The sequence below is a fragment of the Budorcas taxicolor genome, chromosome 19, assembly GCF_023091745.1.
Source record: "Budorcas taxicolor isolate Tak-1 chromosome 19, Takin1.1, whole genome shotgun sequence".
NCBI lineage: Eukaryota > Metazoa > Chordata > Mammalia > Artiodactyla > Bovidae > Budorcas > Budorcas taxicolor.
Genome location: NC_068928.1, coordinates 41049582 through 41121425, shown reverse-complemented (window position 1 = coordinate 41121425; position 71844 = coordinate 41049582). Strand labels below are relative to the sequence as shown.

The following is a 71844-nucleotide window of genomic DNA, read 5'->3' as shown; positions in this document are numbered from 1 at the left end:
GCAGGATATAAAACCAACACACAGAAATCCCTTGCATTCCTATACACTAATAATGAGAAAGTAGAAAAAGAAATTAAGGAAACAATTCCACTCACCATTGCAACGAAAAGAATAAAATACTTAGGAATATATCTACCTAAAGAAACTAAAGACCTATATATAGAAAACTATAAAACACTGATGAAAGAAATCAAAGAGGACACTAATAGATGGAGAAATATACCGTGTTCATGGATCGGAAGAATCAATATAGTGAAAATGAGTATACTACCCAAAGCAATTTACAAATTCAATGCAATCCCTATCAAGCTACCAGCCATATTTTTCACAGAACTAGAACAAATAATTTCAAGATTTGTATGGAAATAAAAAAACCTCGAATTGCCAAAGCAATCTTGAGAAAGAAGAATGGAACTGGAGGAATCAACTTGCCTGACTTCAGGCTCTACTACAAAGCCACAGTCATCAAAACAATATGGTACTGGCACAAAGACAGACATATAGATCAATGGAACAAAATAGAAAGCCCAGAGATAAATCCACACACATATGGTCACCTTATCTTTGACAAAGGAGGCAAGAATATACAATGGAGTAAAGACAATCTCTTTAACAAGTGGTGCTGGGAAAACTGGTCAACCACTTGTAAAAGAATGAAACTAGATCACTTTCTAACACCGCACACAAAAATAAGCTCAAAATGGATTAAAGATCTAAATGTAAGACCAGAAACTATAAAACTCCTAGAGGAGAACATAGGCAAAACACTCTCCGACATAAATCACAGCAGGATCCTCTATGATCCACCTCCCAGAATTCTGGAAATAAAAGCAAAAATAAACAAATGGGGTCTAATTAAAATTAAAAGCTTCTGCACAACAAAGGAAAATATAACCAAGGTGAAAAGACAGCCTTCTGAATGGGAGAAAATAATAGTAAATGAAGCAACTGACAAACAACTAATCTCAAAAATATACAAGCAACTTATGCAGCTCAATTCCAGAAAAATAAATGACCCAATCAAAAAATGGGCCAAAGAACTAAATAGACATTTCTCCAAAGAAGACATACGGATGGCTAACAAACACATGAAAAGATGCTCAACATCACTCATTATCAGAGAAATGCAAATCAAAACCACGATGAGGTACCACTTCACACCAGTCAGAATGGCTGCGATCCAAAAATCTGCAAGCAATAAATGCTGGAGAGGGTTTGGAGAAAAGGGAAGCCTCCTACACTGTTGGTGGGAATGCAAACTAGTACAGCCACTTTGGAGAACAGTGTGGAGATTCCTTAAAAAATTGCAAATAGAACTACCTTATGACCCAGCAATCCCACTGCTGGGCATACACACCGAGGAAACCAGAATTGAAAGAGACACATGTACCCCAATGTTCATCGCAGCACTGTTTATAATAGCCAGGACATGGAAGCAACCTAGATGTCCATCAGCAGATGAATGGATAAGAAAGCTGTGGTACATATACACAATGGAGTATTACTCAGCCGTTAAAAAGAATTCATTTGAATCAGTTCTGATGAGATGGACGAAACTGGAGCCGATTATACACAGTGAAGTAAGCCAGAAAGAAAAACACCAATACAGTATACTAACACATATATATGGAATTTAGAAAGATGGCAATGACGACCCTGTATGCAAGACAGGAAAAAAGACACAGATGTGTATAACGGACTTTTGGACTCAGAGGGAGAGGGAGAGGGTGGGATGATTTGGGAGAATGGCATTCTAAAATGTATACTATCATGTAAGAATTGAATCGCCAGTCTATGTCTGACACAGGATACAGCATGCTTGGGGCTGGTGCATGGGGATGACCCACAGAGATGTTATGGGGAGGGCGGTGGGAGGGGGGTTCATGTTTGGGAACACATGTAAGAATTAAAGATTTTAAAATTAAAAAAATAAAAAACTAAAAAATAAAATAAAATAAAACCAGCTTGAACAGCTGGAAGTTCAAAAAAAAAAAAAAAACCATGCAGGTTAAATAAAAATGGCAAATGTGTTTAAAAAAAAACAAAAACAATTAACTGGCTATCAAAAAAAAATTTTTTTTTTCTAAAACTGAGCTCATAGATAGAACAGATCAGTGGTAGCCAGAGGTGGGAGGTGGGGTGGGTGAAATAGATAACTCAAATGGATTAAAAACGTGAACTTAAGACCTGAGCTAATAAAACTCCTGGAAGAGAAAATAGATAGTGAGCTCCTTGACATTGGTCTCAGGGTAGACTTTTTGGATTTGACACCAAAAGTAAAGGCAACAGATCTAAAAGTGGGACTAATTGAATAGTTTATGCCTGGAAAGGAAACTATCAACCAAATGAAAGGGAAACCTACTGAATTCAGAGAAAATATTTTCAAATCATATTTCATAAATGGTTGACATTCAAATGTGTAACTCAATAACTCACATGACTCATAACTCACATGAGTCAATAGCAAAAATGAAACAATCTCATTTAAAATGGGCAGAGGTTCTAAAGAGATACTTCTCCAAAGAAGACATGCAAATGGCCATCAGGTACATGAAAAAGTGTTTAATATCACTAATCAACAGGAATGCAAGTCAAAACCGCAATGAGATATCAGTTCATACTGGTTTTAGCATGGCTATCATCAAAAAGGTGACATACAAAGTTTTAATGAGAATATGAAAAAAGGGAACCCCATTCCCTGTTAGTTGAAATGTGAATTGGTGCAGCCACTATGAAAAACAGTATGGAGATTCCTCAAAAATTAAAAATGGGACATGGGGAGAATAGAATATGATCTAAGTATTCTACTTTTTGGCATTTATCTAAAAAAAACAAAAACACTGACTCAAAAAGATTGATGCAGCCACATGTTCATGATAGCACTGTTTACACAAGCCAAGACATGGAAATAACCAAAGTGTCTGTCAATGGATGAATGGATAAAGAAAACATGGAACGTCTTATATAATGGAATGTTATTCAATGATGAATAGAGGGATATCTTCCCATTTACGACAATGTGAATGGACCTTGAGGACATTAAGCTAAATGAAATAAGCTAGAGAGAGACAATTACCATGTGATCTCACTTATACATGGAATCTTAAAAAATTTTTTGTAAAACTGAACTCGTAGATAGAATATATCAATGGTAGCCAGAGGTAGGAGGTGGGGTGGGTGAAATAGGTAAATGGATCACAAGGCACAGGCTTCCACTTATAAAATAAACGCATGGGGAATGTAATGTACAGCATAATGACCAGAGTTAATAATACTGAAATCTTTGAAAGTTGCTAGAAAAGTAGATTTTAAAAGCTCTCATGCAAGAAAAAAGACTTTGTAACTATTAATTGTGACAGATGTTAACGTTAACTAGACTTACTACAGTGATAACTTTGCAACATCTACAAATGTCAAATTATTATGTGGAACACCTAAAAACAACATAAGGCCATGTCAATTACAGCTCAATTTAAAACAAACAACCAAGGATAGATACATACCAGTAGAGTTCAGAAGTCTCATAGCAGGAGAGTACATGACACTGCTGTAGAGAAATATTGAAACACTTTCATTGTTTCCACCGCTGTTGATTGTATGCTTTCCCTATGGCATGGCAGTTACACTCTTACATGCATACCTGAAAGAGAGGGCAGGAAAAACTCTAAGAAATTATGGCTGACACATTTCAAATCTATTGAAATATATAAATCTATCAATTAACCACCCTATCTACCTATTTGTCACAAATTATAAAAGCGAGTATGTGCAAGTTGTGATGTCTCACCAGAGGTGATTGATCCAGCTAAAAATAGTGATGGGACATTAATGCATTGATGTTGCCTGGAAACAGGGTACAGCTTTTGCCTGCATTCCAGCTTTGGTGCCGAAAAATTAGTGAAGAACAACCTGTCAACACCTTCTACCTAAATGTACCTAATGAAGCTGGGAAACATTTTAGGTCAGTCATTACTGATTTGAAAGACATGTATATACAGGTTTCAATGTATGATTCTCCCAAATCACCCCACCCTCTCCCTCTCCCACAGAGTCCAAAAGACTATACATCTGTGTCTCTTTTGCTGTCTCACATACAGGGTTATCGTTACCATCTCTCTAAATTCCAAATATATGCGTTAGCATACTGTATTGGTGTTTTTCTTTCTGGCTTAGTTCACGCTGCATAATAGGCTCCAGTTTCATCCACCTCATTAGAACTGATTCAAATGTATTCTTTTTAATGGCTGCGTAATATTCCATTGTGTATTTGTACCACAGCTTTCTTATCCATTCATCTGCTGATGGACATCTAGGTTGCTTCCAAGTCCTGGCACTGAGACAACCCAGAGGATGGTATGGGGAGGGAGGTAGGAGGGGCGTTCAGGATGGGGAACACGTGTATACCTGCGGCAGATTCATGCTGAAGTATGGCAAAACCAATAAAATATTGTTAAGTAATTAACCTCCAATTAAAATAAATAAATTTATATTTTAAAAAATTTTAAAAAAAGAAAGACATGTATATAGATACACGTGATTATCTTGAATCTCATACTTTGTCTGAGATCAGACTTGGACTTTAGCAGGCTTCATTCATCACAGAATGCATCAGCATCCAGCAAGTCTCAACCTAAGCACAGTCAAAGGAACAAAGAAAAGGTGACTGTTCTGACCCTGGCCAAGGCAGGAAGAACTATCCCGTGACCTGATGATGTCACATGCCAGAGATGCTGCTGCGATGATTCCTTATTCTTTTTCACTTCTGGAAATTATTCTTAAGTGCTACTCCTAATTAAAAAGAAGATCAAACACTAATTTAAATAGGCCTCAAAACACTAAAGAAATCATTTCCTCTTGGATAATTTCCCATTGACTACAAAAACGACATACACAAGGAAAGTCTTGCTTATTGGTCCCAACACTGGGGGTCCAGTGTATAAAAAGCCTCAGAACAGAAGTAGTCATCAGAATCTGAGAAACTCACTTCTGAACAGGAGTCCACACTCCACCACTGACAAAATGACTCACTCCTGCTGCTCCCCGTGCTGCCAGCCCACGTGCTGTGAGTCCAGCTGCTGTCGGCCTTGCTGCCCCCCAACTTGCTATCAGACTAGTGAAAACACCTGCTGTAGGACCACCTGCTGCAAACCTACCTGTGTGACCACCTGCTGTCAGCCCGCCTGCGGTGGGCCCAGCTGCTGCCAGCCTTGCTGTCGCCCTATCAGTTGTCAGACCACGTGCTGCAGGACCACCTGCCTCAAGCCTACTTGTGCGACCACCTGCTGCCAGCCCACCTGCTGTGAGTCCAGCTGCTGTCAGCCCTCCTGCCCCCAAACTTGCTGTCAAATCACTGAAACCACCTGCTGCAAACCTACTTGTGTGACCAGCTGCTGTCAGCCCACCTGCTGTGGATCCAGCAGCTGTGGACAAACCTGCGGTGGTTCCAACTGCTGTCAGCCAGCTTCCTGTGCACCCGTGTACTGCCATAGAACCTGCTACCACCCCACATGCGGCTGCCTGCCTGGGTGCCAAGCCCAGAGCTGTGGATCCAGCTGCTGCCAGCCTTGCAGCCGCCCTGTCTGCTGTCAGACCACCTGCTGTCGGACCACCTGCTGCCGCCCGAGCTGTGTGTCCAGCTGCTGCCAGCCTTCCTGCTGCTGATCACCTTGCCAAGCATCCACTGTCCCTATACAGCACCTTCTATTAATTGACTTGCTACCTGGGGACAAAACAAAATCACTGCCTAGACTTTGCTGACAACTGACATGCTCGACCAGAATTTCAGTTACTCATCTCCTTGCTTAAGAGCTTGTGAAGTAGCTTGACGGAGTGCAGGGGGCTTCCTCCAGTTGTCTTCCTCTAGTGTAGGAGGACCATGTGCCACCTTCCTGCATCTGTGATAAGGAAGTATGTCTTGGTTTTGACTCTGAAAATAGGATTGACCATCTAGTTCTTCTGAGTAACTTAAGAAAACCAGATCTCAGAATGTTCCTATAGGTTTCTATAGCCTATCATAAACTTTATAATCATATTTTCTCTTTTGCTACCCTCATAGTTCTTGTATCATGCTTTCTCCTTTTACAATCACTTTGGGTTTTACCTGTATGTTTCTCAATAAATGTGAGAATTTCTCACACAATTCTTCTGTATGTGTTTGATTTATTGCACCACATTCCTCATATATAGATTTATATATTATATGTCTTATCCAGTATGAGCATCCTATTAGCCCCCTTCCTAATTATTATCTCATTATTAAAAACCCATTTCATTGTGTAGTGTGATTTACCTAATAATAAACAGACTCATCCAGGATGAAGTCTTCTGTTCCTGCTCAAGGGCACTTGCATTTACATCCCGAGGAAGGATGAATAGATGTCTGAACCTCGTGAATATGTCCTTGGCGAGCTATAGTTGCTGTCATTGTTCATGTGGTTATCTATTGCTGGGCCTGGACACACCATGAGATACTCCAAAGAAATTATGTGCAGACTATTTCTCCCTGCCCTCTATCTTTTCACGGTAATGACCCCTCAGCAATTAGTAACTCCTCTCTCTGCCCACTGGTCTATCTAGATGAGGAGTCCAAAATGATCAGATGACAGTTTGAACAGACTTTATTCCCTAAAACATGTGACTTTCATAGTATAAAACCTTCAATCCAGGAGAGTGTAGATCCATGGCGAGGGGAAGAACAGATTCCCATGTATGTTACCCTGAGTTAAAGTGAGAGGGTTCACTGCTACTTCACTTTCTCAAACCACGGATACTACCTTTGTGGATATACATGTACTACTTTGACGAAGGCTGAGCACCGAAAAATTGATGCTTTGGAACTGTGGTGTTGGAGAAGACTCTTGAGAGTCCCTTGGACTGCAAGGAGATCCAACCAGTCCATTCTGAAGGAGATCAGCCCTGGGTGTTCTTTGGAAGGAATGATGCTAAAGCTGAAACTCCACTACTTTGGCCACCTCATGCAAACAACTGACTCATTGGAAAAGACTCTGATGCTGGGAGGGATTGGGGGCAGGAGGAGAAGGGGACGTCCGAGGATGAGATGGCTGGATGGCATCACGGACTCGATGGACGTGAGTCTGAGTGAACTCCGGGAGTTGGTGATGGACAGGGAGGACTGGCGTGCTGCGATTCATGGGGTCGCAAAGAGTCGGACACGACTGAGCGACTGAACTGAGCTGAACAAGACGATTCTAATTTTCCATGGGCCGGCCATCTCTGTCATGTGATGTATGGCAGAACAAGTAGATCCCATGTTCATTTGCCTCTTGTTGATTTTGTTCATCAAAAAGTGGGTCTGTGGGTCCAAAGTTGGACTATTCAGAATCCTATGACCATGTTACTATAAGCTGGTGGACAGTACTGCTGATAAGGACAACAAATCCATGTTTACAACATGGAATCTTGGTAAAGAAGAATTGCTGTCTTTTCCATGCACATGTAACCTAAGAGGAAAAGTAGCCTGCCTTCAAGTTAGGTGGCTAGGCTTCCGGAGGGTGCTATTCTCTGCTCTGACTAACAGCATGTACAGCAGGGCCAGCCACGGTCAGGGCGAGCTTGTGCTGTGGGTCCACACACGTCCCCCATGCCCGCCACCACGGGTACTCCGTTTACGCTCTCTCGTATAAGCGTCGATGCACCTAAAGACAGAGGTGGGGTAAGAGATCCCAGACCTGTAGCTGTCCCGTGTCTCCTTCGTGGTAAACACTCTGGAGGTCATTGATGTGGGACACAAGGGGGAAACACTTTCTGCCCTCACACCTACCTCCATCTAAATAATTCTCCAGATCCCTTCACTTTCCACTCTTGCTCCTCCCTTGGCTCAATCCAAACAGTCAGTCCTTTTACCACATGCAAATAGGCAAAGAACATCATTTCCTCAGGGCACATTTTCTCCAAAAAAAAAAAAAATATATATATATATATATATATATATAATGGACATGTGTACTGACTCACTGTTCACTGTGAGTATTTTCTCTTTCCACTACCCTTGCAGAGCAGAAGTGTTATCTGTCATAATCAAAGTTCTCCATTTGGCTTAAAAGCTTCTACTGAAGTTAACAGTTGATGAAATTTAAGATATTGAATGCTCATATATTATGATCAATTTGATTTTGTAGGAATCAAATGGAATTGGGTTGGTAATTATTTTAAATATTATTTTTAATTAGAGGATAATTACAATATAGCAATGGTTTCCACCATACATCAACATGAATCAGCCATAAGTATATATATATATGAAGGAGGAAACAGACAGAACAGGCTCCATCTTGAAAGCAGGACTCCATCTTGGGCCAGACTGTAGACTTTGAGCTATATGGCCAGTATCTATAGAAGCGACATACCAACTGGAAAACCAGACCCCCTGGATGGAAGAGACCTAGGGCTCGTACTTTGACTCTCCATCACCTGAAAGAATACCCTAATTATCTGTGTAACCCAATAGAATCATAAATTCTATTATGCTGATTGGGGTATGACCACAGGTCTATTGATAATTGTCCGCTGCTAACTACCTAGGCTTAACGCATAAGAATCACAAGTTAACTTTGATTGTGTCTTTCTTTTCCTTTGTTCAAACTAGTTTCAGAGAATTTGGGGAGGCTGGATTGGGCAAGTACACTTAAGGTATGTATGGTTTTCACAAAAACTGGTCGGGGTCTTTGGCTAAGGGGAGACTCTACTTGGGCCCGCTGGTGTAATAAACTGCACTCCACTCTCTGCATTGTCCTTCTGAGTGAGTTTGTTTCCCGGAACGTGTGGCTACAACACATATATCCCTTCCTCCTACACCACCTTCCCACCTCCTTCTCCATCTCACCCCTCCTCTAGGTCATCACAGAGCACCAGCTTTAGGTTCTGCATCATACTGCAAATCTCCACTGGCTATCCACCTTATGGGCTTCCCTGGTGGCTCAGATGGTGAAGAATCTGCCTGCAATGCAGGAGACCTGGGTTCAAACCCTGGGTAGGAAGAGCCCCCTGAAAAGGGAATGACTCCAGTGTTCTTGCCTGGAGAATTCCATCAACAGAAGAGCCTGGCAGGCCACAGTTCATGGGGTCTCAAAGAGTCAGACTTGGCCGAGTGATGAACACACACATACACACACATATACACACGTTCACTGCATATATGGTAATGTATATGTGTTGATGCTTCTTTCTCAAGTCATGCCACCCTCTCCCTCCTGCACTGTGACCATACATCTGTTCATTATGTCTGTATCTCCTTTTCTGCCCTGCAAATAGGATCATCAGTACCACCTTTCTAGATTCTATATATGTGTGTTAATTTGCAATATTTGTCTTTTTCTTTCTGACTTACTTCATTCGTATAATAGGCTCTAAGTTCATCCACTGCATTAGAATTGATTCAAATGTGTTCCTTTCTATAGCTGAGTAATATTTCATTGTGTATGGAATGTACACAATTATGTACCATAATTTCTTTATCCATTCATCTGTTGATAGAAAGCTGGGTTGCTTCCATGTCCTTGCAATTGTAAATTAGTGCTGCAATGAACATTGGGGCAGATGTGTTTTTTCTTTTTTTTAATATAAATTTATTTATTTTAATTGGAGGTTAATTACTTTACAATATTGTATTGGTTTTGCCATACATCAACATGAATCCGCCACAGGTATCAATTAAAGTTTCCTGAGGGCATATGCCCAAGCAGCTCAATACCAGAAAAACGAACAACCCAATCAAAAAGTGGCCAGATGAACTAAACAAGTGAAAGGTTGTTGCTAAACCATGAAAGACGACAGAATTCTTGGCCTCCGGAGAAGAAGAATTCAATCCAGGCCCAAAGCTTTGATCGCTCAGAGCTTTTGTGTAATAAAGTTTTGTTAAAGTATAAACAAGTAGAGAAAGCTTCTGACATAGACATCAGAAAGGGGCGGAGAGAATGCCCCGCTGCTAGTCTTTAGCTGGATGTTATATAGCTACTAGCAGTCTGCTAATCAGAGAAAGGAAATTTCTCAAAACTCAGAGAATGGCACCAGGCCCCTCACCCACAACATGCATTTTGAGATAACATTGGCACCAGCTGAGTCATCCTGGTCCATAAAACGATTGACATGAATCTTGAAGAAAGGCAGTTTACCAAGCAAATATATAATTTCATTAACATAGATTAGGAGAACAATGTATAAGTAAACCATACTGGTTTGTCAAGTTGGTTCTGAGTCTTAGGTGGAACCGACTTGAAGACAGTGTCTAGGGTAAATACATAGTACATTAACATAGCTTAAGACAAACATTTCCATAAGAAAAATGCATTGATTAGCTCAAGGTTTGAGAAGTTAAGTTCAGGTGGAATCAGGTGCCATCATGGCAACACAGAATTTTAAGAGAAACCTCTTTTTAAATTTGTATAGAGAAGGGGAAAAAAATCTTAACACTTATCGTTTGTTTCCTCCTGCCACTTAAGAGAGAGATAAAAAATGTCCGACACTTGCAGCTTACTTCCTCCATTTGGAGACCCCTGGTCTTCCTGCCTGTTACCCTCTCACAAGCATTTCCCCAAAGAAGACATAAAGATGGCAAATAAACACATGAAAAGATGCTCACTATCATTCTTTATTAGAGAAATGCAAATTAAAACTACAATGAGGTATCATCTCACACCAACCAAAATGGCCATCATCAAAAAGTCTATAGACCACAAATGGGCTGGCAGTTATTACTCGTGTATTCTTTAATCATTGAGGGCAGCACTAAACTCTGCTGTTCTCTATAGATGTGCTATAGATTCTTATTAATACTATGACTTGGAAGTTAAATAATTTATAAATTTGAGAATGGTTGATGTTAAGTCAGGCATACAGAAAAATAAAGCAGATAAAATCTTACATCACCATGGAACAAGTAAGAGAAAAAATGATTCTCTACTAATGATGGTGACAAATCAATTTGTTTTGAGATATCCCTGAAAATATAAGAATTGTGGTTTTTTCAAAAGGTGTCTACTTGCACACTGACTGACCCAGTGAAAGAGAGAGAAAGAGAAAGAAAATACTTCTAATCCATGGGTAGATAAAATATATAGAAAGAGAGTAGTAGGAAAATAGATATAAACAATTCTTGAGGTGACTTATGTATATATTCCCCTAATCAAGTGTTAATGATTAGCAGAACAGAAATGTGAACTCTCTTCCTTATGATACTAATTCCCATAACTGAGAGCTAATGTCTTTTTCCACCATGGAGAACTTATGGTTGAAGATAAGATAAATAGAAGCACAAATCTATGAGGGAACTTAGTACAGAAAGTAGATAGTGTACACTAGGAGCATTTTACAAAGGCACAAAATAAAAGTCAAAAGAATGATCATGTATGTCTATTTGTTTCAATGATATTTCATTCTACTAAACTAGAATCTGGTAACATCTAGAATATTTATGGAAACTACTCTGACTTAACCTTAACACTACATATCTGATAGAAAAGGTCAGTGATAGAGGTCTTGGGGGAAAATGAGAATCTTAAGGTTCTGTAGTCAGTAGGCAAATACTGGGCATAATGAAAAGCACATCCCAAGAGGTGGGAGAGCGAGCACATGCCAGGGATAAGGGAGAAATCAATGTGATTTTGCACTACAAGTATCTTCTCCTGGGAAGGGTAACAGCTCAGCAATGCCATTCTGACTGTCTAACAAGTGATTCCAGTGAGCAAAAGATTCAGGAGACTGGATTGGGGGGGGGGGAGTAGAAATCCTAAAGTAATCAATTCCTATTTATGAGAGATGCTTGAAAATGGAATGGGTTACCAAGGCAGTAGGATGTCACAGCACCAGAGGTATGGAAGCATCAACTAAACAACCAAACAGTTGGAATATTCTATCTTTGATTTGTAGCTTCTGTGAGTGAATTCTATCAGGGGACTGTAAGTTCAGTTCAGTTCAGTTGCTCAGTTGTATCTGACTCTTTGCGACCCCATGAATCACAGCACTCCAGACCTCCCTGTCCATCACCAACTCCCGAGTTCACTCAAGCTCACGTCCATTGAGTCGGTGATACCATCCAGCCATCTCATCCTCGGTCGTCCCCTTCTCCTCCTGCCCCCAATTCCTCCCAGCATCAGAGTCTTTCCAATGAGTCAACTCTTCACATGAGGTGGCCAAAGTACTGGAGCTTCAGCTTCAGCATCAGTCTTTCCAAAGAACACCCATGGCTGATCTCCTTCAGAATGGACTGGTTGGATCTCCTTGCAGTCCAAGGGACTCTCAAGAGTCTTCTCCAACACCACAGTTCAAAAGCATCAATTCTTCAGCACTCAGCTTTCTTCACAGTCCAACTCTCACATGTATACATGACCACTGGAAAAACCATAGCCTTGACTAGACAGACCTTTGTTGGCAGAGTAATGTCTCTGCTTTTCAATATGCTATCTGGGTTGGTCATAACTTTTCTTCCAAGGAGTAGTGTCTTAATTTCATGGCTGCAATCACCATCTGCAGTGATTTTGGAGCCCCCCCCTAAAAAAAGTCTGACACTGTTTCCACTGTTTCCCCATCTATTTCCCATGAAATGATGGGACCAGATGCGATGATCTTTGTTTTCTGAATGTTGAGCCTGAAGCCAACTTTTTCACTCTCCTCTTTCATTTTCATCAAGAGACTCTTTAGTTCCTCTTCACTTTCTGCCATAAGGGTGGTGTCATTTGCATATCTGAGGTTATTGATATTTCTCCCGGCAATCTTGATTCCAGCTTGTGCTTCTTCCAGCCCAGCATTTCTCATGATGTACTCTGCGTGTAAGTTAAATAAGCAGGGTGACAATATACAGCCTTGACACACTCCTTTTCCTATTTGGAACCAGTCTGTTGTTCCGTGTCCAGTTCTAACTGTTGCTTCCTGACTTGCATATAGGTTTCTCAAGGGGCAGGTCAGGTGGTCTGGTATTCCCATCTCTTTCAGAATTTTCCACAGTTTCTTGTGATCCACACAGTCAAAGGCTTTGGCATAGTCAATAAAGCAGAAATAGATGTTTTTCTGGAACTCTCTTGCTTTTTCCATGATCCAGCAGATGTTGGTAATTTGATCTCTGGTTCTTCTGCATTTTCTAAAACCAGCTTGAACATCTGGAAGTTCATGGTTCATGTATTGCTGAAGCCTGGCTCGGAGAATTTTGAGCATTACTTTACTAGCATGTGAGATGAGTGCAATTGTGCAGTAGTTTGAGCATTCTTTGGCATTGCCTTTCTTTGGGATTGGAATGAAAACTGACCTTTTCCAGTCCTATGGCCACTACTGAGTTTTCCAAATGTGCTGGCATATTGAGTGCAGCATTTTCACAGCATCATCTTTCAGGATTTGGAATAGCTCAACTGGAATTCCATCATCTCCACTAGCTTTGTTTGTAGTGATGCTTTCTAAGGCCCACTTGACTTCACATTCCAGGATGTCTGGCTCTAGGTGAGTGATCACACCATCATGATTATCTTGGTCATGAAGATCTTTTTTGTACAGTTCTTCTGTGTATTCTTGCCACCTCTTCTTAATATCTTCTGCTTCTGTTAGGTCCATACCATTTCTGTCCTTTATCAAGCCCATCTTTGCATGAAATGTTCCCTTGGTATTTCTAATTTTCTTGAAGAGATCTCTAGTCTTTCCCATTCTGTTGTTTTCCTCTATTTCTTTGCATTGATCGATCAGGAAAGCTTTCTTATCTCTTCTTGCTATTCGTTGGAACTCTGCATTCAGATGCTTCTATCTTTGCTTTTCTCCTTTGCTTTTCACTTCTCTTCTTGTCACAGCTATTTGAAAGGCCTCCTCAGACAGCCATTTTGCTTTTTTGTGTTTGTTTTCCATGGGGATGGTCTTGATCCCTGTCTCCTGTACAATGTCATGAACCTCCATCCATAGTTCATCAGGCACTCTGTCTATCAGATCTAGTCCCTTAAATCTATTTCTCACTTTCAATGTATAATCGTAAGGGATTTGATTTGGGTCATACCTGAATGGTCTAGTGGATTTCCCTATTAGACCTGTGGTCATACCCCAATACACATAATAGAATTTATGATTCTATTGGGTTACACAGATGACTAGGGTATTCTTTCAGGTGATGGAGAGTCACAGTACGAGCCCTAGGTCTCTTCCATCCAGGGGGTCTGGTTTTCCGGTTTGTATGTCGCTTCTATAGATACTGGCCATATAGCTCAAAGTCCACAGTCCGGCCCAAGATGGAGTCCTGCTTTCAAGATGGAGCCTGTTCTGTCTGTTTCCTCCTTCATATATATACCTATGGTTGATTCATGTTGATATATGGTGGAAACCATTGCAATATTGTAATTATCCCCTAATTAAAAATAATATTTAAAATAATTACCAACCCAATTCCATTTGATTCCTACAAAATCAAATTGATCATAATATATGAGCATTCAATATCTTAAATTTCATCAACTGTTAACTTCAGTAGAAGCTTTTAAGCCAAATGGAGAACTTTGATTATGACAGATAACACTTCTGCTGTGCAAGGGTAGTGGAAAGAGAAAATACTCAAGTGAACAGTGAGTAGGTACACATGTCCATTATATATATGTGTATATATATATATATATATTTTTTTTTTTTGGAGAAAATGTGCCCTGAGGAAATGATGTTCTTTGCCTATTTGCATGTGGTAAAAGGACTGTCTGTTTGGATTGAGCCAAGGGAGGAGCAAGAGTGGAAAGTAAAGGGATCTGGAGAATTATTTAGATGGAGGTAGGTGTGAGGGCAGAAGGTGTTCCCCCCTTGTGTCCCACATCAATGACCTCCAGAGTGTTTACCACGAAGGAGACACGGGACAGCTACAGGTCTGGGATCTCTTACCCCATCTCTGTCTTTAGGTGCATCGATGCTTATACGAGAGAGCGTAAACGGAGTACCCGTGGTGGCCGGCGTGGGGGACGTGTGTGGACCCACAGCACAAGCTCGCCCTGACCGTGGCTGGCCCTGCTGTACATGCTGTTAGTCAGAGCAGAGAATAGCACCCTCAGGAAGCCTAGCCACCTAACTTGAAGGCAGGCTAGTTTTCCTCTTAGGTTACATGTGCATGGAAAAGACAGCAATTCTTCTTTACCAAGATTCCATGTTGTAAACATGGATTTGTTGTCCTTATCAGCAGTACTGTCCACCAGCTTATAGTAACATGGTCATAGGATTCTGAATAGTCCAACTTTGGACCCACTGACCCACTTTTTGATGAACAAGATCAACAAGAGGCAAATGAACATGGGATCTACTTGTTCTGCCATACATCACATGACAGAGATGGCCGGCCCATGGAAAATTAGAATCGTCTTGTTCAGCTCAGTTCAGTCGCTCAGTCGTGTCCGACTCTTTGCGACCCCATGAATTGCAGCACGCCAGGCCTCCATGTCCATCACCAACTCCCGAAGTTCACTCAGACTCACGTCCATCGAGTCCGTGATGCCATCCAGCCATCTCATCCTCGGTCGTCCCCTTCTCCTCCTGCCCCCAATCCCTCCCAGCATCAGAGTCTTTTCCAATGAGTCAATTGTTTGCATGAGGTGGCCAAAGTAGTGGAGTTTCAGCTTTAGCATCATTCCTTCCAAAGAACACCCAGGGCTGATCTCCTTCAGAATGGACTGGTTGGATCTCCTTGCAGTCCAAGGGACTCTCAAAGGTCTTCTCCAACACCACAGTTCCAAACCATCAATTCTTCGGTGCTCAGCCTTCATCACAGTAGTCCCATGTATATCCACAAAGGTAGTATACGTGGTTTGAGAAAGTGAAGTAGCAGTGAACCCTCTCACTTTAACTCAGGGTAACATACATGGGAATCTGTTCTTCCCCTCGCCATGGATCTACACTCTCCTGGATTGAAGGTTTTATACTATGAAAGTCACACGTTTTAGGGAATAAAGTCTGTTTAAACTGTCACCTGGTCATTTTGGACTCCTCATCTAGATAGGCCAGTGGGCAGAGAGAGGAGTTACTAATTGCTGAGGGGTCATTACCGTGAAAAGATAGAGGGCAGGGAGAAATAGTCTGCACATAATTTCCTTGGAGTATCTCATGGTGTGTCCAGGCCCAGCAATAGACAACCACATGAACAATGACAGCAACTATAGCTCGCCAAGGACATAGTCACGAGGTTCAGACATCTATTCATCCTTCCTCGGGAAGTAAATGCAAGTGCCCTTGAGCAGGAACAGAAGACTTCATCCTGGATGAGTCTGTTTATTATTAGGTAAATCACACTACACAATGAAATGGGTTTTTAATAATGAGATAATAATTAGGAAGGGGGCTAATAGGATGCTCATATTGGATAAGACATATAGAAATTTCTACATGAGGAATGTGGTGCAATAAATCAAACACATACAGAAGAATTGTGGTACACCATTTATTGAGAAACATACAGGTAAAACCCAAAGTGATTGTAAAGGAGAAAGCATGATACAGGAACTATGAGGGTAGCAAAAGAGAAAATATGATTATAAAGTTTATGATAGGTTGTAGAAACCTATAGGAACATTCTGAGATCTGGTTTTCTTAAGTTACTCAGAAGAACTAGATGGTCAATCCTATTTTCAGAGTCAAAACCAAGACATACTTCCTTATCACAGATGCAGGAAGTTGGCACATGGTCCTTCCTCACCAGAGGAAGACAATTGGAGGAAGCCCCCTGCACTCCGTCAAGCTACTTCACAAGCTCTTAAGCAAGGAGATGAGTAACTGAAATTCTGGTCGAGCATGTCAGTTGTCAGCAAAGTCTAGGCAGTGATTTTGTTTTGTCCCCAGGTAGCAAGTCAATTAATAGAAGGTGCTGTATAGGGACAGTGGATGCTTGGCAAGGTGATCAGCAGCAGGAAGGCTGGCAGCAGCTGGACACACAGCTCGGGCGGCAGCAGGTGGTCCGACAGCAGGTGGTCTGACAGCAGACAGGGCGGCTGCAAGGCTGGCAGCAGCTGGATCCACAGCTCTGGGCTTGGCACCCAGGCAGGCAGCAGCATGTGGGGTGGTAGCAGGTTCTATGGCAGTACACGGGTGCACAGGAAGCTGGCTGACAGCAGTTAGAACCACTGCAGGTTTGTCCACAGCTGCTGGATCCACAGCAGGTGGGCTGACAGCAGCTGGTCACACAAGTAGGTTTGCAGCAGGTGGTTTCAGTGATTTGACAGCAAGTTTGGGGGCAGGAGGGCTGACAGCAGCTGGACTCACAGCAGGTGGGCTGGCAGCAGGTGGTCGCACAAATAGGCTTGAGGCAGGTGGTCCTGCAGCACGTGGTCTGACAGCTGATAGGGCGACAGCAAGGCTGGCAGCAGCTGGGCCCACCGCAGGCGGGCTGACAGCAGGTGGTCACACAGGTAGGTTTGCAGCAGGTGGTCCTACAGCAGATGTTTTCACTAGTCTGATAGCAAGTTGGGGGGCAGCAAGGCCGACAGCAGCTGGACTCACAGCACGTGGGCTGGCAGCACGGGGAGCAGCAGGAGTGAGTCATTTTGTCAGTGGTGGAGTGTGGACTCCTGTTCAGAAGTGAGTTTCTCAGATTCTGATGACTACTTCTGTTCTGAGGCTTTTTATACACTGGACCCCCAGTGTTGGGACCAATAAGCAAGACTTTCCTTGTGTATGTCGTTTTTGTAGTCAATGGGAAATTATCCAAGAGGAAATGATTTCTTTAGTGTTTTGAGGCCTATTTAAATTAGCGTTTGACTTCCTTTTAATTAGGAGTAGCACTTAAGAACCATTTCCAGAAGTGAAAAGGAATAAGGAATCATCGCAGCAGCATCTCTGGTCATGTGACATCATCAGGTCATGGGATAGTTCTTCCTGCCTTGGCCAGGGTCAGAACAGTCACCTTTCCTTTGTTCCTTTGACTGTGCTTAGGTTGAGACTTGCTGGATGCTGATGCATTCTGTGATGAATGAAGCCTGCTAAAGTCCAAGTCTGATCTCAGACAAAGTCTGAGATTCAAGATAATCACGTGTATCTATATACATGTCTTTCTTTTTTTAAATTTTTTAAAATATAAATTTATTTATTTTAATTGGAGGTTAATTACTTTACAATATTTTATTGGTTTTGCCATACATCAACATGAATCTGCCACAGGTATACACGTGTTCCCCATCCTGAACGCCCCTCCTACCTCCCCCCTGGTACCATCCCTCTGGGTTGTCTCAGTGCCAGGACTTGGAAGCAACCTAGATGTCCATCAGCAGATGAATGGATAAGAAAGCTGTGGTACAAATACACAATGGAATATTATGCAGCCATTAAAAAGAATACATTTGAATCAGTTCTAATGAGGTGGATGAAACTGGAGCCTATTATGCAGCGTGAACTAAGCCAGAAAGAAAAACACCAATACAGTATGCTAACGCATATATTTGGAATTTAGAGAGATGGTAACGATAACCCTGTATGTGAGACAGCAAAAGAGACACAGATGTATAGAACAGTCTTTTGGACTCTGTGGGAGAGGGAGAGGGTGGGATGATTTGGGAGAATGGCACTGAAACATGTATATACATGTCTTTCAAATCAGTAGTGATTGACCTAAAATGTTTCCCAGCTTCATTAGGTACATTTAGGTAGAAGGTGTTGACAGGTTGTTCTTCACTAACTTTTTAGCACCAAAGCTGTAATGGAGGCAAAAGCTGTACCCTGTTTTCAGGCAACATCAATGCGTTAATGTCCCATCACTATTTTTAGCTGGATCAATCACCTCTGGTGAGACATCACAACTTGCACATGCTTTCTTTTATAATTTGTGACAAATAGGTAGATAGGATGGTTAATTGATAGATTTATAGATTTCAATAGATGTGAAATGTGTCGGCCATAATTTCTTAGAGTTTTTCCTGCCCTCTCTTTCAGGTACACATGTAAGAGTGTAACTGCCATGCCATAGGGAAAGCATACAACCAACAGCGGTAGAAACAATGAAAGTGTTTCAATATTTCTCTACAGCAGTGTCATGTACTCTCCTGCTATGAGACTTCTGAACTCTACCGGTATGTATCTATCCTTGGTTGTTTGTTTTAAACTGAGCTGTAATTGACATGGCGTTATATTGTTTATAGGTGTTCCACATAATAATTTGACATTTGTAGATGTTGCAGAGTTATCACTGTAGGAAGTCTAGTTAACGTTAACATCTGTCACAATTGAGAGTTACAAAGTCTTTTTTCTTGCATGAGAGCTTTTAAAATCTACTTTTCTAGCAACTTTCAAAGATTTCAGTATTATTAACTCTGGTCATTATGCTGTACATTACATTCCCCATGCGTTTATTTTTTAAGTGGAAGCCTGTACCTTGTGATCCCATTTACCTATTTCACCCACCCCACCTCCTACCTCTGGCTACCATTGATATGTTCTATCTGTGAGCTCAGTTTTACAAAAAATTTTTTAAGATTCCATGTATAAGTGAGATCACATGGTAATTGTCTCTCTCTAGCTTATTTCATTTAGCTTAATGTCCTCAAGGTCCATTCACATTGTCGTAAATGGGAAGATATCCCTCTATTCATCATTGAATAACATTCCATTATATAAGACGTTCCATGTTTTCTTTATCCATTCATCCATTGACAGACACTGGTTGTTTCCATGTCTTGGCTTGTGTAAACAGTGCTATCATGAACATGTGGCTGCATCAATCTTTTTGAGTCAGTGTTTTTGTTTTCTTTAGATAAATGCCAAGAAGTAGAATATTTAGATCATATTCTATTTTCCCCATTTCCCATTTTTAATTTTTGAGGTATCTCCATACTGTTTTTCATAGTGGCTGCACCAATTCACATTTCAACTAACAGGGAATGGGGTTCCCTTTTTTCATATTCTCATTAAAACTTTGTATGTCACTTTTTGATGATAGCCATGCTAAAACCAGTATGAACTGATATCTCATTGCGGTTTTGACTTGCATTCCTGTTGATTAGTGATATTAAACACTTTTTCATGTACCTGATGGCCATTTGCATGTCTTCTTTGGAAAAGTATCTCTTTAGAGCCTCTGCCCATTTTAAATGAGATTGTTTCATTTTTGCTATGGAGTCATGTGAGTTATGAGTGATGTGAGTAATTGAGTTACACATTGAATATCAACCCTTTATGAAACATGATTTGAAAATATTTTCTCTCAATTCAACAGGTTTTCCTTTCATTTGGTTGATGGTTTCCTTTCCAGGCATAAACTCTTTAATTAGTCCCACTTTTAGATCTGTTGCCTTTACTTTTGGTGTCAAATCCAAAAAGTCTACCCTGAGACCAATGTCAAGCAGCTCACTATCTATTTTCTCTTCCAGGGGTTTTGTTAGCTCAGGTCTTAAGTTCAAGTTTTTAATCCATTTAATCCATTTAATCTGTTTTGCCTATTTCACCCACCCCACCTCCCACTTCTGGCTACCATTGATCTGTTCTATCTATGAGCTCAGTTTTAGAAAACATTTTTAAGATTCCATAATAAGTGAGATCACATGGTATTAGTCTCTCTCTAGATCATTTCATTTGGCTTACTGTCCTCAAGGCCCATCCGCATTGTCATAAGCGGGAAGATATCCCTCAGGAAGAGTCCATTTGAGTTTGAGGAGTCCAGCTTCATTCTTTTGCACATGGCTGCCCAGTTTTCCCGCCACAATTTATTTAAAAGATTGTAATTTCCTTATTGCATTAATATATATTTGGCTCCTTTGTAATAAATTAGTAGGCCATATAATGTATGGACTTATTTCTGGCCTCTTTTTTCTATTCCACTGATCTAGGTGCCGGTTTTTTCCAATCCATACTGTTTTGTTAATAGAGCTTTGTAATACTGTTTGGAATCAAGGAAATGATGCTTCCAGCTTTGTTCTTCTTTATCACTATTGCATTGGCTATTTTGTGGTTCCATACACATTTTAATTGTTTTCCTTCTTTCTGCCATTGGAATTACATTATCATTTTATCCTTTCTACTCTATCATTTTATCATTTCTACTGCTATTGACTGTATGTTTTCCCTTTTCATGGCAATCATACTCTAACATATCTATCTAAAAGAGAGAAAATGAGGCCTAAAAGCTTTAAGAAATTGTGGCTGAGATTCCACATTTCTCAGAATATGTAAATTTACAGATTCAAACGTACCTTAGTTATTCTCCTATCTAACCTGCTTGTCACAAATTATAGAAGAAAGTATATGCAAGTTGGGATGTCTCACCAGAGGTCATTAGCCTAACTAGAAAATAGCAATGAAGCAGTAAGGAAGGGATGCTGTTTGAAAATAGGATTCAGCTTTGCCTCCATTCCAGTTTTGGTGCTGATTTTCATTTGAAAAACAATGTGGCAACCATCCTCCGCTCAGATGACCCTGATAAAACTAGGAAACATTTCAAACCAGTTGCCAAATGTAGATATATATAGATAGATACATGTGGAAGTCTTCACTCTGACTTTGTCGGAGATCAGGCTTGAACTCAAGCAGGCTTCATTCATCACAGAATGCATCAGCATCCCGACCCTTTCGAGGCACGTCTCAATCTAAGTAGAGCCAAAGGAACAAAGCTGTGAAAGGAGAACAGTTCTGCCCTTCACAGAGCCAGCAGGAACTACCCCATGACCAGATGAGGTCACATGACCAGAAATGCTGCTGGTGATGATTCCTGATCTTTTCATTTCTAGGAAGGATTCTTAAGTACTAGACCCAACTAAGGAAAAGATCAAACACTGATTTGCAGAGGCCTCTCTATAAAACACTAAGAAAGCAACTTCCTCCATGACAATTATCCAAAACTACAACAATAACATAAATAACAACCAGGAAGGTCCTGCTTATTGGTCCCAACATTGGGGGTCCAGGATATAAAAGCCCAGAACAGGAGGAGCCCTCAGAATCTGAGAAACTCAGCTCTGAGCCGGAGTCCACCCTCCACCACTGACGCAATGACCCACTCCTGCTGCTCCCCGCGCTGTCAGCCCACCTGCTGCAGGACCACCTGCTGTGAGTCCAGCTGCTGCCAGCCCTGCTGCCCCCCCACGTGCTGTCAAACCACCTGCTGCAGGACCACCTGCTGCAGACCTACCTGTGTGACCAGCTGCTGCCCGCCCACCTGTTGCAGCAAACCCTGCTGTCAGCCCACCTGCTGTGAGTCCATCTGCTGCCAGCCCTCTTGCCCTCCAACTTGCTATCAAACTAGTGAAACCACCTGCTGTAGGACCACCTGCCACAAGCCTACTTGTGTGACCACCTGCTGTCAGCCCACCTGCTGTGGGTCCAGCAGCTGTGGACAAACCTTCAGTGGGTCCAGCTGCGGCCAACCTTGCTGCCAGTCGGTTTACTGTGCCCCTGTGTACTGCCACAGAATCTGCTACCACCCCACGTGCTGCTGCCTGCCTGGGTGCCAAGCCCAGGAATGTGGGTCCAGCTGCTGCCAGCCTTGCAGCCTCCCTGTCTGCTGTCAGACCACCTGCTGCCGCCCCAGCTGTGTGTCTACCTGCTGTCGGCCTTCCTGTTGCTGATCCCCTCGCCAAAGAACCCCTGTCTCCTAGCAACACTTTATAGCAACTGAGTTGCTACTTGGGGACAAAAAATGATTTCTTAGACTTTGCTGACAGCTGGTATGCTCTACCAGAATTTGTTAACCCATCTGCCTCTTTAAAAGCTTATAAATCAGCTTGATAGAGTGCAGAGGGTTTCCCCCAGTTGTCTTTCTCTGGTGTAAGAGCATCATGTGCCAGGCATCTTTGATAAGGAATTATGTCTCGGTTTTGGTTCTGAAAATAGGACTGACCATGTTGTACTTCTAAGTAACTTAGGAAAACAAGTCCTCATAATGTTTCTATAGGTTTCTGCAGCTTATCATAATTAACATAATCATACATTTCTCTATCAATATTCCCATGTCTCTTGTGACCTGCGTTTTCCTTTTACGGTACCTTTGAATTGTCTTCCTAGAGGCAGTAGTCTTGCCTGTGTGTTTCTCAATAAATTCTTTGCCATTATCTTCCTACATTGTGTTTGATTTTTACATGGCATTCCTGATATAGAGATTTAACTACATACTATATGCATTATCCATTATGAGTATCATGTTAGCTCTCAAAATCAATTATTAGCTCATTAAGTAAATTGTGTAGTATGCTTTAGCTAATAATGAACACACTCTTCAAGGATAGAGTCTTCTGTTCCTGCTCACAGGTATTTACCTTTACATCCCCAGGAAACCGATGCTTGCACCTCAGTGACTAAGCTGTAGTTGTTGTCTTTGTTTATGTACGGTTGCTGGGCATGGAGACACCCTAAGGCACGCCAAGGAAATTACGTTCAGACTATTTCTCCCTGCTCTCTACCTCTTCTTGATAACCATCCCTCAGCAATTAGTAACTGTAAAAGAACCCCTGTCCCCACACAACACCTTATGTTAACTGACTTGCTACTGAGGACAAAAAATAACTCCTTAGACTTTGCTGACAACTAGTATGCTCCACCAGAATCTGTTACAAATCTCTCTTTAAAAAACTCGTGAATCAACTTGATGGAGTTCAAAGAGCTTCCCACTGGTCTACCTGGATGGGAAGCACAGATTCCCAAGAATGTTACCTTGAGTTCAGTTGAGAAGATTCACTCCTACATCACTTTCTGAAACCATGTGTACTACCTCTGTGGATATAGTTGGTATTACCTAAGAGGAAACAGGTAATGGTCTTTGGGTCAAGATATACACTACATCCAGAAGACACGATATCAAAACCATGTGTTGTCACCTCTAAGTTGGTTCTTTGCCCCACATTTGCAAGACCACTCCAATTGTCCATGGGGCCAGTCATCTCTTTCATGTGATGTATCGTAGAACAGGTAGCTCTCATGTTTGTGTGCCTGTTGTTGGTCTTGTTCTTCAAAAAGTGGGTCTCTTGGTCCTAACTGATGCTATTCAGAATCCTATGACAATACTAGTCTAGCCCACAGTACAGCTGATAGGGATGAGAAATCCATGTTTAGAACATGCAGTCCTAGAAAGGAGAACCTGGCTCTTTTCCTACCAGTCTGAGAGGATCACTTGCCTTTGTGTGGCGTGGTTAATGAGTTATGACGCTAGCCCGTCGGTGCTCAGCAACATTCTCTGCTTCTGACTGGCAGCACACAGAGCAGGGGCAGCCACGGTGAGAGGGAGCCTATGCTATTGGGTTCACACAATCCTCTATCACTGCCAGTGGATGCTTTGTTCATGCTCCCTTGTGCAAATACTGATGCGCCTGAAGACAGAGATGGGATGAGTTGTTCCAAATTTCTAGTTGTCTAGTGACTTCTCTATTATGAACACTCTGAAGATCATTGATGTGGACACAAGTGGGAAATACTTTCTGTCCTCAACCCATCTCTATATAATAATTATTCTCCAAGTCTCCTTATGTTCCAGTCTTGCTTATCCCAAGCTCAATCCAGTCAGGGCTTTCACCACTTGTAAACAGCCAATGAACATCATTGTGAGGCCACTTTTCCCCAAAATAAAGATGTCATGCCCATGTGTACTGTTGATTGTTCACTGTAAATATTTTCTCTTTCCACTGCCTTTGAAGAGCAAAAGTGTTATCTGTGGTACTCAAAATTCTCCACCTGGTATAAAAACTTCTGTGGGGCTAAGGACTGGTGAAACTTAAGGTATTGCATGTTTATATATTATGATCAATTAGATTTTGCAAGAATCAAATGTAGTTATTACCTGTGTATTCTTTAGTCATTGAGGGCAGCACAAAACTCTACTGTTCTCCTTGGATGTGGTACAAGTTCTCATACCTTCCAATACCTTGACCTTGTTGCTGTTCAGTCTCTCTGCTGTATCCAATTCTTGGCAACCCATGGACTGCAGCACATGAGGCTTCCTGTCCTTCACCTTGTCCTGGAGCTTCCTGAAGCTCATGTCCATTGAGCCGGTGATGCACCCAACCATCTCATCCTCTGTCATCCCCTCCTCCTCCTGCCTTCTATCTCTCCCAGCATCATGGTATTTTCCAATGAGTCAGGTCTTTGAATCAGAGAGCAAAAATAATGGAGCTTCAGCTTCAGCATCAGTTCATCCAATGAAAATTCAGGGTTTATTTCCTTTAGGATTGACTGGCTTTATCTCTTTGCAGTCCAAGGGATTCTCAACACCACAGTTCAAAAGAATCAATTCTTTGGCACTCAGCCTTCTTTATGGTCCAACTCTCACATCGATACATGACTATGGGAAAAACCATAGCTTTGACTATAGGGAACTTTGTCAGCAAAGTAATGTCTCTGCTTCTTAATATGCGATCTAGGTTGGTCATAGCTTTTCTTCCAAGGAGCAAGCGTCTTATTTTTATGGTTGCAGTCACCATGTACAGTGATTTTGGAGCCCAAGAAAATAAAATTGGTCACTGTTTTCATTGTTTCCCCATCTGTATGCCATTAGTGGTGGGATTGGATGCAATAATCTTAGTTTTTTGAATGCTGAGTTTTAAGCCATATTTTCACTCTCCTCTTTCACCTTCAACAAGAAACTCTTTAGTTCCTCTTCGCTTTCTGCCGTAAGGGTGGTGTCATCTACATATCTGAGATTATTGCTATGTCTCCTGGCAATCTTGATTCCAGCTTGTGCTTCATCCAGCCTGGCATTTCACATGATGTACTCTGCATATAAGTTAAATAAACATGGTGACAATATATAGCCTTGAGGCACTCCTTTACCAATTTTGAACCAGTCTGTTATTCCATGTTCGATTCTAATTGTTGTCTCTTGACCTGCATACAGGTTGCTCAGGAGATCGATATGGTGGTCTGGTATTCCCATCTCTTGAAGACTTGGAAGTTTATTGCTAATTTGTGTTAAGTCAGGCAAAACCAGTACAGTATTATAATTAGCCTCCAATTAAAATAAATAAATTTATATTTTAAAAAATGAATTCAGTAGTTACAGCAAAAAAAAAAAAAAAAATAGTGAGGCATACAGGTGCTTCCCAGTGTGCTAGTGGTAAAGAATCTGCCTGCCAATGCAGGAGACTTAAGAGACAGAGGTTTCATCCCTGAATTGGGAAGATCCCCTGGAGGAGGGCATGGCAACCCTCTCCAGTATTCTTGCCTGGAGAATTCTATTTACACAGGAACCTGTTGGCCTATTTAGTCCGCAAGTTTGCAAAGAGTTGGACATGACTGAAGCAACTTAGCATGCACCCATGCAGGCATACAGTGTTAAACAAGAGACAAAACCTTAGATTATCATGGAACAAGTAAGGGAAAAACCAGTTCTCTAGTGATGAATAGATTTGTTTTTCTGTGATGTTCTTGAAAATATAACAATTGTGTTTTTTCAAAGCCATCTGCTTATAGACTGGTTGACCCATAAAAGCAGGGGGAAGAGAAAGAAAACACTTGTAGATTAATACATAAGTGGTTAGGGTGGGGAACACGCGTATGCCCATGGCAGATTCATGTTGATGTGTGGCAGAACCAATACAATATTGTGAAATAAGATAATAATAATAATGATAAAAATACACAAGTGGACATAATATGAAAGAAAGTAGTGGAAAATTAACACAACATTGTAAATCAACTATAATTAAATAGAAATAAGTTAAAAATAAAAAATGATAACATAATATATATGAAAAGCATGTTCCTTACATTCTCCCAATAAGACTAGTGAGTGGCTGAACAAGAATTTGAGTACTCTTCCATATGATTCCATACTCTTCCCGTAACTAAGTGAGTGATAGTTGCTCAGTTGTGTCCGACTCTTTGCAACCCCATGGACTGTAGCCTGTCAGGCTACTCTGTCCATGGAATTCTCCAGGCAAGAAGACTAAGAGCTGTGGTCTTTCCTTCCTGTATAGAGATTTTATGGTTGAAGATAAAATCAGAAGTAAATAAAAGCACAATCTAAGAGTGAGTTTAGTAAAGAAAGTGCGTGCAGGCATGTTAAGCCGCTTCAGTCGTGTCTGACTCTTTGCCATCCCATGTACTGTAGGCTGGCAGGTGCCTCTGTTCATGGGATTCTCCAGGCAGGAATACTGGAGTGGGTTTTTATGCCTTTTTCAAGGGGATTTTCCCTCCCCAGGGATCTCTTATGTCTCCTGCATTGCCAGGCAGGCAGGTTCTTTATCACTAGTGCCACTGGGGAAGTCCAGTACAGAAAGTGAATAATGTAAATTAGAAACATCTTAAAAAGGCACAGACACAATCATAAGAATGATAACATATGTTCATGCATTTCAATGGTATTTCATTCCACTAAACCATAATCCAGTACATTTAGAATATTTAGAGAAAATATTTAGACTTAATCCTAACACTTTAGATCTAGTTGGAAAGGTTAGTGACTGGGCCCTCAGGGAAAAATGAACATCTGCAGTCAGTAGGGAAATGCTGGGCATTGTCCAAAATGCACCCTGGGAGGTGGGAAAGTACATGCCAGGGGTTAGTGTGAAACAAATGTGATTTTTCAGTGGGCATATCTTCTACCGGGGAGAGTACTGCTCAGTAATGCCATTCTAGCTGTCTAACAAGTGATCCCAATGAGCAAAAGATTCAGGAGACCAGGCTGGGAGGGGAATGGGGGATAGATGTTAACATAATCACTCTTGAGAGGAGATGTCTGAAAAAGGAATGGGCTACTATGGAGACAAGATATCTCAACTAAACAACTAGTTGGCAGTAGGAGTATTGTGTCTCTGATTTGCAACTTCTGTGAGTTAATTCCAGCAGGAGACTATAAGGGTTTCTTCCATTACTGAGTCTCTGCGAAGTCCCTACATTCTCTGTCTTGCTCAAACGCTGTAACTGACATTGATTGCTGGCATTGCCATCCTTCTCTGAAATCCACAAGCACTCAAAGGCATAACATTAAAATATTACATGGTGCCATGAAATGATGACATTCGTTCACCTGGGCAAAATGTAGCTCTCCCCCCAAGTGCTTTCAAGTTGATTGCTATTATTTTAACAAATACACAGGGTCCAAAATTATTCTTGTAGACTCACAAATCTGTTCTTATTTACATACAAAGATTGAACCCCTCTCCTGAGGCATAACAATTTATCTATCCCATTATTAATATGCACATTTATTGATCACAATTATAATTGCAGGAACTCTAGTTTTCATAGTTGATTTGATCAGTTATTTCTCTGTGCATGAATACCTACAAGTAAAGTTAAATAATAATCAGAAGGTCATTTTGTGAGTAATCAGAAGAAGTATATGGAATAACAGAATGCTGAGTGGCATCTAATGCACTCAGGTCGATTATGTAGTCTTTTATAAGGGCTGGAAGACTCAGGTGCAGCGCCCCCTCCCCTGTGCAGTCTTGATTGCACTGCCACCCTTGATTGTGTGCCTCTGCCGACTGAAATCCCATGGCTGACTACTCCAACCCCATTTCAAAAACACACGTTCATTTTTCTAATCCTTTCCAGGCAAGAGGAAATTCTGCTAGTCTTGATATCACAATTTCTCTATAAGTTCTTTTGTATAAATTGGTTCTAGTCCTACTTGCGTCTCATAAGTTAGACTTTAGAAGGGTCAAGCCATCAGCTGTAGTTGACAATGACTATGCATGCAAAATTAAAAAGAAAACCCATCTATTGATAAACTATTGGAAGTAATGAGGAAGTTTGGTTACAATATATGAACTAATTGCTATTTTATATGTCAGAAACAGGACTTTCCCAGTAGCCCAGATGGTAAAGAATCTGCCTGCAATGCAGGAGACCCAGGATCGGTCCCTGGGTCTGGAAGATCCCCTGGAGAAGAAGATGGCAATCCACCCCAGTGTTTGTGCCTGGAGAATTCCATGGATAGAAGACCCTGGTGGGCTACAGTCTATGGGGTCACAAAGAGTGAGGCACACATACCCTTATATATGAAAACACACATATGCACACACATTTCACATATGTAGAAAACACACATACACACACACATGTCAGAAACGCTGAAAAATTAGCATTTTAAGTTGTACCCTAAAATAGCATAAATTATGAAACACCTAGAAATAAAAATGGGGAAGACCTCTACAGAGATCAGTATAAATACTTTCAACAAGCAATTCTACTTGTAGATATTTATCCAATAGAAATGTTTATATACGTGTACCAAAGAAGCTGTTCTAAAACTTTTAAAGCAGCATGATTTTATTAGCCCCAGACTGCAAACAGTCCACACATACATCAGTAGTAAACAAATGAAAGGTGTCATATGCATTCAGTGGAAGATGATACAGTAAGGAGAATAAATGAACTTCAGATAATCACATGGATCAGTGTCACAATCCTAATATAAAGAACAAGTGGCCAATTATATAGTATCTCATTTATATCAAGTTTAGAAAAATTGTGAACTTGCCTACATTTGGGAATGAGTGAGAGAATTTGAAGACAGCAAGTTCTATTTCTTAAGCTGGTAAGAGTGACAGGAGTGTTCACTTGGAGGCAATCTACCACGTTGGTCATTTTCTCATGCGAAATAGAAATAGTAAATGTGGGGCATTGTATGAGCTCAGAATGAATAATTCATAGCATATGCGTATGTGTATAAATCCTCACATCATGAATGTTGCATAAGAACACAAAGCACAATATGAAATGAATAGTGGCACAAGATTTATTTAGAAATTCAGGAAAGATTCCCTGCTTCTGGGAGACACTAGAAGTGATTATAAAAAGAAGAAAGCAGGATAGAAGAATCATGAGTACATTGAAAAGAAACATGATTATGAAGATTATTATGAAGATAGCCGCAGAAACTGAAGAAAGTCATGAGTATGTGTCTTCATAAGTTACGTATAGAGAGAAGATGCAGATCCTGATTTCCGAGTCAAAGTGGAGACCATCACTCCATATCAAGGACACAGGAATGTGGAACATGACTCATATACACAGGAGGAAGAGAATCAAGGGGAAGTCCTCCACAGTCTACCAAGCTGATTCTCAACCTTTTAACCAGGGAGATTAATAACAAAAATTTGGTGATAGGAAATTGGCTGTAGCAACACTTGGAAGTAAAATTTGTTCTGGAATGCCAAATCAGGTGATGAGAAGGTTGGTTTGAGAAACAGTGATTCTTTAGCAAAGAGATCAGCAGCAGCTGGACACAGAGCTGGGGTGGCAGGAGGTGGTCCTACAGCAGGTGGTCTGAAAGCAGACAGGGTGGCTGCAAGGCGGGCAGCAGCTGGACCCACATTCCTGGGCTTGGCACCCAGGCAGGCAGCAGCACGTGGGGTGGTAGCAGATTCTGTGGCAGTACACAGGGGCACAGTACACCGACTGGCAGCAAGGCTGGCTGCAGCTGGACCCACTGAAGGTTTGTCCACAGCTGCTGGACCCACAGCAGGTGGGCTGACAGCAGGTGGTCACACAAGTAGGCTTGTGGCAGGTGGTCCTACAGCAGGTGGTTTCACTAGTTTGATAGCAAGTTGGAGGGCAAGAGGGCTGGCAGCTGATGGACTCACAGCAGGTGGGCTGACAGCAGGGTTTGCTGCAACAGGTGGGCGGGCAGCAGCTGGTCACACAGGTAGGTCTGCAGCAGGTGGTCCTGCAGCAGGTGGTTTGACAGCACGTGGGGGGGCAGCAGGGCTGGCAGCAGCTGGACTCACAGCAGGTGGTCCTGCAGCAGGTGGGCTGACAGCGCGGGGAGCAGCACGAGGGGGTCATTGTGTCAGTGGTGGAGGGTGGACTCCGGCTCAGAGCTGAGTTTCTCAGATTCTGAGGGCTCCTCCTGTTCTGGGCTTTTATATCCTGGACCCCCAATGTTGGGACCAGTAAGCAGGACTTTCCTGGTTGTTACTTATGTTATTGTTGTAGTTTTGGATAATTGTCATGGAGGAAGTTGCTTTCTTAGTGTTTTATAGAGAAGCCTCTGTAAATCAGTGTTTGATCTTTTCCTTAATTGGGTTTAGTACTTAAGAATCTTTGCTAGAAATGGAAAGATCAGGAATCATCACCAGCAGCATTTCTGGTCATGTGACCTCATCTGGTCATGGGGTAGTTCCTGCTGGCTCTGTGAAGGTCAGAACTGTTCTCCTTTCACAGCTTTGTTCCTTTGGCTCTACTTAGATTGAGACGTGCCTCGAAAGGGTCGGGATGCTGATGCATTCTGTGATGAGTGAAGCCTGCTTGAGTCCAACTCTGATCCCTAGAAACTCGGGTTCAAGGCTTCCACATCAGTCCATACCTGGACAACTTACTCAATACGTTTCCCAGTTTGATCAGAGACATTCAGGTAGAGGATATTTTGCACAACGCTTTTTATGTGAAAATCAGCACCAAAGCAGGAGACTAGAAGCAGGCATAGAAGCAGTACACTGGGTTTCAGACAGCATCAACCAATTAATATTCCATCCCTATTTTGTAACACTCCTATTTTGTAGCTCAGAGAAGGCAGTGGCACCCCACTCCAGTACTCTTGCCTGGAACATCCCATGGACGGAGGAGCCTGGTGGGCTGCAGTCCAAGGGGTCGCTAAGTCGGACATGACTGAGCAACTTCACTTTCACTTTTCACTTCCATGCATTGGAGAAGGAAATGGCAACCCACTCCAGTGTTCTTGCCTGGGGAATCCCAGGGATGGGGGAGCCTGGTGGGCTGCCGTCTATGGGGTCGCACAGAGTTGGACACGACTGAAGTGACTTAGCAGCAGCAGCATTTTGTAGCTGGGTCAGTGATCTGAGGTGAGACCTCCCACTTATACATAGATTTTTAAAAATTGAGTCAAATACAATGATAGCCAAGGTATATTTGAATTTGGCAGTTTACATATTTTAACAGATGTTGAATGTGTGAGACATAATTTCTTAATTTTTTTCCTGTGCAGTTCTCTCCCTCTCTCCTCTAGTTACAAATGTAGGAGTGTAATTGTCATGTCATAGGGAAAGAATATGGGCTTCCCTGATAGCTCAGTTGGTAAAGAATCCACCTGCAATGCAGGAGACCCTAGTTCGACTTCTGGGCCAGGAGGATCCACTGAAGAAGGGATAGGCTACTCACTCCAGTATTCTGGCCGAGAGAATTCCATGGACTGTAGAGTCTATGGGTTGGCAAAGAGTCGGACATGACTAAGCTGCTTTCACACAGAGGGAAAGAATATAGTCAACAATATTAAAAAAGAATAAAACAGTATTTCAGCATTTCACTACCAGCAGTGTTATATGCTCTCCAGTCTATTGTGAGCTTTCTGAATTCTACTGGTATGTGCCCTCTTGTTTTTATAAATTGAGGTATAATTGTCATAATACATTATATTAGTTTCAAGTGTGAAACATAATGAGTTGATATTTGTATGTATTGCACAATGATCACCACAATAAGTCTAGTTAAACTCCATCACCAACTACAGTTATAAATGTTTTGGAGTGATGAGAACTTTTAATATTTACTCTCTTAGCAACTTTCAAATATGTAAGAGAGTATTATTAACTATAGTCACGATGCTGTACATTACCTTCCTCATGAGTTTATTTATAACTGGAAGCTTGTGCTTTTGACTCCCTTTACCCATTTTGCCCACCCTCCACCACCCCACTCCAACTCTGGCTACCATTAATGTGTTCTCTCCATCTATGAGCTCAGGGTTTAGATTTTTGGGTTTCTTTTGCATTCCAAATATAAGTGAGATTATATAGTATTTGTCTTTCTGTCTGACTTGTTTCACTTGGCATAAAGTCTTCCAGGTCCATTTATATTGTCACAAATGGGGAAGCAGCTTATATTTTACTGCTGAATTGTATTCCATTGCATAACACATAACATATTTTCTTCATTCATCCATTGATGGACACTTTGGTTGTTTCCATATCTTGCCTATCATAAATAATGCTGCAATGAACATGTGGGTGGTTATATTGTTCCCAGTTAGTGTTTTGTTTTCTTCAGATAAATACCCAGAAGAGGATTTGGTGGATTGGATGGTAGTTCTTCTTTCCATTTTTGAGGACCAGGCATAGTATTTCTCATAGTGAGTGCACCAATTTATGCTCCCATAAACAGCCCACAAATATTCTTATTTTCTCCACATTCTTACCAAGACTTGATGTAGCTCATCCTTCTCATTATAGTTATGCAAAACTATGAGGTGGTCACTCATCATGGTTTTGATTTGCATTTCCCTGATGCTTAGTAATGTTGAGCACCTTTCTAGTACCAGTTGGCCATCTGTATGTCTTCTAAGAAAAAAACATGTCTATTCTGAACGTCTGCCCATTTTTTCAATCAGATTGTTTTTGTTTTGTTTTTTGTTATTGTGTCAAGTGAGTTCTTTATATATTTTAATATCAATCCTATCATGTATATGATTTGCAAGTATTTTCCCCCAGTCAGTAGGCTGCCTTTTCATTTTGTTTACTGTTCACTTTACTGTGTAGAAGCTTTTTTCTTTTTGCCATACCATGTGGCTTGTGGGATCTTAATTCCTGGCCCAGGGATTCAACCCAGGTCCCCAGCTGTGAAAGCACAGAGTCACACTCAGTGGACCACCAGGGAATTCCTGCATTTTGGTTTGATGTAGTCCCATTTTACTGTTTACCTTTGTTTTTAGTGTCTGTTTTTTTTTTTTTTAAGCACCAAGACCAATGTTAAGGTCTATGTTTCCTCCAGAAATTTTATGGTTTCAGATTCAGGTTTCATCCATTTTGAGTTTTATTGTCTTTTTGCTTGTGTTGGTCTTCATTGCTGTGTGCAGACCGTCTCTAGTTGGGGTAAGTGGGAGCTACTCTCTAGTTGAGGTGTGCAGGCTTCTCGCTGTGGTGGCAGCATTCTGCAGAGCAGAGACTCGAGTGTGCGGGGGCTTCAGTAGATGTGGCAGGTGAGCATATTTGCTCTGAGGATGTGGAATCTTCCCAGACCAGGGATCAAACCCATGTCCCCTGCACTGGCAGGTGGATTCTTAACCACCAGACCACCAGGGAAGTCCATTTTGAGTTAATTTTTGTGTATGGTGTAAGAGAGTAGCTCAGTTTTATTCTTTTGTAAGTGGCTATCAGTTTTTTCAACACCATGTATTGAAAAGACTGTATTTTCACCATTGTCTATTCCTGGCTCCTTTGCTATAGATTAATTGGCTGTAGAATGTATGGGTTTATGTCTGGGCTCTCTATCTTGTTCCATGATGTATGTGCGTTTTTATGCCAAACCATACAGTGTTATTTACTATAGTTTTGTAATACACTTTGCTATCAGCATTATGTCTTCAGCTTTGTTTGACCCAGAGGGATGGTACAGGGAGGGAAGAGGGAGGGGGGGGGTTCAGGATTGGGAAAGCGTGTATACCTGTGGTGGATTCATGTTCTTGTATGGCAAAACCAATACAATATTGCAAAGTAATTAACCTCCAATTAAAATAAATAAATTTATATTAAAAAATTTAAAAAGAAAAAAAAAGATTGCTTTGGTTATCTGAGTTTTCTATGCTTCCATACACATATTACAATTTTTTTTCTTATTTTGGTGAAAATGCCATTAGACTTTTAATAGGGATTGCACTGAATCTGTAACTTACTTTAGGTAGTAAGGATATTTCAACAATATTACTTATTCTAATCCCTGAGCAAAAAATTTGTTTGTATTTTCTTCAATTTCTTTCACCAATGTATTACATTTTACAGTGTTTACACTGTAGTTTGCAATGTTCTTTCATTTCTGATATTAAATTTGAGGCTTCTCTCTTTCTTAGTGAATCTAGCTAAAGTTTTTAAGTTGCTTACCTTTTAAAAATAAAAACAGCTTTTAGTTTTGATCTTCTCTCTTTTTTTCCCCTTTTTTAGTCTCTGTTTCATTTATTTCCACTATGATCTTTATTTCCTTGCTTCTACTCACTTGGGACTTCCTTTGCTCTTCTTTATCTAGTTCCTTGAGTGTAAACTTCGGCAGTTTATTTGAAATTTTTTTGTTTCTCAAGCATTCATTGCTATGAGCTTATCTTTTAGAACTTCTGTTTCTGCACCCCATACATTTTGGTATGCTGTAATTCCATTATCATTTGTCTCAAGGTATTTTAAAATTTCTCTTTTGGTTTCTTCTTTGATTCATTGGTTGTCCAGTTGCATTTTCTTGAATCTCCACATTGTGAATTTCCAGTTTTCTTTCTAATGTTGGATACTACTGTGGTTTCAAAGTATACTTTATATAGTTTGAATCTTTTTTAACTTACTATGAGTTTGTTTAGTGAGCCAACATATAATCTATCCTGAAGAATGTAAAATGTGTGTTTGAGAAGAATATGTATTATGTTGCTCTTGAAAGCAGTATTCTATATATGTCTGTCAAGATGGATTTATATATGGTGTCATTTAAGGCCAATATTCCCCTGTATATTTTTTGGTCTGGATGATCTGTCCAGTGGTGAAATTAATGTCCTCAAGTGGACTATTAATGTCCTCAACTATTACCAAATACTTGTCTACTTCTTCATTAGGCCTGTAAATATTTGCATTACATTAATATATTTAGGTTATCCAATAGCATAAACATTTTGACCACAACATTCTATGAGCAATTCTATAATTAGTGTTTTCCAACAAAAATACAAATATATAAAAATCATGTAAGTAAATATATATTTATTTATATATTTATCAAAAGACATACAAAAATATTTTTAGTTAAACTAGTTTAACATCTTTACTTTTTCAATTGTCTCAAACTGCAAACTATAGATATATGAGATATATATATATATATATATATATATATATATATATAATGGTTTTGGGGGCAGAAGCATTTTATAGCTGCAATTTAGAAGGAAGAGAGGGTTGTTTTTTGGTTTTTTTTTTTGGCCTTAGGTGTTGTCCAGCCACTCATGCATTCATCTTCATCAAACGTTTGTAAGCATCCAGTGTGAGAAAGAATATCATCTAAAGAAAATTGTTCTTTGGCTTAAGAATGTGATGACAGAGTAGAAAGAATTAAGTAACTTCCTGCAAAATATATTATGCTCCAAAGAAGTCTCTGAACTGATTCTTGCAAACTCAGAAATCTGCTCTGATTCATGTACCCCTCTTGAGGCATAATAATTTTATCCATTCCATACACTAATGCCAATTTATTCATCACAATTGGGCTTCCCTGGTGGCTCAACTAGTAAAGAACCCACTTGCCAATGCAGAGACACAAGAGACCTGGGTTCAGTCCCTGAGTCAGGAAGATCCCGTGGAGAAGAAAATGGCAATCTACTCCAGGGTTCTTGCCTGGAAAATGCCATGGGCAGAGGAGCTAGAAGGCTGTAGTCCATGGGGCTGCAGAGAGCTGGACACTACTGAGCACACATGTACCCACACACACGCATTAGGCACAATCATAACTGTAATGACTATAGTTTGGACAGTCTATTAGACCCGTCATTTCTCTGTGCAGGAGTATCTAAAGGGAAAGTCCCACAGCAACTAGAAGTTCATTTTATGAGAGCAAAGAATCAAAATAAGTATTAGGAACAGCAAAATGTTGAATAGTATCCCATGCACTCGTGTCAAACACGTGGTCTTTCCTAAGGGGCTGGAAGACTCAGGAGGAGGGCCCCTCGTGCCTGTGCACTGCCAAACCTTGTATGTGTGCCTCTCCTGACTCTGACCTTCCATAGCCAACTGTCCCATCCCCACTGAAGAAACACACATTCATTTTTCAAATCCCCTGCAAGCTTGAGGAAATTCTGCTAGTCTTGATATCACATTTTCTCTCTAAAGTGTCTTTGTATAAATTGGTTCTAGTCCTATTTATGTCTGTAAGTTCAACTTCAGAGGGGAAATCCTGTCAACTGCAGTTGATATGACTATGTATGCAAAAAAAATTTTTTTAAGCCCTTCGATTGGTAAACATTTAGAAATAATTAGGAAGTTTGGTTATTATATCAACATACGTAAATTAATTACTTTTATATATGTCAGAAATATTGAGAAATTAAAATTTTAAGTTGTACTCTATAATAGCATAAACTATCGAGTAACTAAAAGAAGAAATATAATAAAAGTGGGAAAGACCTTTACAGAGAACAGTATAAACACTTTGACCAAGCAGTTCTACTTGTAGATATTTATCCAACAGAAATGTTTATCTATGTGCACCAAAGGACCAGTTCATAACAACATTACTTTTATTATCCCCAAACTGCAACCAATCCACATATATATCAATAGTAAATAAATAAAATGTGTCATATTCAATCACTGGATGACTATACAGCAAGGAGAATGAATGAACTACCCCAAAATGACATGGATGAGTGTGACAATCGTAATATAAAAGGAAAGTGACCAATTCTGTACTATTGAGAGTTATATTTGAAAGGGTTGGGCTTAAGTTCTATTTCTTAACCTGATAATAGTGACATGCGTTCACTTTGAGATAGTTTATCAAGTTGGAGGTTTTCTCGCATGAGAAATGGAAAAAATAATTTGTGGGGGATTGTATGAGCTCAGCCTTACATCATGAATTCTGTTGTTGTTTAGTAGCCAAGTCAGGTCTGACCCTTTTGCAACTCCATGGACTATAACCCTCCAGGCTCCTCTGTCTATGAGATTTCCCAGGCAAGACTACTGGAGTAAGTTGCTGTTTCTTTCTCCAGATGCTGGATAATAACGAAAAACACAGTATGGGATGAATAGTGGCACAAGATTTATTTAGAAATCCAGGTAAAATTCCCTGCATCTAGAGAGACAACTCAAAGTGATTATGAAAAAGAAGAAAGTTAGATACAAAAATAATCAGTATATTGAAAAGATACATGATTATGAAGACGATTATGAAGATAAGTATCAGAAACTAAAGAAAAAGTCACGAGGATTTTCCCCAAAAATACATGTAGAGGGAAGGTGAAGATCTAGATTTCAAAGTCAAAGCCAAGATGCTCCATTATAATGATGCAGGAAGCTGGCACATGACCCACACGGATAGGAAGGGGAGAATCAGGGTGAGGTCCTCTACATTCCATCAAGCTGATTCATGAGCCTTTTTATAGGCAGATGAATAAGAAAAAAAATCAGCATCATTTGGAAATGAATTTGTCTGAGGAACAGCAAGGTTGATTTGTGAGATGGTGGTTCTTTGGTGAGATTTTCAGCAGCAGGAAGGCTGGCATATTCGGTTACACAGATAATTAGGTATTTTAGGTGATGGAGAGTCTAGGTACGAGCCCTGGGGCTCTTCCATCCAGGGCGTCTGGTTTTCCGGTTTGTATGTCGCTTCTATAGATACTGGCCATATAGCTCAAAGTCCACAGTCCGGCCCAAGATGGAATCCTGCTTTCAAGATGGAGCCTGTTCTGTCTGTTTCCTCCTTCATATATATACCTATGGTTGATTCATGTTGATGTATGGTGGAAACCATTGCAATATTGTAATTATCCCCTAATTAAAAATAATATTTAAAATAATTACCAACCCAATTCCATTTGATTCCTACAAAATCAAATTGATCATAATATATGAGCATTCAATATCTTAAATTTCATGAACTGTTAACTTCAGTAGAAGCTTTTAAGCCAAATGGAGAACTTTGATTATGACAGATAACACTTCTGCTGTGCAAGGGTAGTGGAAAGAGAAAATACTCAAGTGAACAGTGAGTCAGTACACATGTCCATTATATATATGTGTGTATATATATATATATATATTTTTTTTTGGAGAAAATGTGCCCTGAGGAAATGATGTTCTTTGCCTATTTGCATGTGGTAAAAGGACTGACTGTTTGGACTGAGCCAAGGGAGGAGCAAGAGTGGAAAGTAAAGGGATCTGGAGAATTATTTAGATGGAGGTAGGTGTGAGGGCAGAAGGTGTTCCCCCCTTGTGTCCCACATCAATGACCTCCAGAGTGTTTACCACGAAGGAGACACGGGACAGCTACAGGTCTGGGATCTCTTACCCCACCTCTGTCTTTAGGTGCATCGACGCTTATACGAGAGAGCGTAAACGGAGTACCCGTGGTGGCGGGCGTGGGGGACGTGTGTGGACCCACAGCACAAGCTCGCCCTGACCGTGGCTGGCCCTGCTGTACATGCTGTTAGTGAGAGCAGAGAATAGCATCCTCCGGAAGCCTAGCCACCTAACTTGAAGGCAGGCTAGTTTTCCTCTTAGGTTACATGTGCAGGGAAAAGACAGCAATTCTTCTTTACCAAGATTCCATGTTGTAAACATGGATTTGTTGTCCTTATCAGCAGTACTGTGCACCAGCTTATAGTAACACGGTCATAGGATTCTGAATAGTCCAACTTTGGACCCACTGACCCACTTTTTGATGAACAAGATCAACAAGAGGCAAATGAACATGGGATCTACTTGTTCTGCCATACATCACATGACAGAGATGGCCGACCCATGGAAAATCAGAATCGTCTTGTTCAGTTCAGTTCAGTCACTCAGTCGTGTCCGACTCTTTGCGACCCCATGGACTGCAGCACGGCAGGCTTCCCTGTCCATCACCAACTCCTGGAGCTTACTCAACTCATGTCCATTGATGCCATCCAACCATCTCATCCTCTGTCATCCCCTTCTGCTGCTCTCAATCTTTCCCAGCTTCAGGGTCTTTTCAAATGAGTCAGTTCTCCACATCAGGTGGCCAAATATTGGAGTTTCAGCTTCAACATCAGTCTTTTCAATGAATAGTCAGGACTGATTTCCTTTAGGATGGATTGGTTGGATCTCCTTGCAGTCCAAGGGACTCTCAAAGAGTCTTCTTCAACACCACAGTTCAAAAGCATCAATTCTTTGGTGCTCAGTTTTCTTTATAGTCCAACTCTCACATCCACCCATGACTACTGGAAAAACCATAGCTTTGACTAGATGGACCTTTGTAGGCAAAGGAATTCTCTGCTTTTTTTCTTTCTTTTTTTTTTTTTTTACTTTATTTTACTTTACAATACTGTATTGGTTTTGCCAGACATTGCCATGAATCCACCACGGGTGTACATGCGTTCCCAAACATGAATCCCTCTCCCACCTCCCTCCCCTTAACATCTCTCTGGGTCATCCCTGTGCACCAGCCCCAAGCATCCTGTATCCTGCATCAGACATAGACTGGTGATTCATTTCTTACATGATAGTATACATGTTTAATGCCATTCTCCCAAATCATCCCATCCTCTCCCTCTCCCTCTGAGGCCAAAAGTTCGCTCTACACATCTGTGTCTCTTTTGCTGTCTTTCATACAGGGTCATCATTGCCATCTTTCTAAATTCCATATATATGTGTTAGTATACTGTATTGGTGTTTTTCTTTCTGGCTTACTTCACTCTGTATAATTGGCTCCAGTTTCATCCATCTCATTAGAACTGATTCAAATGTATTCTTTTTAATGGCTGAGTAATACTCCATTGTGTATATGTACCACAGCTTTCTTATCCATTCATCTGCTGATGGACATCTAGGTTGTTTCCATGTCCTGGCTATTATAAACAGTGCTGCGATGAACAGTGGGGTACACGTGTCTCTTTCAACTCTGGTTTCCTCGGTGTGTTCTGCGCAACAAAGGAAAATATCAGCAAGGTGAAAAGACAGCCTTCAGAATGGGAGAAAATAATAGCAAGTGAAGCAACTGACAAACAACTAATCTCAAAAATATACAAGCAACTTATGCAGCTCAATTCCAGAAAAATAAACGACCCAATCAAAAAATGGGCCAGAGAACTAAATAGACATTTCTCCAAAGAAGACATACGGATGGCTAACAAACACATGAAAAGATGCTCAACGTCACTCATTATTAGAGAAATGCAAATCAAAACCACAATGAGGTACCACTTCACACCAGTCAGAATGTCTGCAATCCAAAAGTTTGCAAGCAATAAATGCTGGAGAGGGTTTGGAGAAAAGGGAAGCCTCCTACACTGTTGGTGGGAATGCAAACTAGTACAGCCACTATGGAGAACAGTGTGGAGATTCCGTAAAAAATTGCAAATTCTCTGCTTTTTAATAGGCTGTCTAGGTTGGTCATAACTTTTCTTTCAGGGAGCAAGCCTCTTTTAATTTCATGGCTGCAGTAACCATCTGCAGTGATATTGGAGCCCCCCAGAATAGTCTCTCAATGTTTCCATTGTTTCCCCATCTATTTGCCATGAAGTGATGCGACCAGATGCCATGATCTTAGTTTTCTGAATGTTGAATTTTAAGCCAAGAGTATTAAGCCTCTTTCAGTTTCATCAAGAGATGGCTGACTCATGGAAAATTAGAATGGTCTTGTAGATGTGCAGTAAAGAACCAACTTAGAGGAGACAACACACGAGGTTGATATGTTGTTTCTCAGTATGGTACATATTTTGACCTAATGGCCACTATGTGGTTCCCATATAGGTAGTACCATGTATATCCACAAAGGTAGTATACATGGTTTGAGAAAGTGAAGTAGCAGTGAACCCTCTCACTTTAACTCAGGGTAACATATACGGGAATCTGTTCCTCCCCTCCCCATGGATCTACACTCTCCTGGACTGAAGGTTTTAATACTATGAAAGTCACATGTTTTAGGGAATTAAGTCTATGTTTGAACTGTCACCTGGTCATTTTGGACTCCTCATCTAGATAGACCAGTGGGCAGAGAGAGGAGTTACTAATTGCTGAGGGGTCATTATTGTGAAAAGATAGAGGGCAGGGAGAAATAGTCTGCACATAATTTCCCTGGAGTATCTCATGGTGTGTCCAGGCCCAGCAATAGAAAACCACATGAACAATGACAGCAACTCTAGCTCGCCAAGGACATAGTCACTGAGGTTCAGACATCTATTCATCCTTCCTCAGGATGTAAATGCAAGTGCCCTTGAGCAGGAACAGAAGACTTTATCCTGGATGAGTCTGTTTATTATTAGGTAAATCACACTACACAATGAAATGGGTTTTTAATAATGAGATAATAATTAGGAAGGGGGCTAATAGGATGCTCATATTGGATAAGACATATAATATATAAATCTCTAAATGAGGAATGTGGTGCAATAAATCAAACACATACAGAAGAATTGTGGTGCACCATTTATTGAGAAACATACAGGTAAAACCCAAAGTGATTGTAAAAGGAGAAAGCATGATACAAGAACTATGAGGGTAGCAAGAGAAAATATGATTATAAAGTTTATGATAGGCTGTAGAAACCTGTAGGAACATTCTGAGATCTGGTTTTCTTAAGTTACTCAGAAGAACTAGATGGTCAATCCTATTTTCAGAGTCAAAACCAAGACATACTTCCTTATCACAGATGCAGGAAGGTGGCACATGGTCCTCCTACACCAGAGGAAGACAACTGGAGGAAGCCCCCTGCACTCCGTCAAGCTACTTCACAAGCTCTTAAGCAAGGAGATGAGTAACTGAAATTCTGGTCGAGCATGTCAGTTGTCAGCAAAGTCTAGGCAGTGATTTTGTTTTGTCCCCAGGTAGCAAGTCAATTAATAGAAGGTGCTGTATAGGGACAGTGGATGCTTGGCAAGGTGATCAGCAGCAGGAAGGCTGGCAGCAGCTGGACACACAGCTCGGGCGGCAGCAGGTGGTCCGACAGCAGGTGGTCTGACAGCAGACAGGGCGGCTGCAAGGCTGGCAGCAGCTGGACCCACAGCTCTGGGCTTGGCACCCAGGCAGGCAGCAGCATGTGGGGTGGTAGCAGGTTCTATGGCAGTACACGGGTGCACAGGAAGCTGGCTGACAGCAGTTAGAACCACCGCAGGTTTGTCCACAGCTGCTGGATCCACAGCAGGTGGGCTGACAGCAGCTGGTCACACAAGTAGGTTTGCAGCAGGTGGTTTCAGTGATTTGACAGCAAGTTTGGGGACAGGAGGGCTGACAGCAGCTGGACTCACAGCAGGTGGGCTGGCAGCAGGTGGTCACACAAGTAGGCTTGAGGCAGGTGGTCCTGCAGCAGGTGGTCTGACAGCAGGCAGGGAGACAGCAAGGCTGGCAGCAGCTGGACTCACAGCAGGTGGGCTGGCAGCAGGTGGTCGCACAAATAGGCTTGAGGCAGGTGGTCCTGCAGCACGTGGTCTGACAGCTGGTAGGGCGACAGCAAGGCTGGCAGCAGCTGGACCCACCGCAGGCCGGCTGACAGCAGGTGGTCACACAGGTAGGTTTGCAGCAGGTGGTCCTACAGCAGGTGTTTTCACTAGTCTGATAGCAAGTTGGGGGGCAGCAAGGCCGACAGCAGCTGGACTCACAGCACGTGGGCTGGCAGCACGGGGAGCAGCAGGAGTGAGTCATTTTGTCAGTGGTGGAGTGTGGACTCCTGTTCAGAAGTGAGTTTCTCAGATTCTGATGACTACTTCTGTTCTGAGGCTTTTTATACACTGGACCCCCAGTGTTGGGACCAATAAGCAAGACTTTCCTTGTGTATGTCGTTTTTGTAGTCAATGGGAAATTATCCAAGAGGAAATGATTTCTTTAGTGTTTTGAGGCCTATTTAAATTAGTGTTTGATCTTCTTTTTAATTATTACTAGTAATTAAGAACCATTTCCAGAAGTGAAAAAGAATAAGGAATCATCGCAGCAGCATCTCTGGCATGTGACATCATCAGGTCATGGGATAGTTCTTCCTGCCTTGGCCAGGGTCGGAACAGTCACCTTTTCTTTGTTCCTTTGACGGTGCTTAGGTTGAGACTTGCTGGATGCTGATGCATTCTGTGATGAATGAAGCCTGCTAAAGTCCAAGTCTGATCTCAGACAAAGTCTGAGATTCAAAATAATCACATGTATCTATATACATGTCTTTCTTTTTTTAAATTTTTTAAAATGTACATTTAATTATTTTAATTGGAGGCTAATTACTTTACAATATTATATTGGTTTTGCCATACATCAACATGAATCCACCACAGGTATACATGTGTTCCCCATCCTGCACACCCCTCCCACCTCCTCCCTCCCCGTGCCATCCCTCTGGGTCATCTCAGTGCCAGGACTTGGAAGCAACCGACATGTCCATCAGCAGATGAATGGATAAGAAAGCTGTGGTACATATACACAATTGAATATTACGCAGCCATTAAAAAGAATACATTTGAATCAGTTCTAATGAGGTGGATGAAACTGGAGCCTATTATACAGAGTGTAGTAAGCCAGAAAGAAAAACAGCAATACAGTATACTAACGCATATATATGGAATCTAGAAAGATGATAACGATAACCCTGTATGCAAGATAGCAAAAGAGACACAGATGTATAGAACAGTCTTTTGGACTCTGTGGGAGAGGGAGAGGGTGGGATGATTTGGGAGAATGGCATTGAAACATGTATATACATGTCTTTCAAATTGGTAGTGACTGACCTAAAACGTTTCCTTCCCAGCTTTATTAGGTACATTTAGGTAGAAGGTGTTGACACGTTGTTCTTCACTAACAATTCAGCACCAACGCTGGAAAGGAGGCAGAAGCTGTACCCTGTTTTCAGGCAACATTAATGCATTAATGTCCCATAACTGTTTTTAGCTGGATCAATCACCTCTGCTGAGACATCACAACTTGCACATACTTGCTTCTATAATTTGTGACAAATAGGTAGATAGGATGATAAATTCATAGATTTATATATTTCAATAGATGTGAAATGTGTCAGCCATAATTTCTTAGAGTTTTTCCTGCCCTCTCTTTCAGGTACACATGTAAGAGTGTAACTGCCATGCCATAGGGAAAGCATACAACCAACAGCGTTGGAAACAATAAACGTGTTTCAATATTTCTCTACAGCAGTGTCATGTACTCTCCTGCTATGAGACTTCTGAACTCTACTGGTATGTATCTATCCTTGTTTGTTTGTTTTTAATTGAGCTGTAATTGACATGGCCTTATGTTGTTTATAGGTGTTCCACATAATAATTTGATATTTGTAGATGTTGCCAAGTTATCACTGTAGGACGTCTAGTTAACGTTAACATCTGTCACAATTGATAGCTACAAAGTCTTTTTTCTTGCATGAGAGCTTTTAAAATCTACTTTTCTAGCAACTTTCAAAGATTTCAGTATTATTAACTATGGTCATTATGCTGTACATTACATGCATTTATTTTATAAGTGGAAGCCTGTACCTTGTGATCCCATTTACCTATTTCACCCACCCCACCTCCTACCTCTGGCTACCATTGATATGTTCTATCTGTGAGCTCAGTTTTACAAAAACTTTTTTTAAGATTCCATGTATAAGTGAGATCACATGGTAATTGTCTCTCTCTAGCTTATTTCATTTAGCTTAATGTCCTCAAGGTCCATTCACATTGTCGTAAATGGGAAGATATCCCTCTATTCATCATTGAATAACATTCCATTATATAAGACGTTCCATGTTTTCTTTATCCATTCATCCATTGACAGACACTTTGGTTATTTCCATGTCTTGGCTTGTGTAAACAGTGCTATCATGAACATGTGGCTGCATCAATCTTTTTGAGTCAGTGTTTTTGTTTTCTTTAGATAAATGCCAAGAAGTAGAATATTTAGATTATATTCTAGTCTCCACATTTCCCATTTTTCACTTCTGAGGAATCTCCGTACCCCATACTGTTTTTCATAGTGGCTGCACCATTTCACATTTCAACTATAGGGCAAGGGGTTCCCTTTTTCCATATTCTCATTAAAACTTTGTATGTCACCTTTTTGATGATAGCCATGCTAAAACCAGTATGAACTGATATCTCATTGTGGTTTTGACTTGCATTCTTGTTGATTAGTGATATTAAACACCTTTTCATGTATCTGATGGCCATTTGCATGTCTTCTTTGGAAAAGTATCTCTTTAGAACCTCTGCCCATTTTAAATGAGATTCTTTCATTTTTGCTATGGACTCATGTGAGTTATGAGTCATGTGAGTTATTGAGTTACACATTTGAATGTCAACCATTTATGAAATATGATTTGAAAATATTTTCTCTGAATTCAGTAGGTTTCCCTTTCATTTGGTTGATAGTTTCCTTTCCAGGCATAAACTATTCAATTAGTCCCACTTTTAGATCTGTTGCCTTTACTTTTGGTGTCAAATCCAAAAAGTCTACCCTGAGACCAATGTCAAGCAGCTCACTATCTATTTTCTCTTCCAGGAGTGTTATTAGCTCAGGTCTTAAGTTCAAGTTTTTAATCCATCTTGAGTTACCTATTTCACCCACCCCACCTCCCACTTCTGGCTACCACTGATCTGTTCTATCTATGAGCTCAGTTTTCGAAAAAAATTTTAAGATTCCATGTATAAGTGAGATCACATGGTATTTGTCTCTCTCTAACTCATTTCATTTGGCTTACTGTCCTCAAGGCCCATCCGCATGGTCGTAAGCGGGGAGATATCCCTCAGGGAGAGTCCATTTGAGTCTAAGGAGTCCAGTTTCATTCTTTCGCACATGGCTGCCCACTTTTCCCACCACAATTTTTTAAAAGATTGCAATTTCCTTATTGCATTAATATATTCTTGGCTCCTTTGTAATAAATTAGTAGGCCATATAATGTGTGGACTTATTTCTGGCCTCTTTATTCTATTCCACCGATCTAGGTGCCAGTTTTTTCCAATCCATACTGTTTTGTTAATATAGCTTTGTAATACTGTTTGGAATCAAGGAAAGTGATGCTTCCAGCTTTGTTCTTCTTTATCACTATTGCATTGGCTATTGTGTGGTTCCATACACATTTTAATTGTTTTCCTTCTTACTGCCATTGGAACTACATTATCATTTTATCCTTTCTACACTATCATTTTATCATTTCTACTGCTATTGACTGTAAGTTTTCCCAATACACGGCAATCATACTCTAGCATATATATCTAAAAGAGAGAAAATGAGTCCTAAAAGCTTTAAGAAATTGTGGCTGAGATACCACATTTGTTGGAATATGTAAATTTACAGATTCAAACATACCTTAGTTATTCTCCTATCTAATCCGCTTGTCACAAATTATAGAAGAAAGTATATGCAAGTTGGGATGTCTCACCAGAGGTCATTAGCCTAACTAGAAAATAGCAATGAAGCAGTAAGGAAGGGATGCTGTTTGAAAATAGGATTCAGCTTTGCCTCTGTTCCAGTTTTGGTGCTGATTTTCATTTGAAAAACAATGTGGCAACCATCCTCCGCTCAGATGACCCTGATAAAACTGGGAAACATTTCAAACCAGTTGCCAAATGTAGATATATATAGATAGATACATGTGGAAGTCTTCACTCTGACTTTGTCGGAGATCAGGCTTGAACTCAAGCAGGCTTCATTCATCACAGAATGCATCAGCATCCCGCCCCTTTCGAGGCACGTCTCAATCTAAGTAGAGCCAAAGGAACAAAGCTGTGAAAGGAGAACAGTTCTGCCCTTCACAGAGCCAGCAGGAACTACCCCATGACCAGATGAGGTCACATGACCAGAAATGCTGCTGGTGATGATTCCTGATCTTTTCATTTCTAGGAAAGATTCTTAAGTACTAGACCCAACTAAGGAAAAGATCAAACACTAATCTACAGAGGCCTCTTTATAAAACACTAAGAAAGCAACTTCCTCCATGACAATTATCCGAAACTACAACAATAACATAAATAACAACCAAGAAAGTCCTGCTTCTTGGTCCCAACATTGGGGGTCCAGGATATAAAAGCCCAGAACCGGAGGAGCCCTCAGAATCTGAGAAACTCAGCTCTGAACCGGAGTCCACCCTCCACCACTGACACAATGACCCACTCCTGCTGCTCCCCGCGCTGTCAGCCCACCTGCTGCAGGACCACCTGCTGTGAGTCCAGCTGCTGCCAGCCCTGCTGCCCCCCCACGTGCTGTCAAACCACCTGCTGCAGGACCACCTGCTGCAGACCTACCTGTGTGACCAGCTGCTGCCCGCCCACCTGTTGCAGCAAACCCTGCTGTCAGCCCACCTGCTGTGAGTCCATCAGCTGCCAGCCCTCTTGCCCTCCAACTTGCTATCAAACTAGTGAAACCACCTGCTGTAGGACCACCTGCCACAAGCCTACTTGTGTGACCACCTGCTGTCAGCCCACCTGCTGTGGGTCCAGCAGCTGTGGACAAACCTTCAGTGGGTCCAGCTGCAGCCAGCCTTGCTGCCAGTCAGTTTACTGTGCCCCTGTGTACTGCCACAGAATCTGCTACCACCCCACGTGCTGCTGCCTGCCTGGGTGCCAAGCCCAGGAATGTGGGTCCAGCTGCTGCCAGCCTTGCAGCCGCCCTGTCTGCTGTCAGACCACCTGCTGCCGCCCCAGCTGTGTGTCTACCTGCTGTTGGCCTTCCTGTTGCTGATCACCTCACCAAAGAACCCCTGTCTCCTAGCAACACTTTATAGCAACCGAGTTGCTACTTGGGGACAAAAAATGATTTGTGTCTCGAAAGGGTCAGGATGCTGGTGCATTCTGTGATGAATGAAGCCTGCTTGAGTCCAACTCTGATCCCTAGAAACTCAGGTTCAAGGCTTCCACATCAGTCCATATCTGGACAACTTACTCAATACGTTTCCCAGTTTGATCAGAGACATTCAGGTAGAGGATATTTTGCACAACGCTTTTTATGTGAAAATCAGCACCAAAGCAGGAGACTAGAAGCAGGCATAGAAGCAGTACACTGGGTTTCAGACAGCATCAACCAATTAATATTCCATCCCTATTTTGTAGCACTCCTATTTTGTAGCTCGGAAAAGGCAATGGCACCCCACTCCAGTACTCTTGCCTGGAAAATCCCATGGACGGAGGAGCCTGGTGGCCTGCACTCCATGGGGTCGCTAAGTCGGACATGACTGAGCAACTTCACTTTCACTTTTCACTTCCATGCATTGGAGAGGGAAATGGCAACCCACTCCAGTGTTCTTGCCTGGAGAATCCAAGGGACGGGGGATCCTGGTGGGCTGCCATCTATGGGGTCGCACAGAGTCGGGAACGACTGAAGCGACAGCTGCAGCAGCATTTTGTAGCTGGGTCAGTGATCTGAGGTGAGACCTCCCACTTATACATAGATTTTTAAAAATTGAGTCAAATACAATGATAGCCAAGGTATATTTGAATTTGGCAGTTTACATATTTTAACAGATGTTGAATGTGTGAGACATAATTTCTTAACTTTTTTTCCTGTGCAGTTCTCTCCCTCTCTCTCCTCTAGTTACAAACGTAGGAGTGTAATTGTCATGTCATAGGGAAAGAATATGGGCTTCCCTGATGGCTCAGTTGGTAAAGAATCCACCTGCAATGCAGGAGACCCTAGTTCGACTTCTGGGCCAGGAGGATCCACTGAAGAAGGGATAGGCTACCTACTCCAGTATTCTGGCCGAGAGAATTCCATGGACTGTAGAGTCTATGGGTTGGCAAAGAGTCGGACATGACTAAGCTACTTTCACGCACAGGGAAAGAATATACTCAACAATATTAAAAAAGAATAAAACAGTATTTCAGCATTTCACTACCAGCAGTGTTATATGCTCTCCAGTCTATTGTGAGCTTTCTGAATTCTACTGGTATGTGTCCTCTTGTTTTTATAAATTGAGGTATAATTGTCATAATACATTATATTAGTTTCAAGTGTGAAACATAATGATTTGATATTTGTATGTATTGCACAATGATCACAGTAAGTCTAGTTAAACTCTGTCACCAACTTCAGTTCCAAATTTTTTGGAGTGATGAGAACTTTTAATATTTACTCTCTTAGCAACTTTCAAATATGTAAGAGAGTATTATTAACTATAGTCACGATGCTGTACAATACCTTCCTCATGGGTTTATTTATAACTGGAAGCTTGTGCTTTTGACTCCCTTTACCCATTTTGCCCACCCTCCACCACCCCACTCCAACTCTGGCTACCATTAATGTGTTCTCTCCATCTATGAGCTCAGGGTTTAGATTTTTGGGTTTCTTTTGCATTCCAAATATAAGTGAGATTATATAGTATTTGTCTTTCTGTCTGACTTGTTTCACTTAGCATAAAGTCTTCTAGGTCCATTTATATTGTCACAAATGGGGAAGCAGCTTATATTTTACTGCTGAATTGTATTCCATTGCATAACACATAACATATTTTCTTCATTCATCCATTGATGGACACTTTGGTTGTTTCCATATCTTGCCTATCATAAATAATGCTGCAATGAACATGTGGTGGTTACATTGTTCCCAGTTAGTGTTTTGTTTTCTTCAGATAAATACCCAGAAGTGGAATTGCTGGATTGGATGGTAGTTCTTCTTTCCATTTTTGAGGACCAGGCATAGTATTTCTCATAGGACTGCACCAATTTATGCTCCCACAAACAGCCCACAAATGTTCTTATATTCTCCACATTCTCACCAAGACTTGATGTAGTTCGTCCTTCTCATTATAGTCATGCAAAACTATGAGGTGGTAACTCATCATGGTTTTGATTTGCATATCCCTGATGCTTAGTAATGTTGAGCTCCTTTCTAGTATCTGTTGCCCATCTGTATGTCTTTTTCTTTCTTTTTTTAATATAAATTTATTTATTTAAATTGGAGGTTAATTACTTTACAATATTGTGTTGGTTTTGCCATACATCAACATGAATCCGCCACAGGTATACACGTGTTCTCCATCCTGAACACCCCTTCCTCCTCCCTCCCCGTACCATCCCTCTGGGTCATCCCAGTGCACCAGCCCTAAGCATCCAGTATCATGCATCGAACCTGGACTGGCGATTCGTTTCACATATATATCGCAACACTTTATCACAGGCAGGACATGGAAGCAACCTAGATGTCCATCAGCAGATGAATGGATAAGAAAGCTGTGGTACATATACACAATGGAGTATTACTCAGCCATTAAAAAGAAAACATTTGAATCAGTTCTAATGAGGTGAATGAAACTGGAGCCTATTATACAGAGTGAAAGAAGCCAGAAAGAAAAACACCTGTATGTCTTATAGGAAAATAAAATGTCTATGCTGAACGTCTGCCCATTTTTTCAATCAGATTGTCTTTGTTTTGTTTTGTTGTTTGCTATTGGGTCAAGTGAGTTCTTTATATATTTTAATATCAATCCTTATCATGTATATGATCTGCAAGTATTTTCCCCCAATCAGTAGGCTGCCTTTTCATTTTGCTCACTGTTTACTTTACTATGTGGAAGCTTTTTTCTTTTTGCCATACCATGTGGCTTGTGGGATCTTAACTCCTAGACCAGGGATTCAACCCAGGTTGCCAGCTGTGAAAGCACAGAGTCACACTCAGTGGACCACCAGGGAATTCCCGCTTTTTGGTTTGATGTAGTCCCCCTTTACTTTTTGCCTTTGCTTTTAGTGTCTTTTTTTTTTTTTTAAGCACCAAGACCAATGTTAAGGTCTATGTTTCCTCCAGAAATTTTATGGTTTCAGATTCAGGTTTCATCCATTTTGAGTTTTATTGTCTTTTTGCTTGTGTTGGTCTTCATTGCTGTGTGCAGACCGTCTCTAGTTGGGGTAAGTGGGAGCTACTCTCTAGTTGAGGTGTGCAGGCTTCTCGCTGTGGTGGCATCTTTCTGCAGAGCAGAGACTCGAGTGTGCGGGGGCTTCAGTAGATGTGGCAGGTGAGCATATTTGCTCTGAGGCACGTGGAATCTTCCCAGACCAGGGACCAAACCCATGTCCCCTGCACTGGCAGGTGGATTCTTAACCACCAGACCACCAGGGAAGTCCATTTTGAGTTAATTTTTGTGTATGGTGTAAGATAGTAGTTCAGTTTTTTTCTTTTGTAAGTGGCTGTCAGTTTTTTTAACACCATGCATTGAAAAGACTGTATTTTTACCATTGTATATTCCTGGCTCCTTTGCTATAGATTAATTGGCTGTAGAATGTATGAGTTTATGTCTGGGCTCTCTATTCTGTTCCATGATGTATGTGCGTTTTTATGCCAAACCATACAGTGTTATTTACTATAGTTTTGTAACACACTTTGCTATCAGCAAGCATTATGTCTCCAGCTTTGTTCGACCTAGAGGGATGGTACGGGGAGGGAAGAGGGACGGGGGTTCAGGATGGGGAACATGTGTATACCTGTGGCAGATTCATGTTGATGTATGGCAAAACCAATACAATATTGTAATTAACCTCCAATTAAAATAAATAAATTTATATTAAAAAAATAAAATAAAAAAAGGAAAAAAAAGATTGCTTTGGTTATCTGAGTTTTCTATGCTTCCATACACATATTACAATTTTTTTTCTTATTTTGGTGAAAATGCCATTGGATTTTTAATAGGGATTGCACTGAATCTGTAAATTACTTTAGGTAGTAAGGATATTTCAACAATATTATTATTCGAATCCCTGAGCAAAAAATTTGTATTTTCTTCAATTTCTTAATGTATTACATTTTACAGTGTTTACACAGTAGTTTGCAATGTTCTTTCATTTCTGATATTAAATTTGAGGCTTCTCTTTTTCTTAGTGAGTCTAGCTAAAATTTTTAAGTTGCTTACCTTTTTAAAATAAAAACAGCTTTTAGTTTTGATCTTCTCTCCTATTTTTTTCCCTTTTTTAGTCTCTGTTTCATTTATTTCCACTATGATCTTTATTTCCTTGCTTCTACTCACTTGGGACTTCCTTTGCTCTTCTTTATCTAGTTCCTTGAGTGTAAACTTCGGCAGTTTATTTGAAATTTTTTTTTGTTTCTCAAGCATTCATTGCTATGAGCTTATCTTTTAGAACTTCTGTTTCTGCACCCCATACATTTTGGTATGCTGTAATTCCATTATCATTTGTCTCAAGGTATTTTAAAATTTCTCTTTTGGTTTCTTCTTTGATTCATTGGTTGTCCAGTTGCATTTTCTTGAATCTCCACATTGTGAATTTCCAGTTTTCTTTCTAATGTTGGATACTACTGTGGTTTCAAAGTATACTTTATATAGTTTGAATCTTTTTTAACTTACTATGAGTTTGTTTAGTGAGCCAACATATAATCTATCCTGAAGAATGTAAAATGTGTGTTTGAGAAAAATATGTATTATGTTGCCCTTGAAAGCTGTATTCTATATATGTCTGTCAAGATGGATTCATATATGGTGTCATTTAAGCCAATATTCCCCTGTTTATATTTTGGTCTGGATGATCTGTCCAGTGGTGAAATTAATGTCCTCGAGTGGACTATTAATGTCCTCAACTATTACCATATACTTGTCTACTTCTTCATTAGGTCTGTAAATATTTGCATTACATTAATATATTTAGGCTATCCAATAGCATAAACATTTTGACCACAAAATTCCATAAGCAATTCTATAATTAGTGTTTTGCAACAAAAATACAAATATATAAAATTGTGTAAGTAAATATATATTTATATGTAATATTTATTTATATATTTGTCAAAAGACATACAAAAATATTTTTAGTTAAACTAGTTTAACATCTTTACTTTTTCAATAGTCTCAAACTGCAAACTATAGATATATGATACATATATATATAATATTAGGGCGGTGGAAGCATTTTATAGCTGCAATTTAGAATGCAGAGGGTTTTTTTCTTTTTGGCCTTAGGTGTTGTCCAGCCACTCATGCATTCGTCTTCATCAAATATTTGTAAGCATCCAGTGTGAGAAAGACTATCATCTAAAGAAAATTGTTCTTTGGCCTAAGAATGTGATGACAGAGTGGAAAGAATTAAGTAACTTCCTGCAAAATATATTATGCTCTAAAGAAGTCTCTGAACTGATTCTTGCAGACTCAGAAATCTGCTCTGATTCATGTACCCCTCTTGAGGCATAATAATTTTATCCATTCCATACACTAATGCCAATTTATTCATCACAATTGGGCTTCCCTGGTGGCTCACCTAGTAAAGAACCCACTTGCCAATGCAGGAGACACAAGAGACCTGGCTTCAGTCCCTGAGTCAGGAAGATCCCGTGGAGAAGAAAATGGCAATCTACTCCAGGGTTCTTGCCTGGAAAATGCCATGGGCAGAGGAGCTAGAAGGCTGTAGTCCATGGGGCTGCAGAGAGCTGGACACTACTGAGCACACGTGCACACACACACACACGCATTAGGCACAATCATAACTGTAATGACGATAGTTTGGACAGTCTATTAGACCCGTCATTTCTCTGTGCAGGCGTATCTAAAGGGAAAGTCCCACAGCAACTAGAAGTTCATTTTATGAGAGCAAAGAATCAAAATAAGTATTAGGAACAGCAAAATGTTGAATAGTATCCCATGCACTCGTGTCAAACACGTGGTCTTTCCTAAGGGGCTGGAAGACTCAGGAGGAGGGCCCCTCGTGCCTGTGCACTGCCAAACCTTGTATGTGTGCCTCTCCTGACTCTGACCTTCCATAGCCAACTGAAGAAACACACATTCATTTTTCAAATCCCCTGCAAGCTTGAGGAAATTCTGCTAGTCTTGATATCACATTTTCTCTCTAAAGTGTCTTTGTATAAATTGGTTCTAGTCCTATTTATGTCTGTAAGTTCAACTTCAGAGGGGAAATCCTGTCAACTGCAGTTGTTATGACTATGTATGCAAAAAAAATTTTTTTAAGCCCATCGATTGGTAAACATTTAGAAATAATTAGGAAGTTTGGTTATTATATCAACATATGTAAATTAATTACTTTTATATATGTCAGAAATATTGAGAAATTAAAATTTTAAGTTGTACTCTATAATAGCATAAACTATCGAGTAACTAAAAGAAGAAATATAATAAAAGTGGGAAAGACCTTTACAGAGAACAGTATAAACACTTTGACCAAGCAGTTCTACTTGTAGATATTTATCCAACAGAAATGTTTATCTATGTGCACCAAAGGACCAGTTCATAACAACATTACTTTTATTATCCCCAAACTGCAACCAATCCACATATATATCAATAGTAAATAAATAAAATGTGTCATATTCAATCACTGGATGACTATACAGCAAGGAGAATGAATGAACTACCCCAAAATGACATGGATGAGTGTGACAATCGTAATATAAAAGGAAAGTGACCAATTCTGTACTATTGAGAGTTGTATTTGAAAGGGTTGGGCTTAAGTTCTATTTCCTAACCTGATAATAGTGACATGCGTTCACTTTGAGATGGTTTATCAAGTTGGAGGTTTTCTCGCATGAGAAATGGAAAAAATAATTTGTGGGGGATTGTATGAGCTCAGCCTTACATCATGAATTCTGTTGTTGTTTAGTAGCCAAGTCAGGTCTGACCCTTCTGTGACTCCTTGGACTATAACCCTCCAGGCTCCTCTGTCTATGGGATTTCCCAGGCAAGACTACTGGAGTAAGTTGCTGTTTCTTTCTCCAGATGCTGGATAATAACGAAAAACACAGTATGGGATGAATAGTGGCACAAGATTTATTTAGAAACCCAGGTAAAATTCCGTGCATCTAGAGAGACAACTCAAAGTGATTATGAAAAGAAGAAAGTAAGATAAAAAATAATCAGTATATTGAAAAGATACAGGATTATGAAGACGATTATGAAGATAAGTATCAGAAACTAAAGAAAAAGTCATGAGGATTTTTCCCCAAAAATACATGTAGAGGGAAGGTGAAGATCTAGATTTCAAAGTCAAAGCCAAGATGCTCCATTATAATGATGCAGGAAGCTGGCACATGACCCACACGGATAGGAAGGGGAGAATCAGGGTGAGGTCCTCTACATTCCATCAAGCTGATTCATGAGCCTTTTTATAGGCAGATGAATAAGAAAAACAAATGGTAATAGACTTCTGGCTTTCAGCATCATTTGGAAGTGAATTTGTCCTAGGAACAGCAATGTTGATTTTTGAGATGGTGGTTCTTCGGTGAGATTTTCAGCAGCAGGAAGGCTGGCAGCAGGTGGACACACAAGTAGGTCTGCAGCAGGTGGTCTGACAGCAGACAGGGCGGCTGCAAGGCTGGCAGCAGCTGGATCCACAGCTCTGGGCTTGGCACCCAGGCAGGCAGCAGCATGTGGGGTGGTAGCAGGTTCTATGGCAGTACACGGGCACACAGAAAGCTGGCTGACAGCAATTGGAACCACCGCAGGTTTGTCCACAGCTGCTGGGTCCACAGCAGGTGGGCTGACAGCAGCTGGTCACACAAGTAGGTTTGCAGCAGGTGGTTTCAGTGATTTGACAGCAAGTTTGGGGACAGGAGGGCTGACAGCAGCTGGACTCACAGCAGGTGGGCTGGCAGCAGGTGGTCGCACAAATAGGCTTGAGGCAGGTGGTCCTGCAGCAGGTGGTCTGACAGCAGGCAGGGAGACAGCAAGGCTGGCAGCAGCTGGACCCACCACAGGTGGGCTGACAGCAGCTGGTCACACAAGTAGGTTTGCAGCAAGTGGTCCTGCAACAGGTGGTTTGACAGCAAGTTGGGGGGCAGCAGGGCTGACAGCAGCTGGACTCACAGCAGGTGGGCCGGCAGCAGGTGGGTTGACAGCAAGGGGAGCAGCAGGAATGGGTCATGGTGTCAGGTGTGGAGGGGTGGCTTCTGAGCAGAGACAAATTTCTCAGAATCTGAATACCTCTTCTCTACTAGACCTTTTATACTCTGGTTCCCAAATTTAGGGCCAATGAACAGAATTTTCCTTGTTATTATTTATAACTTTCTTCATGATCCATGGAAAATTGCCTAAGGAGGAAGTGTTCCCTAACTGTTCTGAAAATAGGATTATTCTCCTAGTTAATATTAAACCATAGGAACTTATTTCCAGAAACGGGAGAAACCATCAACATCCATACCCTTATTTAAGTATGAGTCATCATTTCTCAAGACAGAATTCATTCTTTTGTCACCAGTCAGTTCAGGATAATTTGTAGAAAATTTCAGAGCCGTTGTCCCCACCTACATTTTCCTCTTGGAGCTGCTTATATTGGGATTCACCCCTCAAGATAGGTGAAATAAAAGTGATGAATTCAACTCATATTTTAATACATTCTGAATTAAAGTTACTTTTTAACAAGGCTTTCATCTATGCCACACAAAATTCAATGATTGATAAATCTATGAGTAGGAAGCTTTTCCACTTGGTATCTCATTTTCTAAAAACAAGAGACTGAGCACAGAAGAACTGATGCTTTTGAACTGTGGTGTTGGAGAAGACTCTTGAGAGTCCCTTGGGCTGCAAGGAGATCCAACTAGTCCATCCTAAAGGAGATCAGTCCTGGATGTTCATTAGAAGGACTGATGTTGAAGCTGAAACTCCAATATTTTGGCCACCTGATGCAAAGAGCTGACTCACTTGAAAAGACCCTAATGCTGGGAAAGATCAAGGGCAGGAGGAGAAGGGGATGATAGAGGATGAGACGGTTGGATGACATCACTGACTCAATGGACATGAGTTTGAGAAAACTCCGGGAGTTGATGATGGACAGGGAAGCCTGGCGTGCTGCAGTTCATGAGGTCGCAAAGAGTGGGACATGACTGAGCAACCGAACTGAATTGAACTGAACTCACTATATTAAACATTATCTTTCCTTGCTTAACTCCAAATCTGTTGACAGACCTGATAACAAACTTGATCTGGGGACGCTATCTTTATTAATATATTTAACGGCAAAGGGAAACGTTTCAAAGCTGTTAATTTGACAACTAAAATATTTTTCTTTGAATTGTAGTTTCAAAGAAAGGCTATGGAGGATGGCAAAGTGGGTAAAGGTGGACAAATGTATGGTGAAGGAAACCATACCTTTGATGACGATCATTCCGTAGTGTATACAGAAATCTAAATATAATATGTTGCAAGCAAAACTCAATGTTATAAGCCAATAAAATATACAAATGTCAATAAATTATACATGCAGGAACAAAAGGGACAACAATGACCCAGTGGAGCAAAGCATAATATTTTGGATACATAGCAATTTCCATATTCGTAACATTTTGAAAGAAAGAGCACATTTATTTCACTGATTAACACTGTGGCTCCTGATACTTCATTGGCTCTGACTTGACTGCAGTTATGGATTTCTGATGCCTCTGCTGCTGGACATCCTGGTCTTGGTGGCAAAGTTGTATAAACCCCTGGTTAGTAGATCCAGTATATGGGTAATAGCACTACCAGTTCATCCAGTCAAATAATCTGCTGCTGTTCATTCAGTCAGAATGGAATCATAGCAGAAGTGGGATGGGTTGAATATTATCTTTCCCTTCTGCGCCTCTGTCCTGAGAATGGCTCTTAAACGATGGGACTCAACATGGACTCACTTGAATAAAGGAGAACTCCACGTTTACTAGCTTGGAACTTGAACTAGCAGTAATTTGTAATAGGGCTGAGTAATTGGGATGTTGGGATGTTGGTTTGAAACAGTGACCACTTTTATTTTAAACAATCTGAAGCCATGTGCCTTAAATCCAGTTATATTGCTTAGCTTCTTCATAAGTTATGAGTGTGTTATATGCTGATTTTGCCATCAGCCACTTTGCTAAAGTATATTGAGGTCTGAATTTTGGTGCATTAGATTATCCATATTTGGATCTAAGTATTGTCCAAATAGCAAGAATTGTTATTGCGTGTCTGTTTTGGGTATAAGAAGTTACATGTCATTAAGGCTAAAGAATGATAATGTTCAGAGTATCAAATAACACATTTTGGAAAGTATAAGAGGGAGCAGATGGGATGAAGATAAAATAAGAAAAGAAAGGCAAATGCTCCTTTTCAGGCATAAATGATTAAATAAAGATAAGTAAGCATACTCTTTAAATACCAAAGCTAACCAGATGCCGCGTCAAAATGTCTGATAATTTCCCATTACACATGATAAACAGCAGCTAGAAAATAATCTTGGGCATGATGATGACATCTCCTCATCAGGGTATACAGCAGGATTTGGGAGAACCTCACTCTCCTGGAAACCCAGAACCCACACCCTCTGACACCATGGTCAGCTCCTGTTGTAGCTCCATCTGCTCTGACCAGGGCTGTGGCCAAAGTCTCTGCCAGAAGACCTGCTGCCACCCCAGCTGCTGCCAGACCACCTGCTGTCACCCCAGCTGCCATGCATCCAGCAGCTGCATCTCAAGTTGTTGCTACCCCCTGTTGCTACAGTTCCAGTTGCTGTGTCCCCAGCTGTGGAGTGTCTGGCTGCTGCTGCCCAGCCTGCTGCCAGACTGCCTGGTGTCTCCCAACATTAAGGATTTTCTTGTTGTTGAACTTCATTCCTCACCCCAGCCCCGAGTCAACCACCAGTATTCCAGTGTATTCATCTTTTTTTTTTTTTTCTTTTCTTTTGACCACAGCATCTGGACTGGCTCTGATCTGTCACTGTGTTTGTCCATCCCATTGATCGTGCCACCAAAAAACTGTTTTAAAAGAAGCAGTTTAAACTGAGTACCACAGAGACTCTCCAGATTCTGTGCCTATTACCTTGACATTCAGGCAGATGATCAAATGTCTACTCTAGTTCATGGGGACAGGCTCCTAATCCCATGACTGCTGTGCATGACCTGGCCTTTGCAGTGAATTCTGTGTGATGGAACAACTACGTGTCCATAAACATTTGGTATCAGAAACATTTTTGGCCCTTTATTTTTTTAGTGTTGATCATGAACTGGAGATAAACTTGTATTTCTGTCATGTGAACAAAGAAAACTGACTTTACATAGCAATCAAACCCTGTATTAGAGAAAATGCTAAATAATGACTCCGCCCCCCACTGCCAAAAGTAGATTCCCCTCCTTGCCTGCAAGTTTATTGAGAGAAAACAAGAGCTTCCTTTCTACTACAGGACCACTCTGCAAGGTCCTTTTGGGAAGAATTAAGTCAAATGTGACCCAATTCCCATCACAATGTAACTCACAATGAAATCTTGGATTCAAAAGGAAGACACATGTCAGGCAGAGTGTATTGGCGATATTGACGAGAAAGAGAAATCATTCTGTTGAAGACAGGTAAAGTATAGAGATTGATTCTTAGAAATAAAATGTGTCATGTATGAAAATTCACGGGATAGTGTATAATTTACAACCGCATAAGACAAAGTGATGGAGTGAATCAGAAGGAAGTAGAGTGTGAGTAATCTTGTAATGTAATTACGATTTTAAAACTACTCCCTCAAAACACATTATGATCATTCTAAGGAGGAGGGGTATTTCCTAGCTGTCTTCCTGCCTGCAGGCAGAACACCAACCATCTCCAAACAAACAAATGGCTGTAGAACTGTGGCCCAATTAGATCAAAATCTCTAACACCTGTTCTTGTCTTCACTTTGTGACTTCTTACCGTATATGAATATTTTTTTTACTGTATATGAATTTATGTCTATACAAATTGTAACTTTCTTTTTATCATAAATGCTTTCGAGCTATGTTGAAACTAAGTGCAAAAAACCTTTTATACATAGTTAAAATTTATAAAACCACAATTATAGCAGAGACTTTAACACCCTATTTTATTTATTTTTTAAATTTAAATTTATTTATTTTAGAATGGTCATTTGAAGGAGAAAAATAAACAAGGAAATAGAGAATGTGAGTAGAACCATTATCAACTTAGATGTAATTGATATTTATATGCACTCTCGGGTGACTCAGTGGTAAAGAATCTGCCTGTGATACAGGAACCACAGGAGATGCAGCTTCAATCCCTGGGTCCAAAAGATCCCCTGGAGCATCTTTTCATGTGTTTGTTAGCCATCCGTATGTCTTCTTTGGAGAACATCACTCATTATTAGAGAAATGCAAATCAAAACCACAATGAGGTACCACTTCACACCAGTCAGAATGGCTGTGATCCAAAAATCTGCAAGCAATAAATGCTGGAGAGGGTGTGGAGAAAAGGGAACCCTCCTACACTGTTGGTGGGAATGCAAACTAGTACAACCACTATGGAAAACAGTGTGGAGATTCCTTAAAAAATTGCAAATAGAACTGCCATATGACCCAGTAATCCCACTGCTGGGCATACACACCGAGGAAACCAGAATTGAAAGAGACACATGTACCCCAATGTTCATCGTAGCACTGTTTATAATAGCCAGGACATGGAAACAACCTAGATGTCCATCAGCAGATGAATGGATAAGAAAACTGTGGTACATATACACAATGGAGTATTACTCAGCCATTAAAAAGAATACATTTAAATCACTTCTGATGAGATGGATGAAACTGGAGCCGATTATACAGAGTGAAGTAAGTCAGAAAGAAAAACACCAATACAGTATACTAACACATATATATGGAATTTAGGAAGATGGAAATGATGACCCTGTATGCAAGACAGCAAAAAAGACACAGATGTGTATAGCAGACTTTTGGACTCTGAGGGAGAGGGAGAGGGTGGGATGATTTGGGAGAATGGCATTGAAACATGTATACTATCATGTAAGAATCGAATCACCAGTCTATGTCTGATGCAGGATACAGCATGCTTGGGGCTGGTGCACAGGGATGACCCGGAGGGTTGTTGTGGGGAGGGAGGTGGGAGGGGGGTTCATGTTTGGGATCGCATGTGCACCCGTGGTGGATTCATGTCAATGTATGGCAAAACCAATACAGTATTATAAAGTAAAATAAAGTAAAAACAAAAAGTTTAAAAAAAGAAAAAAAGAAAGATCCCCTGGAGAAGGAAATGGCAACCCACTGCAGTATTCTTGCCTGGGAAATCATATGGACAGAGGAGCCTTCCAGGCTATAGTCCATGGGATCAAAAGAGTTAGACATGACTGAGCAGGCATGCCTGACAAACTTTTCATAATTTTCATATATATATCTATATATCTCCAGGATGTTCACAAACATATAGATTACAAAGAAAACTCTTACAGCGGAATAATATAAACTTCTCTCTTACCCGAATGCAATGAAATTAGACTTAAATAACTGAAAAAGAGCACAACCAAACATGTTCTTATAGCTTTGCTTTCTTTTTTACCTTCTTCCCTCCTTGCTGAAATTTTGTCTAAGAAACAAGGTGTGTCTATATGGAATAGGGATGGTCTGTTTTGCCATAAAAGTGTACTTCATTTTCCTTATTAAAATAATTTAAAAATTATAGAAAAGTTGCAAGAATAGCTCAAGAAGTGTTCTTCATGACAAAATGATGCTCTGTAACATAGGCCCTGGTGCATATATTCTACCTCAGAGACATTCTCCTCCATAGTCACAATACAGTTCAATTTCAGACTTTTGTTCTTACCAACAATGCTGTAAAGGACATTTTGAGTTTATATCCTGAAGCTCCTGCTCGTGTGTATCTGTTGAATATTTTTCTAGAAGTGAAATTGCTCAATCAAATCTTATAGTTACTGCTGAATTACTTTATAAAGAATTTACTCCAGCTTAGACACCTACCATTCTGTGTATGAAAACATCTGTTTCCTTCCAAGCTCTCCAAATTATTAGAGTTTTAAAAATTAGATATTTTATATTTTTCATTTCATACTATTCACTGTTGTCATCCCCAGAGCCTAGGGCAAGACCTGGGACATAGTAAGTGTTCAGTATTTGGTTTGCAAATAGATAAATTGTTCAATTAAAATTTTCAAAATTATAAATGAGACTGAACATCTTTTAAGACCTTAAAAGGCATTCATATTTCTTTTTCAGTGAAATGACTGTTAATATCCTTCCCTTAATTTTCTATTTTGTTGTTGGCCTTTTTTTCTTACTATGCATGCATTAAGAAAATTAGGTCTTTCTCATGGAGGATTCATGTCAATGTATGGCAAAAACAATATAATATTGTAAAGCTAAAAAAAAATCATATATGAAATGAATAGCCAGTCCTGGTTCAATGCATGATACTGGTTGCAACTTGGGGCTGGTGCACTGAGACGACCTAGAGGGATGGTACGAGGAGGGAGGGAGGGGAGTTCAGGATGGGGAACATGTGTATACCTGTGGCGGATTCATGTTGATGTACGGCAAAACCAATACAATATTGTAAAGTAATTAACCTGCAATTAAAATAAATAAATTTATTTAAAAAATAATAAAAATCTCAAAAAAATTTTAAAAATAAACTTTCGGTAAAACAGGAAAAAAAGAAAATTAAGTCTTTTTGGTTATCTTGGTTAACCCATTTGTTATTACAGTTTGCTCTTTTGTAGTCTTTTGGTTTTGTTTAAAACTTTAAAAAGACTAGTTAGACATTAATTGTTTTAAATCTTTTCCTTTATTGTTAGTAAGTTTTCTGTCTTAGAATAGCCTCCCCACTCTTTTAAGAAAAACGCCTCCAAGTACTCCAGTATGTTCAGTTTATTTTTCTCAAACTGTCTTTAGAGAACAAGATCTACTATCCAACTTGAGGGCTGGTATGAGACTCAGCTTTAGGGATGACGCAGAGTGTTGACATTTAAATGATGTATTATATGACAACCAATTAGATGAAGAAGCTGAAGAGTCTTTGAAATCAGATGATACAGATAAGAAAGAAGATGAAATATGAGTCAAGAGGAAAAACTAGACTGGATGAACAACAGTACAGAGAAAGGAAAAATGCATTCTATTCAACAAATAACTAATTTGATAATTGCCTATCTATTCAGGTAAACAATAGCAAGGAAATAGCCCTTAACATAGTGACTGCAGTCGCTCAGGTGGGTATAAAAGGGGACATGTTCCAATGAGACTTCCAAACTCAAGAATCTCACTCTCTAACCCACCTAGAACCTCCACCCTCTGACACCATGGTCAGCTCCTGTTGTGGCTCCGTCTGCTCTGACCAGAGCTGTGGCCGAAGTCTCTGCCTGGAGACCTGCTGCCGCCCCAGCTGCTGCCAGACCACCCGCTGCAGGACCACCTGCTGCCGCCCCAGCTGCGGCGTGTCCAGCTGCTGCCGCCCCGTCTGCTGCCAGACCACCTGCCGCCCCAGCTGCGGCGTGTCCAGCTGCTGCCGCCCCGTCTGCTGCCAGACCACCTGCCGCCCCAGCTGCGGCGTGTCCAGCTGCTGCCGCCCCGTCTGCTGCCAGACCACCTGCCGCCCCAGCTGCGGCGTGTCCAGCTGCTGCCGCCCCGTCTGCTGCCAGACCACCTGCCGCCCCAGCTGCGGCGTGTCCAGCTGCTGCCGCCCCGTCTGCTGCCAGACCACCTGCTGCCGTACAACTTGCTGTCGCCCCAGCTGTGGTGGATCCTCTTGCTGAAATCAACCATGAACCAACCAGTCGCTATCACATCAGTGTGGACATGTCATTCATTTTAAGTTTTCCTTGTTTTAAATGACCACCAGCTTTAGTACCCCGTGGTACCACTAAGCCACAAGCTAAAGGGCTCCCATTCTGCATTCAAGACCATTCTTGTTCCCCACAGATCTCTTCCCTGCATCTAACCTCATGTGCATGATGTACTTGAACTAAACCCCCAGATATCTGACTATTATACTTGCCTTGACCTTCACAATTATGTTAACTATTTCTAAATAACAGTATCTTGATATGATAAATCCATGTATTCGTCTTTAGTTATTTCTGAGAGTTGATTTTCAGTTTATTTTCTAGCATTCTTTTTCTCAAGATGAAAAAATGTGTGGGTTTCTATGGCCAGGAAAGAAAACTTTTTTTTTCAAATATTGCATAATGCTTGTGGTATAGAAAAGACTTTATGTATTTTTCAAAATAAGATAAGCCATCCTACCTAACAAGCAATAATTTTCTTACCCAGTCAGTAAAATGATCCATCCCTAGGCATGTTCTCACACTGCTGGGCTCTGGAGATCATTCCAACACGTGTGAGGCATGATTGCTTCCTATCAGGAGCTCACAATCCAATACTGGAGTTAAGAGAACCCTCCCAGGTAGGTAGAATATGTTGGGTAATATTCATGAGAAGGGTGAATTTCTGTCTGCATGTGTACATGCTAAGTTGCCCCAGTTGTGTCTGACTCTGTGAGACCCCATGGGTTGCAGCCCACCAAGCTCCTCTGTCCATGGGTGAGTTGCCATTTCCTACTCCAGGGGATCTTCTCAATCCCTCAGTGTTATTATCACGTTTCTAAGGTAATTATTAAGTACATCAAGGTTAGAGAATCTCTGTTAAAACTCTAGCTCTCCAAAATTACTTCAGTTCAGTTCAGTTCAGTCGCTCAGTCGTGTCTGACTCTCTGCAACCCCATGAATCACAGCACGCCAGGCCTCCCTGTCCATCACTATCTCCCGGAGTTCACTCAAACTCACATCCATTGAGTCGATGATGCCATCCAGCCTTCTCATCCTCGGTCGTCCCCTTTTCCTCCTGCCCCCAATCCCTCCCAGCATCAGAGTCTTTTCCAGTGAGTCAACTCTTAGCATGAGGTGGCCAAAATCACTTACCACTCCTTAAACCTGTCTCTGCCTTTGTACATGTCAGCATTTCTGGCTCAAGTTCACTCTCAAACTGTCTCCTTCTTATTATTCAAGGTCCATGTCTAACATCACTTTTGTGCATCAGTTCTAGACAATTAATTACTTTTCTTACCATATGGAAATTCATAACACTTGATTCTCTATATAGAATTATTCTTTATACTGTAACTATTTATCTCTTTCCCTATACACACTGAGTTTCTCAAAGGCAAGGATTCTACGATTTATTCAACAGACATGTATATAGAGCCAGCTCTTGGCCATGCTGTGAACAAAGCATGGGGATTATAATAAAGACCTATTAGTATCATCCAGCACTCTTGCCTGGAAAATCGCATGGACGGAGGAGCCTGGTGGGCCGCAGTCCATGGGGTCGCTAAGAGTTGGACACGACTGAACGACTTCACTTTCACTTTTCACTTTCATGCATTGGAGAAGGAAATGGCAACCCACTCCAGTGTTCTTGCCTGGAGAATCCCAGGGACGGGGGAGCCTCATGGGCTGCTGTCTATGGGGTTGCACAGAGTCGGACACGACTGAAGCGACTTAGCAGCAGCAGCCGCAGCAGTATCTTCATAGGAAGCTCTGGAAAAGTGATAATAAAACAGTGTGAAACACATGAGGAGCATGCTCCTTGAGTATTAGAAGAAGACTAGGGAGCAGTGATTTGGGTGGAGAGTATCTGGGAGGGTTTATTGGAGGAGATAATGACAACTAAGTCTTAAAGAAGAAATAGGATGTTTCAATGCCATTCTCCCAAATCATCCCACTCTCTCCCTCTCCCAGAGTCCAAAAGACTGTTCTAGACATCTGTGTCTCTTTTGCTGTCTCACATACAGGGTTATCATTACCATCTTTCTAAATTCCATATACATATGCATTAATATACTGTATTGGTGTTTTTCTTTCTGGCTTACTTCACTCTGTATCATAGGAAATGAATCACCAGTTCAGGTTTGATGTATGATACAGGATGCTTGGGGCTGGTGCACTGGGATGACCCAGAAGGATGGTATGGGGAGGGAGGTGGGAGGGGGGTTCAGGATGGGGAACACACGTGCACCCGTGGCAGATTCATGTTGATGTATGCCAAAAACCAATACAATATTGCAAAGTAAAAAAAAAAAAGAAAAAGAAGAAGAAGAAATAGGGTGGTGGTTCATGCATAATGCCTAGAACAGAATAGCAGGCTCTCAACCACTGTTGGCTGAATAGATGAGTAACAATGTACAGCAATATGGGACTCCAGGTTTATAATTCTATCAAATCCAATAGAGACCTTTCAAGGAGTACTTTTATAACCAAGATCTTGCGAACATGGGCCTGATGTTGTAATTCCAACTATGAGTCACTTGGGGCTTTTTTAGGCCTCAGCCTAATCCTTACATGACCCTGTGTACATTCTGAACACTGAAAACTGTGGGGTCAGTGACTCACTTTCACTCTCAGGAAAGTATTTCCTACTAAGGGTTTTATATATTTCTGAGAATGTTATATGTCAGTGCAATAATCCATCACTTGACTGACATAGTACCTGAATCATTAAGAAAGGATTAGGACAATGTCCTGAATGTCTCTGACATTCTTTAAGTCTCTTCCTTTGATATTCGCACAATAAAATCTAGTTAATTTGGACACATCCCACTTTGGACGTGTGTAGCTTATTTTTCCTGACCTGCATTTCTATAAAATTTGGCTTCTTCCATAAAATGATTGTTTGTAAGGCAAATTAAAGTAAATATAATTACAGAAGATATATTTAACTCAATGTGGACCTACTTAGCACTAATTATAAATGAATCATATCATTCTCTACCCAAGCCTTGACTTATCACTTAGAAGCCTTCTTTAGCTATGATTCTCAAATATGCTTTAAATGTACTGGAAATAAGGTAAAAGTTATTATTTTTTTAAGTTCTAGCTAATCAAATTAGACAAGTTTGCCTTTTTAAAAATATAAATTTATTTATTTTAATTGGAAGCTAATTACTTTATAATATTGTATTGGTTTTGCCAAACATCAACATGAATCCACTACGGGTGTACACGTGTTCCCCATCCTGAACCCCCTTCCCACCTCCCTCCCCATACCATCCCTCTGGGTCATCCCAGTGCACCAGCCCCAAGCATCCTGTATCATGCATCGAACCTGGACTGGTGATTTGTTGGCTTTTTTGAAAAATTGAAGCATAGTTGACTTACAATATTATATTAGTTTTAATGTACAACATAGTGATTTGATATTTCTGTAACTATACAATATACAAAGTTATAACATTATTGATTATATTCTCAGTGCTATACATTGCATCTCAGTGACATTTATTTTATAACTCATAGTTTGTACCTCTTAATTTCCTTCACCTATTTTACTCTCCCCAAATCTCCTTTCTTTCTGGCAACCATTCATTTGTTTTCTGCATCTATGAGTCTGTTTCTATTTTGTTACATTTGTTTGTTTTGTTTTTTAGATTCCACATATATGTGAAAACATACAGTATTTGTCTTTCTCTGTCTGGCTTATTTCACTTAGATAATACTCTCTATGTCCATTCATGCTATTGCACATGGTAAGATTTCCTCATTTTTTATAGTTGAGTAATATTCCACTTATACATTCTTTATCCATTTACATGTCAATGGACACATAAATTATTTCCCATGTTATGACTACTGGAAATAATGCTGCAATGAACACTGAAGTGTATATATCTCTTTGAGTTAGTGTTTTCCTTTTCTTAGGGGCAAATACCAAGAGTGGAATTCCTAAATTGTATGATAGTCCTATTTTTAATTTTTTGAGGAAACTCCATACTGTTTTCCTTAATGTAAATGTTACCAATTTTCAATGTACCAACAGTGCACAACAGTTACCTTTTCTGTATATCTTTGCCAAGAATTATTTTGTGTCTTTTTAATGATAGCCGTTCTGACAGGTATCAGGTGATATCTCAATGTGGTTTTGATTGCATTAGTGATATTGAATATCTTTTCATGTGCCCACAGACCATATATGTGTGTGTGTGTATGTGGAAAAATGTCTATTTAGGACCTCTGCCTAGTCTAAAATTATATTTTCTTGTTCTTTTGATATTGAGCTGTATGAGTTCTTTGGCTTCCCTGGTGTTCAGACAGTAAAGAATCTGTCTGTAATGTGGGAGATCCGGATTTGATCCCTGGGTCAGAAAGACCCCTGGAAAAGGGAATGACAACCCACTCCAGCCTGGGAAAAACTATGGACAGAGGAGCCTGGTGGGCTACAATCCATGGGGTTGCAAAGAGTCAAACACAATCGAGTGACTAACACTTTGACTTTCACTTGTATAAGTTCTTTACATAGTTTGGATATTAATCCTTTATTGGCCATATCATTTGCAAATATTTTCTTTCATTCACTAGGTTGCCTTCTCATTTTGTTAAGGTTTCCTTCACTGTACAAAGACTTTTTAGTTTAACATCATCTCACTTTTAATTTTTTTTGGCTTTTGTTTCCCTTGCTTAAAGAGAAAGATCCAAATATATATATACATATTGCAATATATATATTGCTAAGACCAAAGTCAAGGAGAGTACTGTCTCTATTTCTTCTAGGAGTTTTATACCTTCTGGTCTTAAGTTTAAGTCTTTAATCTATTTTGAGTCTATTTTTGTATATGGTGTGGGAAAAAAAAATCTAGTTTTGTGTTCTTCCATGTAGCTGTCCAGTTTTCCCATCACCAATTATTGAAGAGACTGTCTCTCCCCACTTTTCCTCAATGTAAATTTTTGTCCCCTTTGTCACAGTTTAATTGAACATATGTGTATGGATTTTTGGGGGGGCTCTCTATTCTGTTCCATTTATCTATGTATCTGTTTTTGTACCAGTATCATACTGATTTGATTACTATACCTTTGTAGAATAGTTCAAAGTCATGGAGAGTGAGAACTCCAACTTTGTTCTTCTTTCTCAAGATTGCTTTGGCTAATCAAAATTTTTGTGATCCTATACGCATTTCAGGATTATATGATGGGGTTATATCCTGATAAGCCAGTTGTAACTTGAAATATCATAAGTTAAAAATGCATTTAATACACTTAACCTACTGAATATGATGGCACAGTGGTAAAGAATCTGCTTGCCAATGCAGGAGACACAAGAGATGTAGGTTTGATCCTTGGGTTGGAAAGATCCCCTGGAGTAAGAAGTGGCAGTCCACTCCACTTGCTTGGAAAATTCTGTGGATAGAGGAGACTGGCAGGCTACAATCCATGGGATCACAAAGAGTCAGACACAACAGAGTGCCTGAGCACACACTCACACTGAATGTCATAGCTTACCCTAGACTACTTTGAACATGCTTGGAACACTTACTCTTGCCTACAGTTGGGCAAAATCATTCAACACAAAACCTATTTTATGATAAAGTGCTGAATATCTCATGCAATTTATTGAATACTGTATTGAAATGAAAAACAGAATGAGTATGGGTACAACATGAGTACAGAGTGGTTGTATGTGTATTGGTTGTTTACCCTTATGACTAGGAGCTATGGCCCATTGCTGCTGTCTGGAGCGTCATACAGTACATCACTAACCTGAGAAAATATCAAAATTCAAATTTTAATTCAAATATAATTTCTACTGAATGAATATCACATGCACCACTGTAGAGTCAAAAAATCTTAAGTTGAACCACTTAAGGGTGGGACCACTTAAGACAGGGACCATCTATAGTGCCGTTTACTGATATGAAGACTGAGAGAAAAATAAACTTGGAGGAAGAAATGGACCAAGAGTTCTGTTTTGACCATGTCAAATTGGAGATTAATATTATCCACCCAAATGAAGCTATTAACTAGGGAGTCTTCATCTCAGTGGAAAAGTCAGGGATTGCATTAAAAATGTGGATTCATGTTGATGTATGGCAAAACCAATACAATATTGTAAAGTAATTAACCTCCAATTAAAATAAATAAATTTATATTAAAAAAACTTTCAAAAAAATGTGGTGTTCTTGGTGTTCTATGGAGCTGGGTGAAATCAAACAAGGAAGATGTGTAGGCAAACAAGATAAATAAAAGTAGCTAAAATCACAGCTATAAAATCTATACTAGGAAGAAAAAGGTGATTCTAAATTTCTAGAAACTTTTATTACTTCAGTCCAGTTCAGTCGCTCAGTCGTGTCCAACTCTTTGCGACCCCATGAATTGCAGCACGCCAGGCCTCCCTGTCCATCACCAACTCCCGGAGTGCACTCAGACTCACGTCCATCGAGTCCGTGATGCCATCCAGCCATCTCATCCTCGGTCGTCCCCTTCTCCTCCTGCCCCCAGTCCCTCCCAGCATCAGAGTCTTTTCCAATGAGTCAACTCTTCGCATTAAGGATCATCTTGATTCAAATGCAGGAGAGTATGTTCAGCAACAGTTACTTATGTTAGGGGTCCTCCTCAACCTACCGCAAGTCCTTTTTTCTCCCTCTCCTTTCCTTTCTTCCTTTCCTCCCTCTTTCCTTTCCTCCTTCCTTCCTTCTTTCTCTCCTGTCTTCCTCTCTAAACATAAGACTTTCTCAGAATACTAAGTATACCTTCTAAATCCAGATTTCCGAAATCAATAAAGATCATGACATTTCTTCCATAAAAATTCAAAACTTGCTAGTAATAGATGCTCAGAACTTAAGTGTTTCCAGACTGAAACCCCTTCATAATTTTAGTTTCTCATATTTCTGAGATTTCTCCATCTTGTTGGTTTCATTCTTCCATTTTAGGCTTTCATCACCTTACTTGGTCTTAAGAGTGTATGGGCACTTAAGAGTGCATGAGTCTTTGAGACTCAATTTTCTCATCACCAAAACTCAAGTAAGCATGATCCTTCTTAGCTGTGAAAATGTGTCAGAATATATGCAATAGTACTATTTCTATACAACTATAAGAGTCTATAAGTTTTGTTCCATAATCAGGAGTATATTAAAAACATTTTAAACTCAAAATTTGTTTGTATTAGCTGTGCTATATTTCTAAATAGTGAACATAACAAAGAGTTTATTATTAATTCTAGAAAACATTTAGATGTTATTAGTTCTAGAAAACATTTAGATGTTAACAGACAAAATGGATAGAAGCTGACAGACATCATGTCATGTGGGTTTCACCCTAGTGCGGATAGAAGCTGACAGACATCATGTGGGTTTCATCCTAGCGTATATTTGGAGCTATATTCTTAGTCTACCATAGAAATGGCTTATACATTTTCAGATTCACCTTTTTCAACTTACTCTGAAATGTTTTGCAGAGTACAGCCCTCTCTTTTCATACACTAGAATGGACAAATGTTTTATCATCCTATGTGTTTTTCTTTGATAACTGCTAATTAAAGGATACAGACTATGGCTTTAACACTATGCTTTATTAGTGCTAAATCAAAGAATGGAGGTGTACACTGTCTTTCTCAGTATTAAAATATCTGAGGCTTACAATTTCCTGTTTTTACAACAAAACTGGGTCACAATGGGAATAAGATGGCCCCTGTATCTGGATAATAAAAGGACTATTTACAAAGGCACAGATAGAGCTTAGGGAAAGCAGCACAGAATAGCTCAGTACCCAGGGCTCATAATAGCAAGGAACAGCTACCCCTCATCCTATGCAATGACTTGGGTGAAGCAGTCCAAGAGTGGCATGTGAGACTTCTTAGGGTTGCTCTATACAGGCACTTAATGTACAATAATTGCCACCAGGGAGAGTTATAGTGCTTTAAAAAGTCCAAAAGTGACACAGAA

At 40.5% G+C, this 71844-nt stretch overlaps 7 protein-coding genes across 7 annotated transcripts; 4 read left to right on the top strand and 3 right to left on the bottom strand.

The window, feature by feature from the left end:
- The first annotated feature begins 5019 nt into the window (after positions 1 to 5019).
- On the top strand, positions 5020 to 5661 carry LOC128064430 (keratin-associated protein 9-2-like). The gene has a single exon (XM_052657124.1). It carries the CDS (start codon positions 5020 to 5022, stop codon positions 5659 to 5661), a length of 642 nt encoding a protein of 213 aa, XP_052513084.1.
- An 11185-nt stretch (positions 5662 to 16846) lies between these two features.
- LOC128064427 (keratin-associated protein 9-7-like) lies at positions 16847 to 30645 on the bottom strand. Its single transcript, XM_052657120.1, has 2 exons — positions 30347 to 30645; positions 16847 to 17471 (listed from the first exon to the last, which is right to left on the bottom strand). The coding sequence occupies exons 1-2, from the start codon at positions 30643 to 30645 to the stop codon at positions 16847 to 16849; spliced, it is 924 nt and encodes a 307-aa protein (XP_052513080.1).
- Positions 21918 to 22493, top strand: LOC128064433 (keratin-associated protein 9-9-like). Its single transcript, XM_052657127.1, has one exon. The coding sequence runs from the start codon at positions 21918 to 21920 to the stop codon at positions 22491 to 22493; it is 576 nt and encodes a 191-aa protein (XP_052513087.1).
- An 11750-nt stretch (positions 30646 to 42395) lies between the features above and the next one.
- LOC128064428 (keratin-associated protein 9-2-like) lies at positions 42396 to 43151 on the bottom strand. The gene has a single exon (XM_052657121.1). It carries the CDS (start codon positions 43149 to 43151, stop codon positions 42396 to 42398), a length of 756 nt encoding a protein of 251 aa, XP_052513081.1.
- A 4428-nt stretch (positions 43152 to 47579) lies between these two features.
- Positions 47580 to 48155, top strand: LOC128064432 (keratin-associated protein 9-2-like). The gene has a single exon (XM_052657126.1). The coding sequence runs from the start codon at positions 47580 to 47582 to the stop codon at positions 48153 to 48155; it is 576 nt and encodes a 191-aa protein (XP_052513086.1).
- A 7487-nt stretch (positions 48156 to 55642) lies between these two features.
- On the bottom strand, positions 55643 to 56275 carry LOC128064431 (keratin-associated protein 9-7-like). Its single transcript, XM_052657125.1, has 3 exons — positions 56229 to 56275; positions 55986 to 56156; positions 55643 to 55901 (listed from the first exon to the last, which is right to left on the bottom strand). The coding sequence occupies exons 1-3, from the start codon at positions 56273 to 56275 to the stop codon at positions 55643 to 55645; spliced, it is 477 nt and encodes a 158-aa protein (XP_052513085.1).
- Positions 56276 to 63439: 7164 nt separating this feature from the next.
- LOC128064435 (keratin-associated protein 4-1-like) lies at positions 63440 to 63892 on the top strand. Its single transcript, XM_052657130.1, has one exon. The coding sequence runs from the start codon at positions 63440 to 63442 to the stop codon at positions 63890 to 63892; it is 453 nt and encodes a 150-aa protein (XP_052513090.1).
- The last annotated feature ends 7952 nt before the right edge of the window (positions 63893 to 71844 follow it).

Coding starts and splice junctions, on each gene's coding strand:
- LOC128064430 (XM_052657124.1), top strand. CDS start 5,020: ATGACTCACTCCTGCTGCTCCCCGTGCTGCCAGCCCACGTGCTGTGAG.
- LOC128064433 (XM_052657127.1), top strand. CDS start 21,918: ATGACCCACTCCTGCTGCTCCCCGCGCTGTCAGCCCACCTGCTGCAGG.
- LOC128064427 (XM_052657120.1), bottom strand. CDS start 30,645: ATGACCCCCTCGTGCTGCTCCCCGCGCTGTCAGCCCACCTGCTGCAGG. Junction 17,472..30,346: donor TGCCACAAGCCTACTTGTGT/GACCACCTGCTG, acceptor TCACTCCTGCTG/CTCCCCGTGCTGCCAGCCCA.
- LOC128064428 (XM_052657121.1), bottom strand. CDS start 43,151: ATGACTCACTCCTGCTGCTCCCCGTGCTGCCAGCCCACGTGCTGTGAG.
- LOC128064432 (XM_052657126.1), top strand. CDS start 47,580: ATGACCCACTCCTGCTGCTCCCCGCGCTGTCAGCCCACCTGCTGCAGG.
- LOC128064431 (XM_052657125.1), bottom strand. CDS start 56,275: ATGACCCATTCCTGCTGCTCCCCTTGCTGTCAACCCACCTGCTGCCG. Junction 56,157..56,228: donor TGTCAACCCACCTGCTGCCG/GCCCACCTGCTG, acceptor CACCTGTTGCAG/GACCACTTGCTGCAAACCTA. Junction 55,902..55,985: donor TGCCAGCCCACCTGCTGTGA/GTCCAGCTGCTG, acceptor TTGTGTGACCAG/CTGCTGTCAGCCCACCTGCT.
- LOC128064435 (XM_052657130.1), top strand. CDS start 63,440: ATGGTCAGCTCCTGTTGTGGCTCCGTCTGCTCTGACCAGAGCTGTGGC.